The following is a 72,089-nucleotide window of genomic DNA, read 5'->3' on the forward strand; positions in this document are numbered from 1 at the left end:
TCTACAGGCCTCGCATAATTCCTCCTCCTATTGGTCACTAACCGATCTCGCCAAATAATAGCATAATTAGTGAACTCAATCACCACCAAATTCAGTTTCTTCTCCTCAGAGTAATTATGACAATCAAATACCAACTCTATTTTTTTCTCTCACTCTAGATAAACCTCATGTCAGTTCTATTTTTTTCATTTTGATGCTCCCAATATCTCTATCTACACCATCCCGACCCCTTAAGTTCCCCTCAAATCATCTTTCATGCCTAACTTTTCTATGTCTACCCTACCCAACTTCAGATGTTAGGTATTCCTCATCCTCAGCATCTCCTTCATTCTCATACTCATTTTCAACCCTAGGCTCACGTCGCCTCTTATCTCTCCCACCTTGCAAATTTCTAATCGCTGCTTCTTGATGATATATCATATCTCTCACTTCCCCAACACCAAGTTCAACCGCTCAAACTGTTGTTGCATGATCTGCAACGCAAAGAATGGGTTATCTGTCATCCCCATTGGTGATGAGCCACTCCAGTGAGATATTGTAATGTGATGCACAAAAAAATGTTAGTTGTAAAAAAAAACGTCACACACTCCCTTACATGTTTACACTCAAATAATGACATTTCACTCGTGTTTCACTCTTAATTGGCTTTTTCTCGATAATAGTCTCACACTCTCTTACCTTTTATCTCAAGAGTTTTCTCACTTAAGTTCTTTAAGAACTAATTGAACTCAATCAAGACAATGCAACCTTGTTTTATCACAAATAGTAATTAGGTCCAAGAAACAAGAATAAGAGAAACATGGAAGGAATAAAATGACACGAGAATTAAGGAAATTATACGAATGAAACAATATATCAACTATAATGAAGTGATAGGAACCAAGGTGGGCCTACACTTAAAGATCATTTGAAAGTTCCAGATGGGCCAATTACAAGATCAAGGGCTAAGAAGATCAAGGAAGCAATGCAAGATTGGTGCAATCCACTTGGGATGAAGCCAGCAAGAGCCCAACACTCAAGAGGGGTCTGAAAGAAGAACCAGTTTTGATCCACTTGATTCAAGCTGTGGAAGACATGACTTAGAGATACGGCCTATTGTTATTGGATGCTTCCAATTTGGTTAAATGATTTATTTTATTAGTTTAGAATAAGTGGGCTTGAAGATGCTTGGCTCACATGTCTTATTTCTTATGAACTATGTTTTTGGGAAGGCCTTGTATTTTGGCCAATGGCTTATTTGGAAAGTTACTTTTTAGGAACTAGGGTTTCATCAATTTATTGTAGGGGTTACTGTAGCCGCGCGTACTGTAGCCAGTACTGTTCATCAAGGGTAATTTTGGCTAAAAGGAGCTTTATTTTGGCTAGGGTTTTGATTAGGTTTAGATTTAAAAACTCTTTGTAGCCTCATTTGACAAATTAGACAATATTGAATTTTATTTGTGAGTTGAGTTTTCTCCTCTTGTTCTTGATTGAACTCTTCAACTTATCAAAGGTAAATCACAACCTTTGTGGCGTTCCTCCTTCGTAATCTGGGTTCTTGAGACGGGTTCTTCATTAGGTCTAGATTTTTATATAGTCTAGGTTCTTGAAACAAGTTCTCATCGGGTCTAGGTTCTCCATCCGTTGACTTGAATTTTACTTTCTTGGAGAGTTTTCAAATTGATTGTGGGTTCAAGGGATTCCTTTCCCGCGAGTTCATATCATGAAGTATGCAGCCCTTTTGATTATAAGGCTCAATAAAAAAATTTTAAAAAAAAAGGAAAAAAAATCGGATTTCTATCTTCTTCTTTTTTTTTTTTTTACGATTTTTTTCCTTTCTTTTCTTTTCTTTTCACTAATTGATTTGATCACAATCAAAAGAATACGCAATTGACAATAGCCTAACAATAACTCAAAACCCTAGAATAAGTGATATACGACAACCTCTCTATTTTTTCTTGACAACCGTAATCAAAGAACAAGGTAACACTAATCAAAGAATTAGGAAACCCTAGAAAACAATAAGAAATTTGGCAGCCCTAGGATGAAGGAAATTTCTGCACTTTTTTTTTTTATAAGTGATACAAGAATTAAAAGATAGAATCAAACATGATTAGAAATTGAGCTCTGAATACCAATGATATGAACCCGTGGGAATGAAATCCCTTGAACCCATAATCAATTTGGAAACTCACTCAAGAAAGCCAAAAATCAAGTTAATGGATGGAGAATTTAGACCCGTTGAGAACTCGTTTTGAGAACCTAAATTATATTAAAATCTAGACCCATTGAGGAACCTGTCTCAAGAACCTAGATTAAAAGGAGGAACGCCACAAAGATTGTGATTTACCTTTGATAAGTTCAAAAGTTCAATCAAGAACAAGAGGAGTAAAGTCAATTCACAATGAAAAATCAATATTGTCTAAAAGAACTTGTGTTGGACAGCTATAAGGTATTTAAATACCTAAACCTCAATTAACCCTAAGCCAAAACAAGGCTCTTTTTATCCAAAATACCCCTGACCGAATTTTACCCCAAGAGAAACCCCTAGGCACCCCACTTTGCTGAAAATAAAACATTAGTTCCTAAAAAGTAACTTTCTAAATAAGCCCTTGGCCAAAATACAAGGTCTTCCCAAAAACTCTAGTTCATAAGAAATAAGACATATGTGAACTAAGCATGCTCAAGCCCACTTATTCTAAACTAATAAAATAAATCATTTAATAAATTGAAAGCCTTCAATAACAATAAGCTCAAATAATAACTCTACGCCATGTCTTCCATAATTTGTATTAAGTAGATCAAAACTGGTTCTCCTTCTTTCAAACTCATCTTGAGTGTTAGGCTCTTGCTAGTTTCATCCCAAGTAGATTGCACCAATCTTGCATTACTTCCCTTGATCTTCTTGGCTCTTGATCTTGTAATTGGCCCATCTAGAACTTGCAAATGATCTTTAAGACTAGACTCACCTTGATTCTCATCATGACCTCATTTCTATTCCCCCATGCCTCCTAGACTTTCATATTGGCAATATTGTAAATTGAACTACATTGTACTCAATTTTTAAGGTAATCAAAATCATTTTGCAGGAAAAAAAAACTAGCAAAAGGATTACCACGTGGTATACTAATACCTCATGTCATGTCAGTCTTTGATTGGTTTACACATAGCATTATTATGCCACATGACAATCCTTTTATTAGCTTTTTCTAACTGTATATTAATGTAAGTATCTTGATTTTGAGTTTTTTGGTTTCATATGTTAATGTTGAGAAAGTTGAAAACTGTGGCATCGATTTGTAAAAGGAAAATTACATACACCACACTAATATCTCACTATGTAAGATAATTCTTTATTGGATAATTTTTTATAATCCAATGATGATAAATATGTAACATCTTACATAGTGGGATAAAAGTTGAATGAGATTGTGGTGTATAGCATTACTCCACACCCTTTTTAACTAAAGCTTAATACGTACAAAAGATAAAAGATACTTCTAAGGCCCCATTTAGATGTTGAGCTGAATTGAGATTAGTTGAGTTCTTTATTAATAATAGTAAGCTGAGATGGTAAAATAAGGCCCACTTAAGATGAATTTAGATGTTTTTAGATATTAAGATGAGTTTAGATGTATTTATGAAAATTTGAAAAAATGTTATAAATCCCACGTGTAAAGAAGTGTTAAATTAAAAAAAGTTATGAGCTCTACATGTAAAAATGTTTTGAATTGAGATGAGTTTAGTAATTTAAGAGTTGAATGTTTAAATGTTAGATTCAATTTAAAATTAGATTAAACTGAATTGATCTCAATTCAATCCAAGTTCCAAACGGAGCCAAGTCTTAAGAGTGACATAGTGAGCCGAGGGCGAGCCATATAAATCTGAAGTAATGGGTTCAGAACTTTACATTCATACTCGTTGGGGCTACTAGACACAGAATTTTTCCATAAATTATCTGATATGCACTTGTAAAAAATTTCTTATCGAAATCTCATTCAGTCCCAAAATTGGTTAAGACTTTATTCTGGACACCCAGTGACAATTACAAATAAAGGTTTGTTTCCATTCCATACCTATGAATTTCTCCAAAAAAAAAACTATGGCTGGCTTTGTAGTTTCCTATTTTAAACGCAAACCCACATTAATATCAGAATCGACACAAATTTATAATAAGATGGAAGCGAAGCAATTTATACAAGCAAGTCTGTCTAATAGCAGGGAAAAAAACTGAACTGTATACATGCCCACATTGATGGCACCAAAATCTGTATAAGAGAGAGGGGAGAGAGAGATGGAATACTGTAATGCATTGGTAAACAATCTAAATTATTTTGCCTTTTAATTGCTACTGAAGCTGTAAAATGTTGTGTATAGAAGCTGTCCATGATCTGCAGAGAACGAATCATATATAGGTTTGCTTTCTTGGTTGATTGCAGTTGACTTTTAAATGGCTCAACATGAGTCCATCACCAACAAATCATTTTGTTCTTTCAATAGCTGGGGCAGCCATGCCTGAGAATGCTGCTGTGGTAGTCTTGTTGCCTTCTTCTGTTCTTGATGTGAAGGCAAACTCAGAAACCAAGGCAAGGTGATCGCTACCTATATTCTGCACAACAATACATTTTTAATGTCAGACTGGGATAGAAATGTATCTAAGGCCTAGATATTTAATCACAACAATAGATACAATAAAAAACCGATTATAAGCGACATGGAAAACTGTGTTGCAGTATAACAAAATGAGGATTTCTGTGAATAAAATTTTTATAATCCTACCCAAAAAATAAATAATGTGCACTAGAATCCAGTGGTTATAATCCATCGGCTCCATTTGGATGTTGAGAATATCTCAGATCATCTGTGAATAGTAGTGAAATAGTTTATGAATAGTAGTGAACTGTTTGTGAATAGAAGTAAAATAGTCCGAAAAGGTTTGAGAATAGTTGTGTTCCCAAACTTCCCAGCTTTGAAAGACATCGGTGCTATGATACTAAACTTGGGCAAACATAGAGCCCATGTTAATTAAACAAAAGGAACCTGTGGATTAAAGAACTTGTGAATAAACCCAACCAAAGCAGTGATGAAAAAATATTCAGTACGTGCAAAATGATGTCAAAAGTAGAGGATAACTGACTATAAATTTTTCAAAAAGGTTCTTTTCGATCCCAGCTAAACAGGGTGATATTTTTTTTTTTTTTTTGATAAGTAAATAAGTAGCTTCATTGAATAGAATGAAACTAGGCAAAGCCCAAGTACACAGGGTGATATTGTGCAGCATCAACCAACTACAACTTGTTTGCTTACAAAAAAATTGGCATCGACTACAACAGGTTTGAGAAGAACATTGAAACCTGTAACTTCTACCTATAGTTTGGAGGATAGAAATTTGACATAGAAAGGGGGAGAGTTTGTAGAGCCCAAACTGTAGATAAAATAGCCTAAAGTTTGTATGGTCTTTTGCATTGATTTATATAGTGTTTACGGAAATCAAAAGTTGACATTTACAGCTCTGCTTCTAGCTATATAGAAGCTATACAAGGAAAGACAGCTGCTATCTAACGGAGACAATATTTACATATAAAAGTATAATCATGCATCATCTCGTAGAAGTATTTTAGCAATAAATCACAGACTTGTCTCTTCACAAACAAGATGTCCGAAAAGCAACATCCATGCCAAGACTAAAAAGTTATCATTATAAAGGTGTTGGAACTCTCAGCTTTGAGAGCATAGCAAATGTTTCGAATTTTTTTCTTTTTGTCAAAAAATTTTTCAACTTCAATCCAAATTATCTTTAAATCCCAAAAAAACTTGTATTGCTCAAAAAACGTTTTCATCTAAACATTTGCCTAGGTTTCCATGAAAAGAAAACAAACAACTTTCACATTTAAAAAGAAAACACTAACACGAGTTTTATCAAAAAAACTTCTCAAATCCACTTACCCACTCTCACAAACTACAATACAAAACATATCTTAAAACATTTATCCAAAAAAGTTATTTTTCCTAGCCGCTTTCACAAAATGCAATAAAAAACACACCTCTGAATTCTTTTCAAGAATTCTCAAAATTTTCACTATCCAAACATGCACAAACCCTCTTGATTAATTTCCTAACATGACTCAAAGCTAGATATAAAAGAAACCTCCATAATCCCTTCAATGCAAATGTATATCACCGTATTCATTGAAATGCTTTTAAATTTTTATCAAATTGCATCAAATGGCAGAACTCTGAGTGTTCCTACCTTGCACGGGAGACTGCCTGTACTGTGGAGAGAATCAAATGGAATAATATCCAGAACTTTTGTGGGTACAAGGCCATCAGAGTACCTGTATCCATATAAGAAATTTAATATTTACCGTATTATCGGCCACCATTGGAATCATCATCGTAACTTTCAGGAAAAGAAAGTGATTTACCATAAATAGTCAACAGTTCCAAGAAACTTTGAGTGGTACGATGTGGCTAAAGGTTCGCCATTAGATCCCCTCGTTTTTCTAGAACCCTAAAATTATATAGATGAACATACAGGAAAATAGATTTTTTTTTTATAAGTATACAGGAAAATAGATATAAGTAATTTGACGTAGAAGATAGGATATCAAACAACCAAGCAAGGAAGAAGGAGAAGAACAAAATCTTAAATAGAAATGTTGAGTGTCTAATTACCTTCACTGAAGCATAGGAGCTGGAAAGCTTCAAGGGATGCACAAGTACATGGCACCCAGCATCACCAGTAGCAACTTCTACCTCTTCCTCCGTCCAGCAATTTTCAAGTAATCTGAAATTAAGTTTTCAAGCATATGAAGTTTAATGGTCAGCACTAAAAAAATAATATAGATTTGCAATACTCAAAGTAAGAAATAAAAAACAAAGTCAAGATATTCTACTGGACCTAAACCAAAGCATATGCCTCTAGGTGTGATATCAACAACTCTATCCTTTTTCATCCAGCAGAGAGAGAGAGAGAGAATGATACGATTAGATGAAATCAAGTAGATAGCCCAAAATATAATAGAAAAGAAGCTGGTAGACTAGTACTATAGGAATGGATTTTAACTGATAAAATCACAGCACCTGCAGTTTTAAGATATAGTACTAGATTCTGGCATCTAATGGGATTGAGTCCATATAAATAAGATGAAAATCGCACCGACAAAAGCATTCCAATGCTTTGCTGAGTCAGGAATTTGGAGAGAGAGGCCTCTATACATATATGATTGAGAAATAGAATTGTGTTTAATTTTTCAACAGATAAAAAGCCAGAACAATGAAGAAATAATAAAAAAAAAGAACTTTATAACATGGATTACCTGATGCTTTTCATGAGAACTGATCGTAAAGGTATGCAAAACCATCTATATAAGGAACCTGGGCCAGGTCCAAGCACAAGTGTGCTGCTGTGGCCAGAGTTCTTAACCAACACATATATACACATTCTTATTTATTGATCATACAAAAAATAACTTGTGGCAACTACAAAAGAGAAATAGAGTACCCGTTCATTATGATGAATGGACTGCTCACTTCTTTCTTCAACCCCAAAACTTGCGCAGGATGACAACTTCTCTGCCCAGATAAGTCTCTTCTATCATAGAATAAGATATTTAGCTGCAAAATTGAAGCCAGAATAATTTCTTTCAGTACCTTGGCCATGAAAGTTGTATGTTAGTTCATGAATGACCACAGTCAGTATTATGTCTGTAGTGAATGGACTTCATTAATGAGGTTATCAACTTAAAAAGGCGATTCACCTTGGAGGATGAAAGGAACTTGTAAATAGCACTCTGTCAACAAGAAGAGGAAGAATTAAACTTTATCAGTGCAAAAAAGTAAACTCAAGGCAAATATAGTCTAAAATACCACACCTGAGGAGTGCTATTGAAATCGCCAGCAAGGACGAGAGGGGCATCACCCCATTTTGCTGAGAGAATCTGTGCCCTCAACAAGAGAAAGCGTATCTGAAAAGTTAAGTTATTCAATATCAAAGCACATCCACAAATTGATGCCATAGATTGAAAAAATTGTTGAAATTCTTAATTTAAAAAAATGAAATGCAAACCACAGTTTTTTTTTTATATTTTATACACAGAACACTTACATCAAAAGTTATTCAATAAATTAATAATTATCCAAAAATTCATTAAAGGTCCATAGTGAATGAAACAGTGACAACAAGAAGTATTTTTGTACATGGGCTTGTTGAAAGAAAAATTGCATTAAACTGCATCCATCGAAAAGAGAGAGGAGGAGGGCCTGCCGGCTGGGGTTCAGAGTGGAGGGCAAAGATAACCAAAGCACTCGTCACCAAGAATGTTGATAATTACTCTCTTTTATATCATTCTTCTTCTTTTTTTGCACCCCTATGAACAAATTTTAATTTTGCTGGTAATAAAGATTCTGTACTACATGTCACAACTATTTTGACACAGTTATTGCCCAATCAATTGTGCAAAAATGCTATGAGATACATAAGATACTTCACATCTGACAAAGATCATTGCAAGAGGAATATATAAGTTGCGTTATTAAGCCCCAGGATTAGAAATAATATGTTCCAAGCATGAATAATAATATAAGACGTTAAGGTACTCATAAAAAAAAAAATAATATATGACGTCAAGGTAAATTCACTTACTTGACCTAATTTAACATCCCCACGGCTTGGGTTATAAAGGACATGGATGTTACCAACCAGTAGTCTTCTGGATTCATCTTTTCGCATCTTCCTGTATCAGCACGAAGTCAGCCTTCAAAGCAATAAAATATTTATCATAATACCACTAAAAACTCAGCAGATGCATATGAATCGGTACCTCAAAAACAGAAAGCTGAGCAACATTATCACGAAGACCAAACTCCTTGAATTCAATACTCTGTCCCTCTAATAACCGGAACCTAATAGAAATGAGTTAAAATTATTCATATATCTCAACAAACCAGTCTCAGAAACATAATGCAAAATTGAACATAAATTTCTTACTCATCAGCTTTCCAAAACATAGCACAGCCATCAGCAGCATCTCCAGTGCGTCTCTACAAATGCAAACAACTTAGGAATTTTTAAGTTCAATTTGAAGAAAGCTGTAATTTAATACAATTACTTGACACACATACAGCTCCATTTGCACGGGTTGCCAGGTTCCAGAATGCATTTATCAAGTGAAATACCACCATATGATGGCCTATTAATCAGATGAAGCATACCACAAATTGGCTCACGTTCATAGCATTAGCTTCCCACGGATGTCAAATTTTATCAAACATTTCTTAACATTGAAAATTTTTCTATTTTTTTTGTTAGAAAAAAATTTAAAATCATTTGGTTTAAGACGATTTTCACTAAACAGCATATCAAGCATGAATTTTCAAATCATAACTGACTGGAACTGTATGAAGGTCAAGTAAAATTCCATGTGTCTGAAAATACTAACTTCATGGATAAAATTAGCTCAAAGTTGAAAATTACCTTATATGACCCAGCATATCCCGCTTTCACCAATATGTCTGATAGTTCATAATACCTGTCGACTTCCTAACAAGATCGCCAATGCCCAATGTAAGTTCTGCCAGAAACTCATTGAAAGTTTTAAATAATTTTGTTTTTATAATGGCAACAAATCCCAAAGACCGTCCAAACACAACATGTCTTTTACTCAGTTAAATCTATGATCCGTATAATGCGCCCACATCCCACAAATCAAGAACATCATTGTCTTTTCACTCATGGGACGTGGCCTCTGCAAATTATTTGCACCCAAGGTTGGAAACCTTAAACCTGGGGAAGCAAAGCTCCCAGAACCAAGGCCCTTACCGCTTCCTAGGGATTATCTTAAATAAATGAATAGACAACAAATGAACCTTACTTGCAAACAGATTATATCAGGATTCCATCCCATGAGTTCTTTGCAAATGACCTTCTTACGGCGCTCCCAGTTCATGTAAAAAGGAGGAACATTTGAGTATAGATCTCTGTGTTTCGAAGCATTTCTGTCCCCCAATATATTATACGACACAATTGTAAGTCTGTCTGGTACATACAAAACCCACAAACCACAAGAAATTTATGCATTGCTCAATCAATGAGCTAGAGATATACGGCGTAATTCAAACTCTTCAACAAGAGCCAGTATAAGTCATACGAATTACATGCGACAAAACAGTAATGTTCTCTATGGAGAAAAATTTATCAAGAAATTCAAATACTAGTGCGCCATTTGAGTGCTGAGAAAATGCTACTATAAGCTTTGAGAATAAAACGTCCTTTTTCTTCATTTTCTTTTCATCCCGTTTTCTCGGCAACCAAGCGAAAAGTTCATGAAAACCATACGTCATCAACATATATGCAGGCCGCATGAAGAAGAATATTCCAGGGAGACCTTTATTACATATACCTGGAGACGCAAGTGGTTGATCAGCTTCGACCCAGTCACGAACATTATCCACATCCTGATCCAATGGTCTACGACTGATGGGAGTACTGCACCATCGACGGCTGTACGAACGGGAAGACAAGGAAGGTGGCGATAATGGAGAAGAATCTGCGGAACCAGAGGTGCAGCAAGAGATGGTGGGCTTGAAGAATGAGAAGAAAAGAGGGTGGCGCTTCGGCGATGCGGAGCTCAGGACAGTCATGGTCGCCACAGGGGCGCGCGTGCGGAGCCAAGCGGAGACTTCGAAGCCCATTCTCGAGGTGTCTTTTTGGCAGAGTTCAGCGCCACAGTTTGTGGAGCTGAGGATTCTATCCAAACAGAGCACAGCATAGGTTCACCACGCTCCGACCGCTTGGTTTATATCAAGCCAAGTCGAGCAAACCAACGTATACAGTGCAAGTTCTGTCGGAATGTGAAAACTTTAAAAAAATAATTGACATATAAATAATTTTAGAGTATTTATTATTCTTCCAATAAATTTCTTGAACCATAATAAATATTAAATATATGATATAAAGCCTATTTTATGTATTTATTTTTCTTTTAAATAGTACAAGCTCTAAATAGACATGCTCATTTATAAAAAAGTAAGTCACACTAATAAAGAATGAAAGCTGCTAAAAACACAAAATGATTCTACAAAGAGATTTCACACACTAATATGGCACACACCACCTCTCTCTCTCTCTCGGGGTGGCTCTCGACCACCACAGATGGCCAAAGGACAGCAACCGTCGACCACGCAAGCCGCCGACTCAGATCCCGACCACCTAGCAACGGCCATGCAGCGGTCGATCAAGCACACAGTGTGCAAAATGTGCACCAACATGCACGGCGAGCTACCATGAGCTCCATGTCAGCAGTGCTACTTGGACCGACGACGTCTTCTGTCTACTCTGAGGTGGTCCCCGACCACCATAGTTGGCACGGAGAGAGGGGACAGGTAGAGGGCAGGGGTGGCAGGCACAAGGGAGGGGGAGAAAAAAAGGGGGGAAAAAAAAAGGAAGAAGACGTGGCACACTAGCAGTCATTCATCACAAACTTGCTTTTATTTTTTATCTTTTTATTTTTATTTTTCTCTTAACATATGTGTAGTATAAAACTGCTTAGTAGAATATCTCATCATGGAGCATTGGCTAAAGATTATGTATTTTTCTTTAAAAAAGGAAAAAACCTAAATTTTACGGACATGTTAGCTACTTTAATTAACTTAGTACAAATGCACACCATATTGAATTAGTATTTCTTTATTTTACATATCAGTAGTCGTATTTTTAAAATTATTCATATGTTTTGTTTTATGTAACCACCATTTTAATCTAACTATCATTTATATCTAACCCTTTTTTTTTTTTTTATCTAACTTACAAATCACCATTTTCTTAAAATAACCATGAATAATTACATTTCATCTCTCTATTTTCATTTGGACCTCACATGACTAAGCAAACGCAGGACGGTTTTTAGTCAATTTCAGTTAAAATTGAGCTACCTATGTTTTAGGAGTGAAGTTCAATAGAGCTTGTTGCTACAATCCATGAATGATCATTAATCCACATTTCTCTTTAGAGACAAAAACTTCCTTACACTATTGGGGATGGAAGAGGTTGTTATGGGTCTCTTGAGCATATGAGTAGTGGTCAAATTCAACAAAGTATTATTTGCATAAGAAATGTTTTAACCATAAAGAAATTTCACAGAAGTAAACCTATAAATTAACGTGACTTGATGTTGTAAAATTATTTTTTATTATGAAATAAATATAATGCATCATATGAAACTATATCAGTTTATGAATTTATTTTTAAGAAATCTTTTTGTGATTGTAATACTTCTATGTGTGCATATACACAAGGAACACATGAGAATTTAGTAGAAACTACAAAAATAAAAGAAAAACGGTTTTATTCTAAAGAGGTTCATAAGTTTTAAATGTTTTGTAAAAAACTTCCTAAATTTTCATTTTATCAATTTACACATTAAACTCGATCACCATTATTAATAAACTATTTTTTTTTCCACATTTTGTTAAGGGCTCGTTTGTTTTTAAAAATGAGATGAAATTAAAGTTAAAAAATTGAATAAAGTATTGCTAGAATATATTTTTTAATATTATTTTTGTTTTAAGATTTGAAAAAGTTTAATTATTTATTTTATTTTATATTAAAAATTTAAAAAATTATAATAATTAGATAAAATAAAATGAGATGAGATGTAATATTTTCTATAAATAAATGAAGGTTAATTAACAACAAGTCTTTGCATTCCTAAAAAAAGAAAAAGAAAATAACAAGAAGTCTTTACATCATGTCATAACCAATGAGCACATGACACTTGACTAGTCATATGGATAATATATACAAATAAATAGAAGGTTAAAATATAAAATTGTTTATTTTTATTTTAAAAGTATTTTAAATATAAATAAATTATATAAAAATAAATTTATAAATTTATATGATTTGATATAATATTTTAAATTATAAATTTATTTTTATTATAAAATAGATTTAACAGATTTTATAAAATTAAAATTAATAATTTGAAATGATTGTAAATTGATAAATTATAATTATAATTAACAATTAAATAGTATATTTTGAAAGATCTCTAAAATGGGGCCCAAACTGGAATATGTGTGTAGAATGATTCTTTTGAAATGATTACAAAATTTCAAGGGCAGAAATAGAATCAAAACAGATCCACCCCTGATTAGGTGACGTGTCAACAAACTAGCGTCTAAAATTAAAGTGGTGTGCTTTCACGCGCACACACAGTCCGCTCTCTTCCCCCCACCAAAATATTTCCTTAAAATTTTTAATTTTTCAGAATGCTAAAATAGTAGGAGGTAGTGGTGGAAAGGGAGAGAGAGAGAGAGAGAGAGAGCGAGCGGCCATGGAAACTGCTATATGCGGTCGAGTTCCTCTTTCACCTAACCATGTCTTTAACCCTACCAAACTCGGTATCTCTCTCTACCTCTCTTCTTCTTTTTTTTTTTTTTTGGCTTCAGTTTTTATTTGTAAATGAAGAATTATTCGTAATTTCATCGTCGTAGCTCTGTCAAATCCTCCTGCTAAAATTTTCAAGACCGTTTATAATTTGGGTTCATTTCTACGATGTAAAGTTGTATAAAAAGATTTTAAATTTTTTTCCAGTTTTCTTAAAAGAATCGTATCGGATTAATTGCAGGGGACAAGTATTCCAGTTATAAGCAATGCCCGAACCGGACCATTTTGATGACAGTATCGGCCGCTGGTCCTGGGAAAGGTGGCGGGTTATTGGAGAAGCCTACCATTGAGAAGACGACGCCTGGCCGTGAATCCGAGTTCGACTTGAGGTATAGCCCACCCACACACACAGTGACTTGCCATTATTCTCATACCGAGCTTGCCTTGAATAGAGCATCTTTGTCAAGTCCCAAATAATTAATAGTCGGGAACTTTGTTAAATCACAAATTACTCAGAAAGGTTTAACTAGTAGGAAAGCGGGTAGTTTTAATTATCCAATTAATACTCTTTTACACAACTCTATCACACCTGGTGTGAAACGCCGTCTTAATAATTTGGGGCAACAAAATGGAAATTTCGATTGAAACAAGGTAAAGAAGAGTTGCCATTGTAAATACCATTATTCCTAAAAGTGTAAGTTTATAGGAAATGGTGAACGTTTAATTCGTACTTTAAGGGCAAAGCGCCAAGGCCAAAGTGCTTTTACAAAAGCATACTTTAAGCGTGCTGTTTGACGCATTTTTTAGTGAGCTAAAAGCGTTTTGTCTTTTAGAAGAGTGAGCTTAATGTGTTAATAGTGCCCTTTTTGTTTTTTTTTTTTAAAAAAAAAAAAAATTATATTGTAACAGTTTTAACTATTACCGTTTGTCTGTAATATTAATTTAGATGAAGTAGATGAGAACGATGAGCTTATTAAGACAATGATGGCTGCCCTATATTTAATGATGGGTATGATTATGTACTTTAGGATTGCATTGTATTACTTATGAAAACAAATATTGCTTATGTTAGCATAGAAGTCAATATCCATGATTCTTGCACTTTTTTGGTCATTACCTTTTGGATATATCTTGATTACATTCTCTTGATATGGCTATGAATATCTTGGATATTTTCTAAAGTACAAGAGAATTATATCAATTGTTATGTTCAATTTTTATGTAATTGCTTGATCACTTGATTGTCATGTTGCATAATATTCACAAATTGAGTTTATAAGTTAAACATATTACTATCTTGCTTTCTTTATTGTATTTTATGAAAAAAATTGTTATTATACATATAGATATATATATTTTTAAATATGTGCTTTGCTTCAATCAAGGGCTTTGCGCTTAGGCTCTAGGTGGCGTTTGTGCTTAAGTGTGCCTGACTTTCACCAACAGTGATGCCTAATCACGTGCAATCTTTTGGAATCTCTCACTCTTTTCAGCGCTGACATGTAACCAACAGTTCAATAGAAAAGAATAACCATAAAAAACCAAAAGAAATCTGCAAGTTTGAGGTGAGCAATGCGCTTGTTTAAGCCTTCCAAACTCCAACATATATGTCTGTTGGACACTTGTTCTGCAGTTCGGAACAATGCCCCGAACCGTTGATCTATGAATACAACATTTAATTCTCCATCTATACAACTCTTGCAGAGTCTTCGAATGGTTGGATTCCAAGGCAGTTTCAGAATGTGGTTGGAAAGAGTAATGTGTTATTTTGTCTCTAACTTGCATCGTCATTTCCTTGTTATCTGTAAGATCTGAACATTAAGTTCAGTGTATTCTTACAGATGCCTTCGTGTATCAGCACAGGCTATGGTCGGATTTATTGTCTGGATCGTGTAGGGATGAAAATTTGAAGATAGATATGTACTACAAAACATCTTGGATAGGGTTTAAATGACACTCTGCTATTTAGGTTTAAACTATTGGAGGAATCTACGGCGTTTCAGCTTCTGCATTATTATAGATTTGAGAACCAGTGGTTTTGTATTCATTGATTTGTCAGAGTTGAAGAGTGAAGTTCTTTAATCAACCAAGCATATCTATGATCAAGTTAAATACCAAATATGGGCCATCTTACTACCATGCCTCACTGAAAACATTTTGATTTGTAATATTTCGTTGATGTTATTGCCTGGGACTTGAATCGAGCACCTGGGTAATTGCACAATTCCTGGGTATTTGGCAGGCATGGCTGTGTTTTTTCAACTTTTTGCTTTATTTTTTTATTGTTTCACATTTTTTTATTTTTGGACTATTTAAAATTATTTCTCTATTTTTATTTTTAAAAAATGATTTTAGTTTGTACATGAATTGAAGGTTTGAAATTTTTATTAGTTTTTAGCCATGTGTTCACTTGTGGCATGCTACGCTAGACGTTGAATGTTTTAACTGAGATATGATGGAGGGGAAAAAAATCCAAGGAGCGAAATGATAAAACTGAAAACTTGACAAGCGAAAAGATAGTAGTGCAAAATCCAAGAGTGTTTTTTGTACTTGACCCTTCAAAATAAAAGAAAGAAAAAGGGTAAGTGCTTTCTTCTTTTTTGCATCACATTTTGTACCACATTCAAAGTCATCTTTTGTCCTGCTATGTTAATGTAATAATTCTCAAGTCAATCTCTTCGGTACATTCCACAGTTAGACATCTTATATATACATTTGTTAAAAGCTTATTAGTTATTATAATGCATGTACTAGATGAATTGGATATACTCAAACCAATACAAAATCGAGTTAATTTGGTTTTCAAAACTGATGCAAAACCAAACTGAACTAGTTTTTTGGTTTGTCAAATACATTGCTAACGTGTAAATCTTGATTTTAGTTGTCTTGTTGTCTTTCTATTTATGCATCCACGAACTAATTTCATGACTTCTCCACTGTGTTTGCCTATCTTCTTTTAACTGAATGCTATTTTTCTTGTGAGCTCAACTTCTGCCAGTTGCTGTGTGTTCTTCCTTGTATTGCTGTAGGCCAAGAGCATACCATCAATTTAGGTATAGGAATAGAAGGAAGGGAACAATCTTTTTTTATTGGTTCTTTTTTGGTCGGGCCTTCCAGGTTGTTGATTAAAGATATATATCGATAATCCTTTTCTTTAAATCATAAGAGAGGATTCAATTACGTTAATTGCTTTGAATTTCAGAAAATCAAGGAAAATGGCGGCACCTTACCGCGTTTTGCTGCACAATGACAACTACAACAAGCGGGAGTATGTTGTCCAAGTTCTAATGAAGGTCATTCCGGGAATGACCCTTGACAATGCAGTTAACATCATGCAAGAGGCACATCATAATGGCCTGGCGGTGGTAATCATATGCGCACAGGCTGATGCTGAAGAACATTGCATGCAACTGAGAGGTAATGGCCTTTTGAGTTCAATTGAGCCTGCCAGTGGTGGGTGTGAATAGCGGCATATCATCACAAAAATGCATTGCTGAGGCAACGCCTATAATTTGTTTCTAGTGTTAGAATTCTGTTCATATGTACATAAACCCCAAAAGTCCATATTAAGATGAACCTTTATTATCATGTTTGCCGAGTTATAAGACTTATCTACTGCTATACATGAGTGCTGGTTCAAATGGACTTTTATCTTCTGTTTGTGGTTGTCAATTAGGGATTTGGCTCTGGCCCTGGAACTGAACCACTCACCTGTCCCTTGCACTTGTCATGAAACACATGTATCCCATCTAATTGTTGGAACTGGACCTAAGGCAAACCCATCAATTAATCTGTATTGTATTGAAATTTGAATGGTATTGCTTCAGATACTTCAAATTTTGGAGAATATTATATGCTCTTTACTTTGAATGCAAATATCTAACATTTTGGTTTTGGCACTAATTGATGCTATCAAATATCCAACATTTTCCTTATGGCACTGATTCAATGCCTAGAATGGTTCCCTCTTCTCCATCTTCGCTAGCCAATTTTTTAACCGACCATTGTCGTGGTCCTCCGCCTGACCCCAAAGATGCCCTTTCGGCTTTCAGCATCTTCCCCACCTAGTGAGCCACCAGTCCCAGAGTCTTTTGATCTGAAATTCCTGATATGCAAGCCACCAGAAGCTGTGAATTGGCATATCTTTGTTTCATCTCTTTTGTGTCTAGTTCCATGCTTCTACTAGTAAAACATGGGATAGGAAACCACCAAAAACTACCTCATTTCAGTTCTCTACAGTGAAGAGTTACAATGGTCCATTTGGTAGATGGTTAAAAGATTGCCTTGGTTGAGAAAGTATGGGATCTACTTAACATGTTGGCCCCATTTTATTTTTTTGTCGTCTTTAAACTGTAATTGTCGTTTTGGGATGTTTGCAGAGAGGTTATACCCCACAATTTGTATCCCGTTTAATATTTTAATAAAATATAACATACATGAAGACCAAATTCTCAATTTTACTTTTTCTATTTTCTAAATGAAATGATATTAAATTCACCAGGCTGGGTTCCACAAATTAGAGTTGGACTTGTTTCTAGGCTGTACTCTGAGAAGGGTCCAAATCCAACTCCATTCCGCCTTCCTACGATGGGAGCGAAGTTGAAGATCATGAAGGAACAAACAGGAAAAAAATAAGAAATAAAATAATCAAATCCACCACGAAAACAAGGGTTCTATTAATTTAGGAGTGGCAATTTGTGTTTGTGGATTGTGTTCATATCATGTTAAATCATAAGTATTAAATTATATAAATCAACCCAAACAGATCCATTTTTAACTAAACGAAATAGATCCTAAAATCTTAACACGACACAAAAAGTGACACAACACAATCTGCTTAATCTGTTTAATAATTAATTTGAAACTGAGTTGAGAGAGATCAGAGAGTGAGAATAAGAAGGGAATGAGGCCAACAGAAACTTTTGCTTTCTAGTTCTTCGCGAGAGCATAGGCTGATATTTGATAATTTATCCAAAAACAGCAACCTTTTAGAGCTGAAATTTTAACCCAAATAATGTTTAGAATATGAATATAGTTTGTAGATGGTTCAAATTTTATAATTCATCTTAAAATCGTTTTTTAAGCCAGAGTTTACTCCGAGCTCCAACTCTAATTTCTAACATTTTCTAAAGCGAACTACTCCAACTCCAATCAGAAATGAGTCACAGCATAAAGTAGAATTGACTAAGGTAATGAACTATAAAAGAGATTGTTACTTCTTTGTATGAATCAAATGCAACTATAACATTCCTGATTATTTTGCTGTTATTGTAATTGATGTTTATTGGTAATTTAAACAGATTATAACTAATGAATCACGGCGGCGTTTGGCCGACAAGATCTGTATTCTCCAAAAGGAACCCGATTACTACAATAATAACCTTGCGCTCGAAAGATATAAAGCCATGCAAGTTGAGCTATTATAGTTTTCAAGATCAATTCAAATCCAAACCAAATAATTTAGTTTGCAGACACCACCTAATACACAGTGATAGGGATTGGAGGGGAACAAGAGAGACCAAGAGATTTCAAAGCATCTTTGTAGTGTCTGCAACTATTATCCGATATAGCAACTGTGCATTTGAACAATATGCAAAGTTTTTCGTTAAATCGAAATGAATGAATGGGCATATAACAGGCGCAAACAGTAAGCCACAGAAAACGACAATAGAGCAAGACATATTAGACACAGGCTTTGAAGCTTTTACAGGCCCGAAAAAAGTGAAGTGTGATGAATCTAGCAAGGATAAAGGATCAGTAAGTTGATACCTAAGCATAAGATATGAAATATAGCAAATCAATGGCTTGAAAGAGTAAAAGATATACAATATTAAGAATGATGCACTGGAATCATCTACCCAACGATGGAGAGGGAAACAAACCTCTGATACTGCCCATTGTCGAGAAAGATGGCTTCTTAAGGGCATTTTCTTTGAATATAAGATGCCCCATGCTCTTCATACCTGTGGATTGCACACGGAAGAAAAAGAAATGAACTAATCCATAAAATTTAAAATATTTGATTACTGTTCGACACTGATTTTTGCAAGCACGACTACAATTTTTCTTTCCAATAAAAAGGTAAAACAAAACAGAACGGTTAAGATGTTCCTTTAAACTCTCCTACGCTTAAATACTCTGTTCTAAGTATAATCTTGAGGTGAAACTTACTCAGACTTGGAGAACCACATCTGCTGGAATGAACCGAGAGAAGCTAATATACTCCCTCCAATCCAAACACTGCAAGAATACTCATCACCTAAGTTAGACGAAGCACCAGTACATGAATGTTGTACACAAACAAGAGAACAATTGAAGAAAGAAGACAAAGTGTGGATCTTTAAAGTTCCCAATTGTACAATATTTATATATATTGTATTATATTTATTAATCTATAGGTAGAGTATGTCTAGTGTAACTTGGGTATACCGAGTCATCAAGCAATTAAATTACTTGACATGACAGGCTTTTAAACTTATGCGATTGGTCATTTAATGCAGGAATGGATGACACAGCTCAGCAGGACCAAAACTTTTGTTTTGAGAATTATATACGTTAGATGGTCAAAACTTGAAAGGATGACTTCATCTGGGGCTTGACGTAGATGAAAGTAACATTAATTGAATAATTGATAGTGATTAATTGAGGTTGAAAGGTAATAGATTCAACCTTACCACTGTATCTAGCTTGTCCTACTCACAATGTACCTCGTAAAACAAGTTCAAACATTTCTACATGGATTGGAGATCACAAACACAGGGTGAATCACTCAAGAAACACAAATAGTCCTCATGGAATAATCAAAGTTAATAAATTTATCTGACAAAGCATCAGACATGATGAGTAGATATTGTAATATACGATATTGTAAGTCATTTCGGTTCTTGATTACAAAAATCTCACAGTAAGGAGCGTCTATTTTTCACTTCTAACAAGTGTGATTGACCAAGTTCTGGACCATCTTCAGGAATCTTAACTGTCAATAGTGACTGTTCATCAGTTTTGGCCAATTGAGTGGGACATTGGGATGTACTCTAATCCCTCATACGCTACACACTATTCATTTCAATATGATGAAGCTTTTCAATCAATAAAAGCTATGGGGAAATGGTAAACAAACAATTACTTTCTAGGAATTTAAACTGCAAGCAAAGTTACGGTCATTGAATTCAGTATATCTTTCATTCTGCCCATATTATAAGCTACGTTAAGCAGTGATAGATTAGACCCTCTTCCACGTATGCTCACAAAGCTATACCATCTTTTCCTGCTGCAACTTAACCCCATTTTCACCAGCCCACAAGAAAGGGTGTAATGATGTCTTTCTCTTTTCCCCTTTTCATCAAAGGGTTACTTTTTTATATAGGTAAGCAATCATTTTATTAGTGAAGGCAAGGCATACCCAAGTACAAGGGTCATATGCAAGAGAACACCTAGCTAGGAGTATAAACCGTAAATGTCCGTTAAAATCTATTGCATAAACCCAAAGAAAAAAGAAGAAAGGTGTTCCAAAAAGGAGTTTCAAATTTCATTCGTAGTCCTCTGATGATTCTCAAATGGAACAATCTTCGATATTGCTGCAACTTTAATTACCATATAGACCTCACCAAGATGCAAACAGATCCACTACGCTTCTTGGCATGACCCAAGCTTAGTCATTCCAGATAGCTCAAACAATCCAACAGTGAAGTAATAGATCATCTACATTTTTCCCGTTTTTTTGTACATACAACACCAATCCACCACAATGATCTGACATTTACTAAGGTTATCCGTGGTAAGGATTTTCATTAAAGAAGCTGTCTGTATAAAAAAATGCTGCTTTTAAGGGTGCCTTAAGTCTTCCAAATATTTCTAATTTACTTAAAAAAAAAAGTATTCCAAATACTTCTCCAAGGGATTGTTCTCTTATTGGATGAAAACCTAAAAGAATGAGCAGATAGTACTTCCCTTTCTTAGAAGGGCTTCAAAGGGCATTCTCTCCACCGCTGATTCTAGGTCTAGAAGTGTGCAATAGATACATTTTTTAAGTAAACAAATGTACAATGGAATACCAAATTTGTTAATAACATCAGTTTCCCAGACTTGGGCTGCACTGAGAAAGTTCACATTCCATTGCAGGGAACCGCTAAAAAATTTCATAAAGTTAGCTACTGAGACTTTTTACTCCTGTGCAATTCTGTACACTTCTGGAAACACTTCTTTGAGTACTCTATCACCATAATATAGGACATGTCAAAGTTTTATCTTCAATCCATCACCCATCTCAAGACGAATATGTTGAGAGAAGACCCCCATCCACTTTTAATGTTTTTCCACAAACCCGCCCTATGCAGTCCATGTACCTTGTTAGTGCCCCATTCACCTGAGACTCCACCGAACTTGGCATCTACTACATCCTTCCATGACGCACCCCTTTTATTTTTATACCTCCACAACCATTTTCCTAATAGAGCCCTATTGAACAGTGTCATTTTTCTTGATTCTCAAACCACTGCTTGAGATTGAGGAGCTTACTTTAGCCCGATTTACTAGGTGAAATTTGAATTCTGCACCTACTCCACCCCATAAGAAGTCACACTGTAGCTTCTCTATCCAATTCGCCACACTTGTAGGAAGGGAAAACAGGGACAAGAAATATGTACGCAAATTAGAAAGAGTGCTTTGGATCAAGGTGAACCACCCACCTTTTGAAATTACATTTTCGTCCAACTAACCAATCTCACTCCATTTTCTCAATCACCTTTCATCAAAGGGTTACACAAGCCAATGAGTAATATTACAATGATTTTTACTGAGTCTTTGTTTTATTAGTACGTTAATGATGCTTGCCCAGGCATCAATATGGTATGATGATTATAGTCCAAGAATTTTTTTATTGTAATTTTCAAAAAGAAAAGTATAATATATATTTTATTTCCTTTATTCATTAGGCGATGACAACACTTTTGATAGAAAAACCAACATGGGAAATGCTACCTAGACCAAATCTGAATGGGAAAAACCTCTTATCCAACATCATTAATGAAGTAAAACAGGCCCTATGAAATCACTCTTGTGCTCTTGCATGGGCACACAGTGCATATCTATGAATATACACCCAAAACATGGAGAGAGAGAGAAAGTACCATCTTACCTGAATCTCCTTTCTGTTGCATTTCCACTCGCCAATACTTTAACTCTTGCAGCTTGAGGAGACTCCTACACATGCAGGATGCTTTCACAAAAATGCAAAATATCCAAACCTTATGCTATGTTTGGTTCAGGAAATTTTAATAAATCCATCTTTATTCTCCAAAAAGAATTTTCAGCTCTTGAAATTTTTGCCATCTAATCATTTGCCTTGGGTTTTTAGACAAAAAAACACAAACCAAAACAAGTTTGAAAAAATCCCATCCAAAACATATCCCAAATTTTATTTTTTATTCAAACAACTTTTCGGTCTACATCTAAAAATTTTTAATTGAAACAACTTGTCATTTATTGCTACCCACTTTCAAAACACAAATACAAAATACATCTCAAAATTCTTTCAAGAATTTCAAAATTTTCGAAAGTTTTCACTTTCCAAGCATGCCCTAAAATTCTTCATGACTTTCCTCAAGTGTGATTGAGAGTGTGAGAGGAAAACGGGAGGGGATCCACAAAATTAAGACTCCAGGGAAGATTGCAGATGATAAGTTGAACAAAGTACTAAAACCCAAACAATAAGGTCACCGATGTTATTTTAAGTTACTTAGCTGCAGGAACACTAAGATGGTCATTTGATACTTAAAGCCTACTGCAAGATTGAACCAATTTATGAAATTAAAAAACAAAAACCAACCATGGAGGGAGTTCACCAAGAGTACAGGGGGAAGGGGAAATAAGAAAAAAGAAAAGAAGGCTGTAGGTGATGATTCAGGAAAACAATATACTTCTAGCAAGTCTTTCTCAAGTCGTTCCTTCAACTGTTGCACTGATGTTGTGCCACCAGCAAGCTGTAAAAAAGAGAAACAGCCAAATTAATCTGAAATGCTCCAAGTTACTAGAACCAAAGAAAGTTAATTCTATCATTTTGTCTGTGTACGTGTCTGATCAGGCAACTTGCATGAAGAAATCAAAAGAGTCCCATGGCAAATATTTTTTATTGATATAACAATTCAATAATCTTATCAAGTTACCAGGAAGTCTGCATACATGATACGGTGGAAAATTATGGTACTTTTATCAAATTTGCTAACAGAAGCTTGTCATTGCTTCTAGATTCAGTTTTAATTGCAAATGAAGTTTTGGACCCTGATCACGTCAACAGAAAATTCTTTTCTTTTATCAGAAAATAAGAAATTTTATTGATAATAGGCGAAGCCAAGTACACGAGACATATACAAGAGCCACACCTAGGCATGACTGTCTAGAGATACAAGAAAATCAAGTACGTTCATGCCATTAAAGTCTATTACAATCGACCAATGGAATAAAGTGAACAGAAAAAAGGTTTTAAGCTCGTCCATTGTTCGTTCACGATCCTCAAAGCTCCAACCATTCCTCTCCATCCATATGCACCACCATAGGCAGGTCAGTATCATCTTCCACGTAGCTGCAATTTGAGAGTTACCCCGGATGCCTTGCCAACTGGCCAAAAAGTCAACAACCCTTCTTGGCATTACCCAAATGAGCCCCACTCTCGCAAAGATATCGATATCATTCCATAAACTCATGGCTACATCACAACGCAATAATAGGTGATCCAAAGACTCGCCACTTTTCTTACACATGTAACACAAATCCAATACAATAAAGCGTTGTTTCCTTAGATTATCTAAGGTGAGAATCTTCCCTAACAAAGCTGTCCGTACAAAAAAAGAAGCTGTCCTATGTGAAAATTCTTTTTTTTTTATAATTAATAAGAATTTTATTATCACGAATAGGCATAGCCCAAGTACACAATAAGTATACAAAGGAAATACCTACCACACTCTAGAAAACAGGAAAACTAAAACAGAAACAGATTCAATACATTCTCATTATTCCTTACAAAGATCTTAGCCCACAAACTCAAAGTAGAAAAGAAAAAGTTTCAAAGATATTCAAAAGAGCGCTCCTGTCCTACTTGAAAATTCTTACTTTATTTACTTGCAAGAAGTGGCTTTGGGGAGAAATGGTGTGCTTGGATAGCGTATTATCTCTCTATAGTTCACTTTTCTATCTTGGTGAATGGTTCACCGGTGGGTTTCTTCGACTCCTCCCGTGGTTTAAGATAGGGGGAACCGCTCACTGCATTACTTTTTATAATCGTCATGTAACTCTCAGTAAAATGATTTTGGGCCTTGTGGAAGGTGGTTTTCTGAGTTTCTCCATGGTTTCTCGATGGGGAATGGTGATTATGACTCTATTGATACTTCTCATCTTCTTTTTTTGATCGGTACTTCTCATCTACTTTTTGTTAACGATATTCTCATCTTCTGTGGAGCAAATTTCGGGCATATCCAATCATTGAGGGCTCTCCTTTGTTTTGAAGTTGTCTCGGGTTTGAGAATTATCTCTCAAAGTCTAAATTGGTGCCAGTGGGGGTTGTCCCCGATACGGTGAATCTAGCCTCTCTCTTGGGATGCAAGGTAATCTGCATTACCCATGAAGTATCTTGACTTACCACTGGGTGTTTCCTTTAAATCAGAGAGGATTTGGAATGTTGTGGTTGAAAAGGTGGAGTGCAGATTGGCTTCTTGGAAGAAGTTGTACTTGTCTAAAGGTGGTAGGCTCACTTTGATTAAAAGTGATCTTTCTAACCTACCCATCTATTTTCTATCCTTGTTCTCGCTCCCCACAAAGGTTGCCAACCGTATTGAGAAGCTACAACGAGACTTCTTGTAGAGTAGGTCGGGGGAAGAGTTCAAATTTCATTTGGTAAGTTGGTCAATTGTTTGTACACCAATTTCTAGGGGTGCATTGGGGATCCGTAATTTGATGAAGTTCAACCAAGCTCTATTGGGTAAATGGTTGTGGGGGTACCAACACAAAAGGGGGGCCTTTGGAAGTCTGTTATAGATTTGAAGTTTGGGGAGGCTTGGGAAGGATGGGGCTCGAATGGGGTACGCAGTCCATATGGGGCGGGTCTTTGGAAATACATTAGAAAAGGATGAGATCTTTTAAAGACATGCACATTTTGTGGAGGGCGACGATTCTCGTGTTAGATTTTGGTACGACAAATGGTGTGGTGAACAAAGCCTCAAAGACACATTTCCTACCATTTTTGAGCTCACACGAGTGAAGGATGCAACAATCGCTGACCTCTTGGTCTTTTCTAGTGGCTCCCTTCAATGGAATGTAATATTCATTAGGATAGCCCAAGATTGGAAGTTGGAGGCTATCACAAAGTTCTATGCATTACTGTATTCTTTAAGCATGACCGAGGGTACCATAGATAAGATAAACTGGAGCCCCTCCAAGAAAGGGAGACCCTCCAAGAAAGGGAGATTCATAATCAGATCGTTCCACCACATTTTAACAAGCCCGAGAATGACCACCTTCCCATGGCAGACGAAAGCTCCCCTAAAAGCAACTTTTTTTGTTTGGACAGCATTCTTGGACAAGATTCTTACCATAGATAATCTGAGGAAACATTGGGTAATGGTGTTGGACTGGTGTTGCATGTGTCAGAAGAATAGCGAATCAACAAATCATTTGCTTATACATTGCGAGGTGGTCAAGACCATGTGGGATGACTTGCGGGAATTGGATTATCATGGGTCATGCCTCTTAGGCTGGTACATTTCCTAGCAAGTAGAGGTAATCCACAAGTGGCAGAAATATGGAGAATGGCTTGGGGGGCGCTATTGATTTGAATGGGCTAAATGTCCATGTTTCTACTTTCGGTACTTCTCGTGTATACTTCTTGTGTACTTGGGCTTTGCCTCCCTTATGAATAAAACTTCTTGATTGCCTATCAAAAAAACTTAAAATGGGTTACACTCTAAGTTTTCATTACTTAGTAGCACTTTATAATTTTAAGAAAACATTAAAAGACAAGGATATAAGAATATAAGAATTTAACCAGTGGGAAATATATCCTAAATAAAACCTTGAAAAATAACAAGACACATTGACTTTACCAGTATACTACTAAATAGCTCTCTTCGAATGTCGACGTCACACTTATTAATGCTCTCTATGACCTGAATGCATTAAAAAAAATTTAGTAAACCATGAGCAACTAAATAAACTATTAAAGAGTAAAGAAATGCACATTTGTATGAATAAAAGGAGCTTACCATTTGTGGCAAACCTCGAACAGAATGAATAGTCTCAGCATAATTCTCCATGCCAGGAATTGTCTAAGATTTACATCAATAACAAAATTTAATGTGTGAATGCAAACCAAAAGTATTGAAGGGAATATTGAATTACCAAGTAAACTAAATAAGCACATAAGACCATTGAGATCTACATATCAGTTCACTACTTAGCATATGTCTATTAACAATCTCACTAATATTTGAGAATTAGATATTAATTACACATGTAATGTTCAAGAAATGACCAGTGATCTAAGTGGTCATGAAATGAAAGTTAAGAGAGGTTAGCAGGTACAAAAGAATGGTATGGGGAGAGGGTTCATCAACCAAACGTGTTTACTTTGTCAAAAAAATTACAAAAAACCAAGTTCAGATCAACTTCTAAAGAAAAGGAGTTAAAAAATGTCATATCTACAAACCAAGGAAGATTATATGCATACTTGGAATAAATTAAAATGCAGAAGAAACTGTTGTAATAAAGAAAACTTCTCATCAATTAGATGGTGTTTACAAGTGAGCTATAGAGAACTGTCCTCACAGAAATAAAAGCTGGTGACTCCAATACCATTTGTAAGAAATGAAAGCACAGGTAAAGAAAGCATACAACAAGCAAGCCTCACGGGACAAAAGCCAGACTACCTCAAACAGTGTTTAAAATTTCCTGATGTGAATGGCAACATCTCCATTGCTGTAGCCCATAAAGATGAAGTTTACAAAATAACTAACCCCTTTTGCCACCTTTGTTGAACGTTTTCAGGATCACAACAATTAGACCAACCCAGAACTTCGAACTGCATCCACATGCAGACAAAGCCATGTATTTTTCTGACTAGTATTTCACTACATGACTTATCTTTCAGATTCTTATCAATATAAAAGAAACCAAAACAAGTTACAATAAGGAAGCTAACAGAGAATCGTTTGGATTTTTACAGGTAGAAGCCAATTAGCCAATAAACAAGTAAAATGACTATCTCAAACCCATAAAATCATAGCATACAAGACAAGGTTCATTTTTAAAGACAAATATTAAAACTCTAAACTGAAAGGTAAAATAGAATACAATAGAACTAAAAGATACACCGAAATTTCTATTTTATGAGCAAAATATATAAAAACTTGATATTTGTACATTTGCAAGCCACTCACCTGAACCAGTGATGGATTAAATAGAACATCAGGAATCTTGAATCTGTCAGCTCCAATTTCAATTGTCCTGTGTTATAGAACCATGAGATTACAAGATGGAAAACAACGCACCGCGTAATCTGATTGCTGTAACACAAATATACAGGACTTACTGGCCGTCGGGAAGCTCATATGGCGTCATTGGGATGTTTGAATAAGCACTTTCTGTACCAAGGATCCCATATCAGACTGCTTAGTATGGATCAATGCTTTTCAAGCCTCAAAGATAAAGCATTTCAAAAAACAATGGAGATTTGGTCTGATTAGCACTAACAAGATTGTCAACGTTCAATCATTAAAGAACATGGCCAATTGAATATCGTCTATCACTGATGTGAAATACGGCATCCCCCAGAACAAGAGATTTCAGACAACACAAACCCTAGAACAATGAATTTCAGCAACCCTAACAATAGTGAAGAAATCTGCTAGCCACCACTATTTTTTTTTTTTGTAATCAATCCTAGAACAATGAAGCCCTAGAATTAAATATGCAAGAAATAAAAGATAGAATAAGACCTGATTGGAAACCTTGCTCTGAATACCAAATGATATGAACCCGCGGGAAAGGAATCCCTTGAACCCACAATCAATTTGAAAACTCCCCAAGAAAGCCAAATTCAAGTCAGCGGATGGAGAACCTAAACCCGATGAGAACTTGTTTCAAGAACCTAGATTATATAAAAATCTAGACCCGATGAAGAACCCGTCTCAAGAACCCAGATTAAGAAGGAGGAACGCCACAAAGGTTGTGATTCACCTTTGATAAGTTCAAGAGTTCAATCAAGAACAAGAGGAGAAAACTTAACTCATAAATAAAATTCAATATTGTCTAATCTGTCAAATGAGGCTACAAAGAGTTTTTAAACCCAAACCTAATCAAAACCCTAGCCAAAATAAAGCCCCTTTTACCCAAAATTACCCTTGATGAATAGTACCGGCTACAGTACGCTTAAAGATCCTTTGTAAGTTCCAGATGGACCAATTACAAGATTAAGGGCCAAGAAGATCAAGGAAGCAATGCAAGGATTGGTGCAATCCACTTGGGATGAAGCCAGCAAGAGCCCAACACTCAAGATGGGTTTGAAAGACGAAGAACCAGTTTTGATCCACTTGATTCAAGCTGTGGAAGACATGACTTAGAGATACGGCCTATTGTTATTGGAGGCTTCCAATTTGGTTAAATGATTTATTTTATTAGTTTAGAATAAGTGGGCTTGAAGATGCTTGACTCACATGTCTTATTTCTTATGAATTATGATTTTAGGAAGGCCTTGTATTTTGGCCAATGGCTTATTTGGAAAGTTACTTTTTAGGAACTAAGGTTTCATCAATTTATTGTAGGGGTTACTGTAGCCGCGCGTACTGTTCATCAAGGGTAATTTTGGGTAAAAGTGACTTTATTTTGGCTAGGATTTTGATTAGGTTTGGGTTTAAAAACTCTTTGTAACCTCATTTGACAGATTAGACAATATTGAATTTTATTTGTGAGTTGAGTTTTCTCCTCTTGTTCTTGATTGAACTCTTGAACTTATCAAAAGTAAATCACAACCTTTGTGGCGTTCCTCCTTTGTAATCTGGGTTCTTGAGACGGGTTCTTCAACGGGTCTAGATTTTAATATAATCTAGGTTCTTGAAACAAGTTCTCATCGGGTTTAGGTTCTCCATCCGTTGACTTGACTTTGACTTTCTTAGGGAGTTTTCAAATTGATTGTGGATTCAAGGAAATTCATTCCCGCGGGTTCATATCAAGACTACTTAGTAGTATGATCAATGCTTTTCAAGCCTCAAAGATAAAGCATTTCAAAAAACAATGGAGATTTGGTCTGATTAGCACTAACAAGATTGTCAACGTTCAATCATTAAAGAACATGGCCAATTGAATATCGTCTATCACTGATGTGAAATATTGATTAATGGCTTCTTAGGTTACTAAATTTTCCAAGATGATATTTAACTAAGTTGGGAAAGAATTAAGTTATCTCAATAGTTCTTAAATTTGGTTCATGGCCCTCATACCCTAGAATGCAATTGTACCATATAAGTGTGCCACAAAAAGAGCCTTTCAGCCTAGGAACATAAATTCATCTTCTCAAAAGCCCATGATTCAAGGTATCAAATTACATTTTTCTCAAACATATCTGCTAGACATGGCACTTGAATACATTTATTCAAACAATGACCAAACTGTTTGAACTCATGTCAACCACATCGGATCCAGCCTGTATCCATAAATGTTTGAGACCTCTCATCCTCCAATGGTGCACAATTGAGATGCTATCCAATTTAGATAGTGCTTTCCAAGAACACTACCTGTTTAGAATATGATATGTCTGTCACCTAATATTCCAACCCCAAACTCAAGAAAAATATGAGGTACTGGACCTACGACAACCTTTTAAAGCATTGAGAAAAACGTGAAAAATGTAGTTGCAGATTTTTAAGAAATGCTACGAGAAACACAGACCAAGAAAAAATAAATAAATGCTACATGAAACATTAATATGCACTACAAGCAAGAAGATATGTCAACCAATAAGATAAAGCATTCATAGACATGCATAGTTTATAAAAAATAAGAAAAAATAATAGATGGACAACAAAACAGAGTTTAAAAGCAGTTGATCATGTACAAATGGAGGAACACAAACCATCATATGGAGTATCTGGGGCACGGCAAACGCATTCCTTAATATCACTAGCAATTACCCTCTGCAATAAGAAAATAATCCGAAAAACCCAAAAAAAATAAAAGTGATACTCCAAGCAAATAGAATATAAATTATACAACACCTCAATAAAAATCCATGACCAATTACAGAACCTGGGAGTAGAAACTGTAGCTTTCTGTTGTATTTGGAGCATCAAGGTCTACTATCTGTGAGATTCAGGAAAGTTAAAAATGTCCAAAGAATGACATCAATTAATAAAGATAACAGTTGCTCCTGATGAAAACATAGAAAAAGGCACATAACTTAGTCTCAAACAGAGAAGCATATCAATACTTCTGTAATAAAATGACTAGTACGATAAGAACAGTAGTCAAGGCATGGAATGATGCAGCTCTCTCAGATAATTCAGCTCGTCTCAGCAACCACTAACAATTTTGTATTTCAAAGGCCTTTGATTACAACAGCATATCAGATTATTCAAATGAGAACCAGGTAATATTCTTGGGTCAAAGTGAACCACATTTCAGTGCTGATCTCCCCATTTGGACCAAGTAAATATGGTGTTAAAGAAACCATAAATTCGTAGTAATTAAGTCTTACGTTTCTGTCCAAAAAAGGGTCTTACATTGGCCTTCTCTCATAAAGCTTGCAAGCAACCTGACCATGGAGATATTACGATGTTGTGGTTCCATGCATAGCAAGAAATCAAGACACAGGAGATGAGGGAAGACATGAGATTGAATTATGACACTGGTCAACTCCATACCACAAACAAGAGAATTGAATGAATTATGTCGACAAAAGAAACTACTAGTCAAATTATTTAATACCTGAAACTCTCCTGGCCGGATTTCCTTTCTCTTGAAAGAATATCTGGGTTTTATCTGCAAAAGAATAAAATGAAAACATTTGGAGAATAAAAAGAAAGGAAAAGCCAAGCAATTTGAAACAATCAGATCATCTTTCAATATAAAAACTAATTATGGCGACTTACCGTGATACCTTTGCTTCCCAAACTTTTCATTAAGCAATCACTAAGAAATTCTCCCCCAATTGGAGAAGATACAACAGCCTATGGTAGCAAAGACAATAAACAAGGCAAAAGATTCTGTTACAAGCTAAGTAAAGCTTTATTAAAATTTAACATGGTAAGACAGGTTAATATTAATTTCATCAACCAATTTCAAGTTGTCCCTTGTAGGGGGGGGGGAGAGAGAGAGCGGGGGTGCTTATAGACATATGACATGAATGTAATTTTCTAAAAGATAAGCTTATATAATCATGGAGTAACATAATTGTATGGAAATACGGAATATGTATTCAAAAGATGGACGTCAAAACTTATCGACCAACAGGCCATGTTGCTTTATTGAATAAATCAATATAGCTGTACCTTTTTAATAGGTATATAGCTGTCTTTGTAACTGATACAAGATCCACAAATACATATGCATGCGCACACAAAAAAAATTATCAAGTATGAACACAAAATGATACCAATCTTCTTTCATAGGACAACCATAGTGACATATACTCATGACTCATTGAAGAGCACATGTATACATACATGACCTACGCACACATACATATGGACAGCTTACCCTTGCAAATAGATAAGACGATAATTTATTGACAAGTGATTGCAAATATCATGCCCAAATAAAGATATAAAGGAACACAACAAAAGGGAAGGAAAAACTCAATTACAAACTTCGCGCACACTTACCCACATATTGAACTAATGGACAAAAGTTTCATTTACTAAAAATGGACAGATATTAGATCCTCTCAAAACCCAGGACATATATGAAGTTGCAGCCATCCTCTAAGGGTAAGTTTGAATAAAAGACCAAACATGAAAGTCAAAGATATTTCTTAAGTAAAAAACGGTTTCATTCCCAAACATACAATATCTACAAATGTTAAAACTCCTCAAAGATTTTTCACTATCCAAAACTCAAAAAATCATATTAAAAATAAATTTATAAAAATAAATAAATAAAAAAAAATCAGATGCAATGCCACCACCCTGTGGGGGCCTGGGTGGGCCACCCTAGCCACCACCACCGACAACCCAGATCGGGATACCATTGTGGCTAAAATACTCCGGCCAACATGGCAGCCCAATCTGGACTGCCTCGTCGCGGCTAGAGTTTTCTGGCTGCCATGGGCAGTGGTGGCCAGAATGTTCTAGCCACCACGACGGCCCAATCTAGGCCGACTATGGTGGCCAGTCATGAGTTTCATAGCAAGCTTTTTTTTTTTTAAAAAAAAAATTGTTTAAAATTATCTATTATATAATCTCTAAGAACATCTCTTGAAAATTCTCACATTCAAACATAATTTTATAATGGGTCCCACAACTTTTTAAAACTCTATAAAACCATCATTTTAAAAAGTTTTCACATTATTCACGGACACTCTTACACTATTCATGAAACCATCTCACATCCATGCAAGGCCTAAGAGTCTCATGCGCAGAAATTGGATAAAAACTAAGTTTGGTTGGCTGCACAGTTAAACTATGTGTACTCAAAATAAAATTTTGTAAGAAGCCATTCTTGCACTTGACTGAAAATTGAGGAATACCTTCTGAATAACATAACCATCATGCACTGGGGCAACCGTAGTTGATCCTCCACCACTGAATCAGTCAGTAATTAGGAAAGGTACTATAAATTAGTTTTTCTTCAAGCATTGATCAAGAAATGTCAAAAAAAAGGAAAATTCAATTATCAAAATACAAATGAAAAGAAGAATTCATAACAATAGCACATCAAATGACCTCATCAACCTATAAACAAGGCAAGAAGAATGCAGCCAATATGAAAGGAATAAAGCATCAATCAATAAGTCATTTTCTTTTTACTCTGATATTTTAAGAATCTATTTAATCTCTTCACAAATTGTGCTGAAACCTTTTTCCAGAACTTTTAAAATCCAGGGTTCAAACTTTCAATGCCTCAGCAATAACAAGCATATTGCACATGAAAACAAACTACAGAAAAGAATGGATGATCTCCCAATTAATAGGAATCGAAATATGTTGGTAGACATATTAACAATAATATAAATTCCCTTAAAGAGGTATTATATGTAAACCACCTTTAGGAACTTAAAACATCAAGCGCTTATCAAAGAGAAAAAAATAAAATCCAAAACATCACTCGAAAGTGTACTTATGATTATGGTAGGTACAGCAAGCATGTCAATAGATATGTGATCACAGAATATTTTAGCTCTTTAGTTTATGTTACAGCCTAGCCAACTACCCATTATCATCCACCATGGCTTACAGCATGGTGTGAGCGCATTGCTGTCAAATATTCAATACCCCTAACCTTTTAATCTCATATATGTGTTAAAATATCTATCTTTTCATTGGTTTCTTCTTCAGCTTTGTGATATTTTTTAGGTGCCTAACCATGTAACTCAACATAAGAAAGCAAATTCAAACATTTTCCATTCGACCCATAAAACTTAACAAAACAATGAAAAGAAAAAGTAACTTTGGGAATTCGAGAGAAAAGGTCCATGTTCACTTCAGAACCTCACGATAAGCCCCAAGCAACACTCAAATTCAATAGTCTTACTCCATACCAAGAAACATCGCAAAATAATTGCAGAAATGTAATGCAGATATGATATACAAAGTGGCTTCAACTAAAGGGGAAGGACAAAACTCTTGCATGTAGGTAGAAAAGATATGCCATGGAAACCAGTACTGGTACTCAATAACTACATAAGTCCTACCTGTCAACAACTAATGAGGTAGCACGTCCCGATGCGAAAGATGTGAGAACCTGGCATCAACGAGGACTTCAATCAATCACCATACTGACATGTCTCAATAATAGGAGGGAAAGAGCATATAAATATCTATAATTAAAGTGCTACAAGTTGAAGGGAGATCACAAATCCATAAGGGGCATACAGCATTCTTGGCCAAAAACAACGCGGGAACCTTGTACTTTTCAAACATAAGCTCTGTCATCCTGTCAGATACATGACAATCAAGCCCGTTTACTAAACGTAAGGTAATATGCTAAAGAATAATATACAAATACTTAATAAATATTAGTTGTCACTAAAAGAATAAACCTTTATTGATTTGGTTGGATACAATTATACTTATCAAAAAAGGTTGGATACAATTATTCAGCATCAAAAAATATATGAGATTTCAGTAAATAGGTGATGGTTGAAGGAGAAAACGAAGGAATATAGCTTTATGGGGAGAAGCTTTAGTTTCTACGGATTTTGTACAGAAATGGGATTCTGTTCTCGAAAAACACAACTGCAATGCACTTATGTGTAACCTTAAAGTGCTGTAATGATCATATCCACTTTCTATGAGATCAATATCATTTTTCAGGATAAAAAAAGTAGAAACAATACTAATCCCCCATATTAACATCATCACCTCCACAAAACTTATGGTCTTTTTGTTTCAATTTATCTTCAGAAAAAGCTTCCGAAGAGAGATTGTCTAACGCTGCAACTATGACTCTTTTATAGCTCCTTAATCAATTGAAAATAACCCACCTGAGGCATAGAGTGCAAAGGTGAGCTTTTAAAAGGCTTTTTCCAAGCTTATTCACAATGAAGTCAGTACATGGTGACTGCTGTCATTCCAGACAAGTACACATGCACTTTATTCGAAGACTGTACTAGAAAGCTACAACTCGATTTCATGAGTTGACCAGTAGACAGATACATTGACTGTTCTCTCACAATTAACAGCTTCAGAGATTAATTGTAGCTAAGCTACAAACGGGGAAGAACCAAGACAGGTGTCCTGGCCCACAACCAACGAAAAGCAGAAGTTGCTGATAAGTAGCAAGTCCTAAGCTTTTTCTGCTCCCATTAAGTTTCAGGTTTGACGCAAGATAGTTTTTGGGTGAGCTCCCATAGGGGTAGAAAAGAAGGGAGAGAGAGAGAGAGAGAGAGAGAGAGAGAGAGAGGGCTTCAAAGTTGACTGTTCTTAAAGGCATAGTATTATCATTATATTAGAACAGACCCTGTTTTTACAAAAACTAAATCAGTATATTATGTGGATTTTATCTCAAAAAAATCTTTTTTATTTTATCTCAAAACCATATCAATCACCTTTCTCTTTGTTGTTGGGTATTAGAAGATGGTTCTGCAAGTAGCATTGGATGCTCTTTAGGGTCAATCAACAGGCATTCCCTACAAGAAAAAACCAGTTATGACATACAGTAACACAATTTCAAAGAAAGGAAACTCAAAACACCGAAAAATTATATTTTTTTCTTTGGAAATGTTAAATAACTGACACCACTGATGGGTCCTGAACTCATAATCAGACCCCTGCCTAATGCACACAAGGAGGTGAAGTGTCTTTTGGAGCAAGATCACATGTGCTTGAGCTTATAAATGATAAGGAAATAAAAACAACAAAAGCCTTTAAATAGTACAAAATATTCGACAATTTCGAAGCAGTAAAGATGGCATGGTCTCAAATATGATATTCAATGAGATTTTTTTTTTTTTTTTTTTTGGCACCAGGTGTCGAGAAACAACGTCCCAACTAATCTTGGGGGTGCACAGGCCCAGGCAAGGTGGCCCCTAGAGATTGTTTGCACCCTGAACCTTAGACCTGGGGGGAGCATACCCCCAAGCCCAATGCCTTTACCACTTGAGCCAACCCCTAGGGGTTGCATTCAATGAGAAAATACATGGATAAGTTAATACTTGTGAAAACATCTGGAGATTAAACCCAGAAAAAAGATGGTTTTAATATGCTAGCAAAGAAACGTGTGTGTCTGTGAGAGAGAGAGGGAGAGAGAGAGAGAGAGAGAGAGAGTTTTGGGAATTGGAAGAGAGATTACATAAAATATCTTTACCATATCTCCAAACTAGGATATATTATGTGTTCATCATTATTATCTACTGATACAGTATTTGTATGATTCGTAAGTTAAGCCATCTCTATGTCGTGAGCATATCACTTGACACAGAACTATGATCACCAAACGACAAGTAGCTGGCCGTGATCCTCAGTAATTACCTAAAAGCATGATCCCATATGCTGTCAACTATATCCCAGTCAACAACAACTCCATCCTTTATGGGTGACAACACCTAATAGATAGCAGAACAAAGAGTCAAAACCTCAAGAAATGAAACAATTGAGAGATATTCATCAAAATCCCCATACAAAACAGATAACAACTAAAAGACTTACCTCCATACCATCCCGGCGAAAACGTAAGGATTGAGATCCAACATACAATTTGCGTTTTGCCTTGGTTTTGTCAGAATCAACTGTTCTGGCAGTGTTTTTAGAATCCACAGATCCAGAGTTATTTTCAGTTTTTTCAAGGTCATCAACTTCCATTTGATCAATTGCTCCGACAACCTTAACAAGCATAGACATATATCAACATAAAGTTAAACTAATATAGAACATAGAATAAAGAAAAAATAAACTACTATTTAAAAATATTATGAATATATTGTGCAGCTAGCCACAACAGAATAGAATCAGCAGTGAAGTGAGTCATCTGGAAATAGAAGAGGACGTCCAGCTATGGTAGAATTCTCAGCATGCATAGCTGACTTGAATTTGGTAGATTTGCCTCTTGCTGGGGGTCCTGTCACGTGGGCTAACAACCAAAGTTGGTCTAGGCTGGATCGCTTCTTAATTTCGCCAGATTGGGAATGTCATTTCCCAGATGTCTGGTAAAAGCGCATGCCTCGTATTAGCTCAGATCACTGGCCTATTTTGCTTGACTGTGGTGGCCTCCGAGGAGGGCAAAGGTACTTTAAATTTGAAAACATGTGGCTAAAATCTGATGGTTTTGTTGAAAGAGTAAGGCAGTGGTGGTCCTCGTATCAGTTTCAAGGTACCCCTAGCTTCATCTTGGCTGGTAAATTGAGAATGTTGAAAAAAGATTTGAAGTTGTGGAACAAGCAATTTTTTGGTGATGTAGGTGAAAACAAGAAAGGAAAGTTGAGGGAGATACAAGAACTTGAGAGGCTCCAAGAAACTAGATCCCTTACCTCGGATAAAGTAGCTCGGAAGACTTTGTTGGATGCGGAGTTAGAGAGAATTATCTTATCTGAAGAGACTTCTTGGAGACAAAAGTCAAGAGCATTGTGGCTCAGAGAAGGTGACCGCAGCATAAAGTTTTTCCATCGTGTAGCAAATTCCCATAGGAGAAACAACAACATTGAGATGTTGAGAATTGAGGTGTGGAGTGCAGAGAAGACCATGTTATTCGTGACCATGTAGTTGGCTTTTATGAGCAATTACTAACTGAACCCGTCAGTTGGCGGCCGTCTCTTGATGGCTTGGCATTTGATTCCATTGGTCTGAATGATGTGTCTCGATTAGATAGGGCTTTCGAGGAAGAGGAGGTTGTTGAAGTAGTGAGGAAAATGGCTAAGGATAAAGCTCCAGGGCCAGATGGGTTCTCTATGGGTTTCTTTCAAGAATGTTGGGACGTTATTAAGGAAGACATTATGAAGGTGTTTCAAGAACTCTTTGTAGTTGGTAAATTTGAGAAAAGCATAAATACCACATTTCTTGCGTTGATCCCAAAGAAGGTGGGGGCAAGTGAGGTTAAGGATTTTCGCCCCATTAGTCTGGTAAGTGGAGTTTACAAGATCATTTCCAAAGTGTTAGCAAACCGGTTAAGTGAGGTGGTGGGGAAGATTATAACCAAGCCTCAAAAAGCCTGTGTAAAAGGTAGACAAATCTTAGATGCGGCACTTATTGCTAATGAATGCTTAGATAACAAAATAAGGGCAGGCTCAACAGGGATCATTTGCAAGTTAGATATGGAGAAGGCGTACGATCATGTCAACTGGGATTTTCTTCTCTACCTACTTGGGAGATGTGGGTTTGGAGAGAGGTGGAAAACATGGATTCGTTGGTGCATATCAACGGCGAAATTCTCTGTTTTAATAAATGGCAGTCCAGCAGGTTTTTTCCATAGCACGCGAGGTCTGAGACAAGGTGATCTGTTGTCGCCTCTGTTATTTGTTGTTGTGATGGAAGGATTAGGCAGGATGATTTCGGCCTTGACGAATAATGGCTTTTTGGAGGGCTTTTCTGTGGGTACCCCGGATAGAGGGATCATTAACATATCCCACTTATTGTTTGCAGATGATACTCTAGTGTTTTGCGAGCCAGATCAAAGTCAGATACTCTAGTGTTTTGCGAGCCAGATCAAAGTCAGGTGCGTACGTTAAAGGTAGTACTGTTGTGTTTCGAAGCAGTTTCCGGGTTAAAAGTGAATTTCGACAAATCCAAATTGGTGCCAGTTGGTATGGTTCCAAATGTTCGACAACTGGCGAGTACGTTGGGTTGTAAGGTAGCTTCTCTGCCGTTGACGTATTTGGGGCTTCCGTTGGGGGCAAGAGCACGGACACCATCCTTATGGGAGTCAGTGATTGAGAAGATTGAGAAGAGATTAGCAAGTTGGAAGAGAATGTATTTGTCGAAAGGCGGTAGGCTCACACTGATTAAGAGTACACTCTCAAATTTACCAACATATTTCCTTTCACTATTTCCTATACCTGCAAATGTGGCGCACAGAATTGAGACACTCCAACGCAATTTTTTGTGGGGAGGTTTGGGGAATGAGTTCAAATTTCACCTGGTCAAGTGGGAAATAGTATGTCACCCTATATCTCAAGGTGGTCTGGGCATTAGAAATGTGAGGACCTTCAATAGAGCGCTACTCGGTAAATGGCTGTGGAGATATAGTCAAGAACCGGATGCATTGTGGAGAGAGGTGATTAGGTGCAAATATGGTGAGTCATGGGGGGGGTTGGAGCACAAAAGAAGTTAGAGGAACTTATGGAGTGGGCTTGTGGAAACATATTAGAAGAGGGTGGGAGGTTTTTCTTCGACAAACCCGTATTCAGTTGGGTGATGGCTCTAGGATCAAATTTTGGAAAGATATATGGTGTGGTGATAGTGCTTTACAAGATCGTTTTCCTCCTCTATTTCAAATTGCTAGTGTTAAAGAAGCTCTAGTGGCGGAGGTTATGGAGATGTTGGGTGGGCAATTTCAATGGAATATTAGCTTTAGTAGGGCATTACAGGATTGGAAAATGGACAACTTGGCAGATTTTTATAGGCTTCTGTATTCTGTGAAGCCAAGCAATCAACAAGAAGATGGGTTATGGTAGCTACCGGATGGAAAAGGTACATTCTCGGTTCGTTCTTTTTATAAAACTCTCTCCCATGAGCCAAGTACTCAATTTCCGTGGAGAAGGCTTTGGAGGAATAAGGCGCCCCCTAAAGCTCTTTTCTTCGTGTGGACAGCATCGCTGGGTAAAATACTGACGATTGATAATTTGAGGAAGCGGAGGGTTATTTTAGTAGATTGGTGTTGTATGTGCAAGTGTGGGGGAGAGTCGGTAGATCATCTTCTGTTGCATTGTGTGATTGCAAGGGCATTATGGTATGAGGTACTTAGTAGGGTAGACTTGGCGTGGGTCATGCCGAAAAAAGTGGTGGCAATGCTGGCTAGTTGGCCAAACATTGTTGGTATACATCAGATTAAAAGGGTTTGGAAGATGATCCCAATGTATATCATGTGGTGTCTATGGCAAGAAAGAAATGCGCGGACGTTTGAAGACAATGAGAGATCGCTAGAGGAACTGTTAGCACTATTTTATAGCACTCTTTGTACTTGGGCTATTGCAGTTGATTTTAATGGCATGGCCCTACATGATTTTCTTGTCTCTTTGGCGCCCTCTTAATCAGGGTCCACTATTGTAAATACTGGGCTAGGCCTATTCTTTGAGTAATATATCTTTTTATTTATTCAAAAAAAAAAAAGAATCAGCAGTGAAATCATATTAAAGAAAATTCCTGTAAAAATGTCAATAACCGTGACAGTGTAAAGTAACCATGCCATCTAAGACACCAGGCATGCCGACAGGCACAGCAAATAAGCAATAATTTCCATGCATCACAAAAACATATGTCCTGTCCCTACAAATAACAGCAAAACTACACCACCCAAAATCCACTTCATACGTGATATATACATCATTAACCAAGCTAAGAAATTCGGTCACTGTTTCCTTTGTTGTTGATCAATTCAAGGTATAGAACTCAAGAGGCTGAAACCCACCTCAAGCCTCCCTACCATTATTTGTGAGATATATAGTACAAGAATCACTATATTTACACAGCTGTCTAAATGACATCAAAAATGAAAATTTTCCATAATATTTCAACTTTGGGCGCCAATATTATCCTATTCCGTTTGCTTTCAACTAAACCAAACACAGAAAAGTATCCGATACCATGTATATCAGTAAACCACAACTCCTTTTAATAGCTGAACCATTAACAGTTCCCCATTTCAATTTCCTAACCCATATAGGCAAATTCTAAAGAACTCAGCCCAGCCAAATCCAACGATACGTAATTACATGCCATTTCAGAATGTTCTGTGAAAAGAAACAGCAAAATACAGCTCCAGAAGTAGCATGCATACTACAATGCCATCAATTAGAGAGGCACCGAAATTGTGAACGCTGAGAGCCAAGACTAGCTACGCAGAAGAAGGCTCAGAAAGATGCACGTTGCGAATGAGTGACTGAAGTTTGTCACTCAAACTTTGACCGGGAGCCAGAAACACTTACTGAAGGAAACACAGCTTTGGGCGCATCTTCGCCGGCGTAACCGGCTTTGCAGGTGTGCGAACCTAGGTCTATTACAATAGCCGATACCTCATCTGTAGAAATTACAAAATTGAAATTCAAAAAAAAAGGAGAGAAAATTCGGTGGTGGGAAAATTCAAACAAAAACAAAAAATCAAGCACTCACCGCCTCCATACATGGCTGCCGAATTGACAGAGAGTGATATTTCAAGTTTGGTCCGGAGCTGGGTTAGGGTTTTAGAAGACCGTCGAACCGCGGGAGAGATGAAACTCAAAAAGCATTTATGGAGTTATGACCCGTAAAGGTGGATCTACTCCGACTCCGACTCGCTGCGTTCGAGTTTTATCCATCACCCGTTCACCCGTTTAACCTTAAGGTTGTGTTTGGACGTTGAAGTAAGTTGAGTTGAGTTGAGATGATAAAATATTATTAGAATATTATTTTTTAATATTATTATTATTTTGAGATTTGAAAAAGTTAAATTGTTTATTATATTTTGTGTTGGAATTTGAAAAAGTTGTAATGATGAGTTGAGATGAGTTTGGGATCCAAATTCACCCTTTTGTTTGGAAGTTGAGCTCATCTCAACTTATCATTACAATTTTTTTAAATTTTAACATAAAATATAATAAAAATTTTAATTTTTTCAAATCTTAAAATAATAATAATAATAATAATAATAATAATAATAATAATAAATAATATTCTAATAATATTTTATCATCTCAACTCAACTCAACTCAATTCACATCAATATCTAAACCCACCCAAACAGACTCATTTTCTGGATTAGTAATCATCCGTATAAATTTTAAAGAGAACTCTTTAACGATGTGTTTAGCTGATTAATCCAATCTCAATTTATTTCAAATTAATTTTTAATTTTTTTAAAAAAAAATTAAACTCATCTTAATTTATTTCATACATTTCAAATAAAAAATATAAACTTATCTCAACCTCAAAAAGTTAAAAACATTTCAATGACACCTACAAAATATTATTATTCACAATTCAACTCATATCAACATTCAAATATAACTAAATTCTCAACAAAATTTTTATAAAACTAAATTCATAAATTGACGTGGCTTTATATAATATATTAGAATATAAAATTATTTTTATTATAAAGTAAATTTAAAGTTTTATATGAAATCATGTTAATTTATAAATTTATTTTTGCAGGATAACGCTTCTCAATTTTAAATATACAAACTTCTTTTAGGTGATTTGTAAAAAAAATGAATTTTATCAAAAACAATTATAAAAAAAAAAAAAATCACTCTTTTTTGGTAGTGTATATTTTTATAAAAGATTTGCAAGAAGTTTGCCGCGTTACTTTTCTAAATTATTTGTAAATTAAAAATTTTATATGCAGTCATTTTTGTATATTTCTTACACATTTTATTAGTGTGAGTATTACTTTTTTTAATATAAAATAATTATTTTGTTCAATCACATCAATAGAGTGCGTAAAAAATATATAAAAATGATTGTATATAATATAAGTCATTGCAAATTTAGAGATGAATTTCACCGGCTTACAAAGTACTGTTTTAAATTTTAATATTTGTAAAACTCATAACAAGTTATAAAGAATTAATGATTAAGAACCTCTCTACAATAACCTTAGTTTTTTTCTATAATATTATCTCTATATTTATAATGAAAATAATTTTAATATTTAAAAGATTAAAGATAATTAATAATTATGCTATTAATATTAAATATCTTACTTGAATTCTTATACAAAACGACAATAGAATAAAATTTAGATTTTTTTTTTCCAAAATTTTTGCATAAATGCTTATAAAAATATTATTTATGAGCAACAAATAAATAGATTAGACGGATTATCTTTGTAAGGACTTTTACTCTCCCCTACCTTAGTTGGTCTAAAAAAAGTAATTAAGTGGATAAGAAACGAATGTCTAATCTAGAACAAATAGACTATTCGGCCCGAGCCACGAGCAGACCCCTGGACACAACCTTCATGAGGAAGCATACTGCAGGTTGTCCTGGAGGTCCCTCGAATAGCATCCAGTCATTGAGTACCTATCCACGTAAATGGGCAGAAAGTAAGGGATACTCTAAATCCTCTGACAAGAAGACATTGACGGATCACTAAGAACACCAGCAGGGTAAAGCAAATTGATGAACCACGCCACATTAATGACACCGTCACAGAGGCACGTCGCATTAAATGACTATGATAAAAGGAACAGTAAAAGGACGTAGACTCCATGTGGGCAAACATGATATGTCCCCCAGACTCTCAGTATAAATAGCAAATTCCAAGTACAAGAAAATATTTCTAATCTCTAGACTCTTTCATTATTTACAAGATTCCAAAATACGATACTAACTTTGGTATTAGAGACTCACCTCAAGGCCACCCTCTCGCAGTTGCCTTATTATCTATTTTCACAGGTCCAGTTCTAAATACTTGAGTTGCTGAAACCTGATCTAAAGGCATACAAAACACGACGTTAATAATCTTATTGATTAATAAATCTGTATCTCAAAATTCAAGATCAATAGTGGCTTTTAAACAAATCTCACAATTCTTAAAATTAGAAAATTCTCATTTTAATTACAAGCATTAATGCTCCAAAATATATTGAGCCGCCCTACATCTCAAACTAGGCAATAAAGCAATAATGATATATACAAATTTAAAATGTAGAAATCTTGCACATATTTTTTATTAAAAAAAAAAGTGTATTTCTGTAACGCTCTAATAGAAGACTGAAACTATATGACCTATATTTTAAAAGGACTAATCAATACAATTGGAATCTCATTGAAATCTTATAAAGAGCACAGATTTCTCATTCCCAAGTAATGTGAGATCACATACACCACCTACCATTATCTTTATCATATGAGATATCACAATTTCACCATAAAAAATGTGAAAAAATTATTTTTAATAGGATTTACTTTTTTATAAAAGACTTATACAAAATTAATACATATGAGACTTATCTCTAATATTGCTCAAACAATAAATTAGCTCGTATTCTTGCAGTAAGATGGAGCTGCAAATAGGGGTGTTAATATGTGATACGACCCGTTAATTCAACATGAACACGACACGATAAAAACGGGTTAAGGTTTAGCCTTAATAGGTTTGGGTCAAAACAGGTTGACCCATTAAGAAAGTTAAAGTTACAATTATACCCTTATACTTAAAAATAAAATTATTAGAATTTTAATTTCTATATTTTTATTGTTTGGATTGTAATTTTAGACTTGTAGTTAGTTTTATATTTTTTTTATAGATATTGTAATTTTAACATTTATATAAAATTATGTTAAACTTAACTAGGTCAAACGGGTTAATTTCGAGTCTGTTTAACCAATTTATATAAATGGATCAAAACGAGTTGACACAACACGACTCGTTATGTTAACGAATCGTGTTAGAATTTGAAATTTTGACACGATATGCTTAACGAGTCGGGTTAGGGTTGATCTATATAATATAATATACATGTCTTGACACGAAACGAACACAATCCGTTAACACGATTTGACACCCTAGCCGCAAATGTTAAAAAGTCTTTAATTATGCACAAAATGGACCACTAGCTCTCTTTATGCGAAGAAATAAACATAGAGCAATAAGTATTATAAACGAAAATCGGCAGCATTTGCAACTTCGTTAATATCGTATATTTATTCATAACTTTATGGATTGGTAGGCCAATGTATATAATAGTCTGTACGACACAACACTCTAATGTATGCATGCATGACTCCAATTCTCTCACAAAACTTATTGATCACATTATTTATGAGCAGAGCAGCGTTTATGTATGGTTTAGATAGTGAATTGAGATTTGATGATTTAAGATAAAAATTAAAAGTTGAATAAAATATTATTAAAATATTATTATTATTTTAAAATTTGAAAAAATTGAATTGTTTATTATATAATTTTGTGTAAAAATTTAAAAAAATTATAATGATAAAATAAGATTAGATGAAAATACATATGATGACATGAAAGCGTTAATCTCATTGCGTTGTATCAATGGCCATGATGTGCCAAACATAGTGGCATAGGTGTCGCAATAAAACTTTTATTTTTTATATTTGATATTTACTACAACTAAAGAAGAAAAAAATTCTCCATTTTCCTATTGAATTCTTGGATTTAGAGTGAGAAATAAATTGACACGTACAGGTCATGTAAAGTATATATATTTTTTATAGCATTTAATGCTAATAAACGTGTAATAATCAACTTATGTATTTATATCTCTCACATTCTAGGTTCTAGAGTTTATAAAAACCCTAAAAAAGATTCATATAAGAAAAACGATTTGACAAGTTCAGAGCATATAATCCCCATGGAGGCCATTTGAAGAAGGAAAAAAAAAAAAGTTGGCCCACTTAAAAAAATAAAATATCTAATCAGTTGTTTTTTTTTTTTTATAAAAAGTAATAATAAAATATTAAATAATAATAAATAATGGATCACTCCATTATCCAAACATAGCCTTAATTTTTTTATCTACTGGTTAAGGAAATGATTATGCGTAAAGTTGTATATTTTTTTAAATGTTTAAATATGTTTAAAATATATTTGAAAAAAAAATGCAATTGCACTAGTGATAATTTTGAGGGAAAAAAAATTATGAGACTGAGTAGTAGCATCCTTAAGTATATATAATCCGTCGGTGACTAAGTTTGAAATTTCCATTTGTGGGGTTAGGAGGTTAGGGTATGTTTTTTTCCCAAGAAAATGCTAGATTGTCTCTTCAAATGTACTACTCAAAGTTATCGGTAGTATATTTGTGTGTTCTTTTTAATACCATTAGTGCTTAGTGTTTTTGTGTATTTTTTTAATTTTCAAAAAAATACAAATGTACTAATTATGATAACTTTGAATGGTACATTTTGGATGACAGAGTAGCAACGCCCTTTCTTTGTAACTACTAACCAAGATACAAATAATAATATATCAATATTCAATAAAACCAATATGGTCCTTTCTAATTATCAGAATATATATATATATATATATATAAACCCAATCCTTGGCTTTTTTTACTCCCAAATATGCACAATCTTTTCATTTTTGTGTAAGGCTTTTCTTGCTCCCACATATGCACAATCTTTTCATTTTTTGTATAGAACTTTAGAAGCTCAGCTTCTCTCCTCTTATGTTTATAATTTTGTTCACAATTTATTGATTACTTCTACTCATCACCCTTTATGCAATTGCTACCACCTTCCCTCGCCGCCATCATGTGCCGCCGTATACGTCATCACAGGTAGTCTTTCTCACCCAAATACTCATTTTTCTCGTATATTTATCTCTCTCACTCATGAATATTTTTACTATTTCTAGGCTTCTAGCACAAATTTGATGGATTAATTAATGTTTAATATGGGTTTGATTATTATAGGTTTCTATTGTTAGCTAGTTTCATTGTGGTGATATTAATTAGTCAAAATGTAACCAACAACCATATATATGACCATCAACCAAAAAAAAGTAGTTTCATTTTGATAGATTAGTGATGTTTTTGAAATATTAATAGCTTGGATAGATCATAAAAGTAGAAAAGGAAACCTAACAAGCAACTCCATTCAGCAAATAATTAATTAAAAGCTAGCAATATAATGTTCAAAATTAAAAAAAAAAAAAAATTAATTACTATATATATATACACACTTTAAAGAATTAAAAGAGAAAATAAAACAAATTACACTACTCTTTATGGCATTGGAAGTTTTGGGACCATCATGCTCGCTCATGATGCATGAATTATTAATAATTTGTACCAATATAAGATAAAGTTTCATCCTCCCGGCCTTATCGTCTCATTTAATACAATCCTTATGAACCCACCTTCCTGTCTATGATATAAATGTGAGATCTGAAAATAGTAGACAAGACTAGTGCTGTGCGCGCGTGACAGTATAATATATATAATATGTCTCAAATTAATAAAAAATTCTATAAACTATATCATCATCTCACTATACATGATGTGACACATTTATCATCATTGAATGATCATTTATTAGATAATTTTTTTTATCATTTAATAATAATAAATATGACACGTCTTACATAATGAATGAAAGTAAGATTGTGGTGTGGTGTATAGTATTACTCCAAATTAATAAAGTCGAGTGTTATCTTATCTTATCCTATAAAAAAAAATAATGTTTTGGATTTCCATCGTCTGTTCAGCACATTTTAGCAGTAAGAATATATAAAAAGCATTTTGGTCATCTTCGGATGGAAAAATATTAGAAGAAAACATGCAAGTATTTTCTCCACAATTGACAATATGGCATGATTTGATTAGTAAAATAAAATTAAAATTGTGAATATTGAAAATCAAATCTTGCAACATAAGAGCACTAGCTTGCCAAATACCCGTGAACTTTTAAAATTTGAAAAAATATAAATAAAATGATCTGTAATCTGTATTGAAGTAGTCAAATAATGAAAACTTTAAATTTGAACTATAGTATTTTTAAGTTCATCTTCATATTTAGAGATGATCTGTTCATCTTTAAAAATAATATTTTATTCTAAAAATAAATGATTTATACAAGTTCCAAATATACAAGTCCTATACAAATCTTTATAAAAAAATACACACTTTAAAAAAGTGTAAAAAAAAACTATTCTTAATTAGTGTGACCTATTTTTTTATAAAAGACTTGTATAAAATTTATCTATTTGAAACTTGCATCTAACGTTACTCTTTTACTTCATATTTTTGTTTTTTGTTTTTTTTTTTTTTAACTTCACATTTCTGGTTGTTTTGTGTTTTACTTCACATTTCTGTCCAATAATCTACACCTCATTCTAGGTGCCCACGTGAATTCAAGGCTGCAAATGATTTTGGCTTTTGGCCACAGGTTGCAAATAGGTTGAGTAAAAAATTAGTTAGAAAATAATAATTTAAAATTAAATGATTCATTAATATATAATTAATGTAGTTGTAAAATATAAAAAAATAAAAATATTATTATTTACTAATTCAATGTGAAGTTATTATAGTTTGAATGGTTTTGACTTTATGTAAAACATGTATTTTAGCTTTTTGAAAATGATTTGATAAAATTAATGTCAATACTCTAACTAATGTGGATGATGTATTCTCCACATCCACAGTCATATTAAAATCTAGAAAGTAGAAAGTGCCAGTTCTAAACAAGATTATACAAAAATAAGTTTATAAATTAACATAACTTGATGTAAAATATTAAATCTATTTATAATAAAAAAAAATTTACAATTTCAAATCTCATATCAAATTACGTAAATTTATAAATTAAATTTTTGAAAAATTCTGCATAGAACACCGATATAATAAAAAGAATATTACTTTTCATCTAAAATGCCATCGTTCTTAGTCATGTGATATCTTATATTTTAACTGATTTTTTTTTATATATTAATCACTTAAATAACATTCACTTTAGACTTTGTTTAGTTTGTAAATTTATCTCAATTTATTATTATAATTTTTGTAAATTTTAATATAAAATATAATAAATAATTTAACTAAAAAAAATCTTAAAATAATATTTTAATAATATTTTATTATCTAAACTCAACTCAAATCAATTTAATTCAATTCAACGTTCAAATTTAACTAAATATTAATTTTCTTTTGGTCAAATGTTTAATTTGAATTCCAATAAAATATGTAAAAAACCTCATAAAAACATTTTTAAAAAAGAAACTCAACTGACTGGAAATCAGGCCTTCCATGCACGTACGTCCAGTACTCCGTGCCAATCCCGCTAGGACATTATCAGCAGCGTTCACTTAGTATTGTCACCTTTTCACTTGAGGGTTGGCATGCAAACCCTTTTCTCCCCAACTTACTTTAATGCTGTCTTCCATTATCTGCCATTGTCTTTATCTACCTCCTAACAGCAATGCTGACGTGATACAGAGACCTCTCCATTTCTTTCTGAATCTATATATAATATCATATAAAAAAACCCAAATCCAGTCACTGATCTTCTCCCTGAGCTGTCTGCTCTGCGACAAATCAGATATGGCTTCTAATAGCAAGCTTTTCTTCTTCAGCTTCTTCTTCGCCATTTTCGTCGCCCTAGCTGTTTCTTTACTTCCCTTGGCTCTCTCCCGTGGCCTAACTGAGGAAGCTACACACGCATTCCTCGACGTGTCGGCCTCGCTCGAACAAGCCCAAGCAGTCCTCAGCTTCGACCCTGAAACGGTTCAACCCTTTGGCCAACATGATGACGAGATGCAGCAACAAACCCTCGCTAACTCCTCGTCTTTCTCGGTTCAGCTTCACCCACGAGACTTTCTCCTCAAGACCTCATATAAAGACTACAAAAGCCTCGTTTTATCTCGACTCGAGCGCGACTCGGCCCGAGTCAAATCGCTCACTACCAAGCTCCAGGTGTCCCTCGACGGCGTGAGTGAGTCGGATCTTGAACCCATGAAGACGGAGCTTCGCCCTGAGGACCTGTCCACTCCGATCGTGTCCGGGACGAGCCAGGGTAGCGGCGAGTACTTCTCGCGCGTAGGTGTGGGAAGCCCGCCCAAGCTCTTCTACATGGTCCTCGACACCGGTAGCGACATCAATTGGCTCCAATGCCAGCCCTGTTCGGACTGCTACCAGCAATCCGACCCGGTATTCAATCCGGGCTCATCTTCCTCCTACAAGACCCTCTCCTGCACCTCCCAGCAATGCGGGTCCCTCGAGAACCCAGGGTGTAGCACTGGTAAGTGTCAATATCAGGTTTCCTACGGCGACGGATCGTACACGGTCGGTGACTTCGTAACGGAGACGGTGTCGTTCGGAAACACAGGGGCGGTAAACGGCATCGCTCTGGGTTGCGGCCACGAAAACGAGGGTTTGTTCGTTGGGGCGGCCGGATTACTGGGGCTGGGTGCGGGCAAACTTTCGCTTCTCTCTCAGATCAAAGCGTCTTCGTTCTCTTACTGCCTTGTGGACCGTCACTCGGGCAGGTCCTCGACGCTCGAGTTCAACTCAGCTCCACCCTCCGACTCGGTCACGACCCCTCTACTCCGAAACGAGAAAGTTGGTACGTTCTACTACATCGGACTCACCGGACTAAGCGTCGGAGGCCAGCCCGTCTCGATCCCGTCCTCCGCGTTCCAATTGGACGCATCAGGAAACGGCGGGATCATCATCGACTCCGGGACCGCCATAACTCGTCTTCAGACGGAGGCCTACAACTCGCTCCGCGACGCGTTCGTGAAGCTGACTCGGCACTTACCGTCCACAAGCGGCGTGTCTCTGTTCGACACCTGTTACGATCTTTCTTCCATGACATCCGTGAGAGTACCAACTGTGGCATTCCGGCTGTCGGACGGAAAGTCGCTGCAGCTACCGGCGAAGAATTATCTGATCCCGGTCGACTCGTCCGGAACCTTCTGTTTCGCCTTCGCTGCTACGGGGTCGTCTTTGTCAATCATCGGGAATGTGCAGCAGCAGGGGACACGGGTCAGTTTCGATTTGGCAAAATCGCGGGTCGGGTTCTCACCCAATAAATGTTAGTAGGTATTGTTTTTTTTTAAAAACCCAGTAATTTACCTTTTTATCCCTAGAAAATGAGATGTTGAACTGGTATTTATTAGACTGTAATATATGTACCAAAAAGGCTGGGTAGTGGCTGAAAGTGGGTCCATCTAAATAAATTACAAAGTAATTATGCTGACTCAGCTGGCGTGGCTCATAATTATTCATAAATTTACTTTTATTACATTTTTTAGACTTTCAGATCAGTGGCACTTATTGAAGAAATTTAGGCACGGTTTAGACACTAAGATATGATTTTAAATAAAAATTAAAAGTTAAAAATTAAAAATTAAAAATTAATTAAAATATTATTAAAATATTATTTTTTAATATTATTATTGTTTTAAAATTTAAAAAAATTGAATTGTTTATTATATTTTGTATAAAAATTTAAAAAAATAATAATGATGAGATAAGACGATATGAAATTGTTTTTGTATCTAAACGTGATCTTAGGCTGTGTTTATATGTTGAACTAAGTTAAGTTGAGATGATAAAATATTATTTTTTAATATTATTATTATTTTAAAATTTTAAAAAATTAAATTTTTTATTATATTTTGTATTGAAATTTAAAAAAATTATAATGATGAGTTGAGATGGAAAATAAAGTCAAGAAATTAAATTTTATTTTTTAATTATTTGGATTGAATTTTTATTCACAATTATGATGTAAACTTTTAGAATATTACACTGTACTCGAAGTCAAAGCTGGTCTTCTTATATTTAATTTTGTATAAAAAATAAGGTTATTTTTTTTTATATTTAATTTTGTATATTTAAACGTGTAATGAGATTATTATTTTGGTTTTAACTTGGTTAGGGAAATCTAGTAGTAAAAATGTTATTTTTCATTTAAAATTTTTATCATTTTAGTCATTCTGATTGATCTGTTATTTGAGTGGTCAATATAAAAGTAATTAAATTATGACAAGCACCAATATTATGTACCTTTTGTTAATATATTATTATCCTTAAAGTATTACCTATCAAATAGTAGAAGAATATTGGTGAATATAAAAAATAAATAACTATTTTAAGACTGTTAGGATTAATATTTATGGAAAAATTCTAGTAAAGTATTTCAAATTTACTGTTTATGTATTTTAATTATATATATATTTTATTTAATAGTTAAGATAGTGATTATTAATGAAATTATATATATATTTTTTATTTTTTTAATAATTAAGAATATTAAAAAACTATTTAAAAAAATAAAACAAAAAAATTAAAACGTACGAAATACTAACGGCCCGCTAGCACTATCCATATTTATGACTGGACAGACAGACATACGTTGCAAATGGCCTGCATGTGTGAGACGTGGCTTTGAGGGATGTCGTTTTGTGCATTATTCGTGATCGGAAGCGTTTGTTTCTTCTTTTCGCTTTTGATATCTAGAATATTTACTCTTGAATAAAAGATAATGAGTGAAAACTTCAATTCATTCATTTAAGTGTAATTTTGTAAATATTTTTCTAACATTTTTTGAATTTTTTTATAATTTCATTTCTAAATATTATTTAAATATAAAAAATCTTTTTTATTTCAAAATTTTAAATTTTTATTTAATCATTACCTACATAAAAATTAATATAATCTTTACAAACTCCAAAACAAAAAAAAAAAATTTAAAAATTATATTGAAACAACTTTTCAACTTTATCTATCCATTTTTACAAACTTCAATACAATATTTATTTTAAACAAAATTTTCTCTCATATTTTTCAAAACTTCGTTTGGATTGAAAAATACTTTTTAATCAATCTCATCTCATCATTACAATTTTTTCAAATTCTCATATAAAATATAATAGATAATTCAACTTTTTCAAATCTCAAAACAATAATAATATTAAAAAGTAATATTATAATAATATTTTATTTAACTTATCTAAAATCATCTCATCTCACTATCCAAACGATACTATCTCAAACAAATTCATAAGATTCTCAAATATTTCCAAACATTTTTTGCCAAAGTCTTGCTTTTTTAACTAAAAAACAATTATTCTACTTGTTCTAAACAATACCAAGATAAAATAATTATAACAATATTTTATATTTAAAACTAATTTTCTTTGTCCTATCTTTGTGACCTTTCTCCGATGTTAGTTTTTGAAACAGTAGTACTAGCAAGTATATATGTGAAAAGAAAAACCAGAGACAGAACATCGATCATGGTACTTAGATGAAGGCACATAGAATGTGGAATAATAGTTGTTTTGAAATGCTTAAAAAAAATAGTAAAATACCATTTTCCTGCCAAAACTTGAACCCTCTCAACATGAACAAGTCCTTAACCATGCATATGGTACATGTGCTTCTCCACAAACCCTACATTGTATGTTGGCCGGTAGTACTGAATAATAGATTCCCTTTGTTTCTTTAGCCAAATAAACAAATATTATCCTCAAATTAGAAGGTAACGGGGGGAGCCAATCAAGAAGTACTTGACAGGGCATATTTGAGATTGTGGTAAAAAATAGAGCTTATAATTTTAAGAGTTATAACTTATAACTTAAGTAATAAGTTTTACTATTAAAAAATTATTTATTGTTTGATAACTATATGTTTAAAGTACTTTCAAACATTTTATATTTGTTAAGAAATAAATTAAAAAAAATGTTTTCTAAAGTAGAAATGACGATTATTTGATTTTAAAAAAAATTATGACCATATCTTTGAAAGTTTTGAAAATTATAATTATCTTAAATTTGTATGAGTATTTTCGACCATTGATTTTTTTTTTTATTCGAATTACGTTCCATATTATCCGAAAAAATACGTTTCAGGAAAAACATCAAAATGTTGTTTTTACTCAAATGTACTTTTTAATTTATTTGAAATTAAAAAATACTTTTACATGTAACACTCAAACAACTTAACTTTTCTATTAAAGAGCTTTTAAGACTGTTTAAACACTTTTTAAGACTCCTAACATAACCCTAAACAAACCCAATTTTTCTTTCAAAAAATATTTTCATACATTGTAAGAAGCACTAACCTAAGAGCACTCTCATTAGATTAGCTAAAAGCTAAATCCAATGAGTATTTAGTTATTAATGAGTAAAATATGCTCACATTGAATTAGTCAAATTGGAATTTGACTACAATGACTTTCAAAATTTTTTCCAAATTTGAAAGTTATACATACATCAAATACATATTTTATTAATTATTTATCTATCTCTTTCTTTCTATCACATATTTTATCACAATTAATATATTAATTTGACTTAGTGATATATTAATTTAATAAAAATATGATTATTAATTAACATATAATAAGTAGAATAGTAAAATATGATAAAATTAAATAAATTAATAATTAAAAAAATTAAATATTTTTGAAATTATTAGTTATTCATTATCATATAAAGAATAAATGTATAATCTAATATAGAGATTTGATGTGAATAATCAAAACCAAATTCATCTTATATTATTTTATTATTATATAATAAAAAAATAGTTATTCCAATGTGAAGATTTATGTGAATGAAATAGTCAAAAGTCAAATTTCTTTTACATTCATCAAAACTGTCATTTAATTTTGACTAATCCAATAAAAGTGTTCAATGGATCTATTTTTTGAAAACCGTTGTCGAAAAAATATATATATTTTTTGCAATAATATATTTTCTTTTATCTTATAAAACCAATTCTTTTGAGTATCACGATGATGATAGATGAGGACTTCTTAAAATTATTGTATATTTGAATTTGGGACCTCGAATGAGAAAGACAGATACCACATAAAGTAAGCTATAGATCAATATTTATGGGGGGCTGCTAGAGCCACCGTGGATTCTAGAATCCTCACCGACAAGACAAAAGTTTCTCATTTCCACGTATATTTTTTTTAAATTCCTTAAACATGTAAAAATAAATAAAAATAACAAATTCATTAAAAAATAATTCTTTAATCATTAAATAAAAAATAAAAAAAAAACAATCTGTGAAGATTGTCGGGAGCCACTCTCGGTGAGAACGGCATTTTCCATATTTATATTGAGAATCTAATGTTGTTCAAGAGAATCAGATAGACCCCATTTGAATTTAGAAAATGTTTGATTTTATCATTATAATTTTTTTAAATTTTCACACAAAATATAATAAACAATTTAACTTTTTCAAATCTTAAAATAATAATAATATTAAAAATAATATTCTAACAATATTTTTTTTAACTTTCAAGTTTTATCTAAAATCATCTCATCTCAGAATCCAAACCAGCTATATTATAAGATCCATACTTCATGTGTCTTTCTATCACTACTCTAGATCTTACACTCCGAATAGAAGCTTCAAGGAATGTGAAATCTTGGAATTCTCTCTCTTCCCGCTACTTAATTGTTTGGTTATAGCTTTCATTACATGAATGGTAGTCAATAGTTTTTTTTTTTATATTGGAACTAGCTCTAAGAGAATAAATATTAATGTGACCATGGACTTCATTTAGAGGCAATTATAAATACATTTTGATTAAAGTCTTGAGGGCATCAAATGGAAGATAGAAAGATATATAAAGTGGATCATACAACATTTATTTCTCGGGAGATGTTTTTTTCAACATGTTCTTTGTATGTCATGGCAAGTTCGGGCGTACATACATATATTAGATATATCTCATCTAACATATAACTGGGTCCATTCTAATAGGAATTGAATCAAAGTCAAAACCTGCAACCAAAACTTTCATATTCTATGTTTAATATAGATGTTGTGATCAACAAGATCATGATTAGGATGTGCTTAGAGGTCCTTATCTAAAGAGGAATCAAACTATTTCACATTGTCTTCTCAGTTAGCATTTTAGGATGACTTTTTCTTAAAGTTAAGTGGGGGGTTGAAACAGAGAAAGAGAGAGCATATATATAGGATAATAAGGTGGGTTTGGATAGACAGTACAGATAATATGAGAAGATATGAGATATCTTGTTGAAAATTGAATAAAATATTGTTAGAATATAATTTTTTAGTATTAATTTTATTTTAGAATTTGAAAAAGTTGAATTTTTTTATTATATTTTTATATAAAAATTTGAAAAAATTATGATGATGAAATGAGAAGAGGTGAGATATTTTGTGTATCCAAACCCAATAAGAACAGTCTTTGCATTTTAACAATTTCCCCTTTTTCTTTTGTAGTTCATGACAAAATAGTTGGTGCTGAAATGTGAGGTTTGTGTTTCAATTTCAGTGGGACCAGTCAAATGGTGGAAAAAGCCAAACCCAACCCATCAGCATTGTGTCCTTAGACAACAATTATACAAAGTGAATTGAACATGAATGTCCTTTAGCAAACAATTAGTACCAAGTTGTATGGACTTTTGCTGTCTCCGTGAATGTCTTTTTGACCATTTCCAAATGTGAAATACTCAGTTTGAGTGCTTACTATCTTCATTTAGAAGAAATTACACATTGACTTGAAGAATAACAAAAAAAAAACATAGATTTACAATCTTCTGCTGGAAACTCACTTCTTTAATTAGTTGGGACATGAGAGTTAGGCCTATACACAACATATCTTTTGCATAAATTACTACTAGCCAACAAAAAAACTGCAACTTGCAAAAATCAAAGAAGGGGGCATTCCGAGAATCGAACTCGGGACCTCTCGCACCCAAAGCGAGAATCATACCACTAGACCAAATGCCCTCTCTATGTTTGTAAGATTCATTGAATTTCATAGTTCAACAAAGAACCTCCTTGGCAATTCTCATAAGAAAGCCAGAGAATTTCTTGACACATATTCCTTGGGAAGGCTGGTTGCAGCTTCATTGACAGTAAAAACAAGTTTCTTACTGGATACAACTTTGGACTTACTGTTCTCATTGACTCGTTGTAAGGTGGAAAAGTTATTTTTTCTCATCATGTTCTCTTGCATTTCTTTGGATATCTGCGTTACATTAATTCTGATTAACTCTGCCATGCACATATATCATCAATCAGAAAATTACTGTCTCCTCTTACTGGGAAACAGACAAATCATCAATGCAAACACCATTAATGTAACAATTTATAAGCAAAATTTACTCAACAACACTCAATTACAGTCTCCTCCAGAATTCCATTCTAAGTTGTTTCTTTGTGCTGGGAAAGATCTCCATTAACTATTTCGAAAACTTGCATATTCGACAGTACTCTCAAAACTCTGCACCGGTAGGAAGATGTTGGGCTACAGATACTTTTAGGTTGGGCAAAAAGATTTCCTTGCCTGTGGCTTCTCATCGTTTAGGTCTCTCGATTCTAGTTTCTAGTAAATAGAGTGCTGTTATGGTCACGCTCAAGTAATAAGACTACCTCCGGTTGCTTATTCTTACCTTTTAGGCCTTTAGGGAACCCTTTTGTTTACACCAAAGGAACAAAGAAAAAAAAAGAAAAGGAGAAAGCACACAGTGAATCATAAGGAATCATTGGCGACAAGGCATGAATTGAAGACCATTCAACGCTACACAACAAGTACGTGTTTATCTTTCAAGTCCTTTGTAAACAGTACGTATAGTAGGTGTACGTAAATTAATAATCCTTATCGTAATTGGTATTAGGGGTCATGTAATTGATCCGGGGGTTATGGATCGAGAATTTCGGTCCACACTTTTCCAGACCGAGACCGGACAAATTATTCCTATCGGACTGGACCGTTAGCTATTTGTCCAATCAATCCATTTAGTTTGAGCAACTATAAAATGGGCAAACATACAAAAAAACACAAAATCACTTCTAATGCATATATATTTTGACTATTTTTGGCATATCAATACAAAAAAGTCAATAATATTTACACTTTTGAATATCAATTATTTATCTTTATTTGCACATTTTGAAAAATAGACTAAAAAAGTTGAAAAATTATCAAAATTATCCGTATCTATTCTTAGAATTAGCAATCATGAAAATAAGGTTAAAAACAAACAATAGAGAAAATGATATAAAAAAATACAATATCATCCAAACTCCAAATACATATGATCAATAGTGATAGGTTAGATAAAAATTATATAATTAACTTATATAACTACTATATAAAATGATAAATATATATAAATATTTTAAGAACCTATATAGATACTTCAGTCGGTTCGATTCGGTCCGATCCAAAAAAACTACACTCTGGACCGGAATGAGAACCAAAATTCTAAGGTTTATATTAGGGCTGAAAACTAATGGGTTTGGCATGGTTTTGGTGCCAAACCAATGCCGCATTGATGTCTGCCATGAAAGCTCAGAATCGACCGAAATTGGCCAATTGGGGGAGAGGAAATTGATATTATTGATCTCGATGCGGTGCGGCTAGATTCTTTAGTTTGCTGTCGGCATCTCTGTGACGGAGGAGGGATGCCGCATCGTCGACCATGAGAGAGTAGAAGAAAGTTGCAGATGAGAAAACGGTGTATTGAGGAAGAAGATGACACGAAGAAGAAGAAGAAGAAGAAGAAGAAGAAGAAGAAGGGGGGGGTTTAAGGGGTTATTAATCCATTTTGAAACGGCGCCGTTCCATATGTTTTTTTAACTTCCAAGGGCAAAACGATGTTTTCACCTATTCAAGTGAAACAACACCATTTTATATACATATATTTAAAAAATATTGTTGAACCCAAGGTTTCAAGTTTTATATAATTATATATCTACATATAGATTTATATGATAACAAATGAATTCAAGCATAAAAGAATTTCAAGCTTAAGTTGTCTTCACAATGAAGCCAATCAAATCAATGAACAATGAGCAAGAAAGGGAACAAGCTCACAAATAAAAGTTCTTAGAGTAATTATGTACATCTCTTGATAAAATTCAAAATTGAATTAAGGCTCAAAATTAATCTTTTCTCATAAAGCATCAAATTGCATTTTCCACATGAGCATGACATATTTGAAAATTAAGAGTTTTTTGAATTTTTGAAAGATGATTTATTGTCATCTTTCACATATGCATGATATGATTAAAAATTAGAATTTTTGAAAATTTGAAAGATAATTGATTGTAATCTTTCACATGTCCATGTTTTGTTTGAAATTTTTTAAAAGTGATTGATACTCTTTTTGACATATGCAAAAGAGAGATGATTTTGTTTGAAAAATTTGGAAAGTAAATAATGCTCATTTTGTTATATGCAAAAACTTAAACATTAGATTTGAAAATTTTTAAAAGTAATTGAAACTCTTTTTGACATATGCAAAAGGTAGATGATTTTGTTTGAAGAATTTGAAAAGTAAATCATACTCATTTGTCATATGCGAAAAGTAAAAGATTAGGTCTGAAAAACTTGAAAACTGATTGATGCTCTTTGACATATGCAAAAGGAAGATGATTTTGTTTGAAAAATTTGAAAAGTAAATCATGCTCATTTTGTCATATGTGAAAAGTAAAAGATTACATTTGAAAAATTTGAAAAGTGAATGATGTTGTCTTTGAAAATTGCAAAAAGAAAAAACTTTTATTTGAAAATTTTGAAAAGTGAGTGGTACTCTTTTTTGACATGTGAATCTTTTTAAATTTGAAAATGAAGTCTTATATGCTTATAAATAGCTCAATTGAGATTTTCAAATTTACAACACACACAACAACAAGACAATTGCAAGTTTACGACATTCATTCAAAGTTTTCAATCTTTCTTCTCTAAGCATTGAGCCTTAACCATTGTTCATTTTAAGAGATATATAGTTTGCGTTGTATTGTTATTATTCCACTTATTGAAGAGTGTTTTCTGATAACTTAGCCATTATTAACTCTTGTATCAGTAAAATGGTGTGTATAACTCCTGCGTGTGTATAATGTGTTCTACACAAGGAATAGTTGAATCACCATGTGTAAAGTGATTGTAAGTGTAGAAGATGTTTTACAAGGATTATTTGTAGCGGAACTGCTCAAAAGTGTAATAGATTTCTATCTCAACTTGAAGGAGGTTGAATAGTGAATTTTGGAATCCTCAAGGGGTAGCTTGAGACGATGACGTAGGTAGTGGGGCTGAACCTCGTTAAATTACTGAATTTGCTTCTTTTTACCCTTATCTTTATATTTACTGCTGCTTCGTATTTTGTTCATATTTTATATTGTGTATTTGGTTTATAATTGTAGATTTTTAAATATAACCCAATTCACCCTCTCTTGTATTAGTCATCTGGGCAACAATTGGTATCAGAGTAAGGACTCTTTTATAAGTTTAACTATATTTTGAGTTAAGATTTTATGACTAACATTGTAGTTACCTTTGGTGAAGGTCAATCCAGTAGTCGGCCTCCACTATTTTGTGGAGACAATTACACATTATAGAAAGCTAGAATGAAAAATTTTCCTTTAGGCTCATGGTCAAGAAATTTGGAATATGTTGTAAATGGACCTTATATTCCAACAAAAACTGTTGATGGAGTAAAGGTAAAAAAAGAATAAGAAAAGTTTGATCGTGAAGATGAGAGAATTCTAATATTGAATTCAACGACTATAAATCTCCTATATAATACTCTCAATGGGAATGCGTTTAACAGAATAATGATTTGCAAGATGACAAAAGAAATTTGGGATAACTTGGAAGTAACTTATGAAGGAACTTCGCAAGTCAAGGAATCAAAAATTTATATTCTTACTCATGAATATGAAATGTTTAAAATGAATGATAATGAATATATTTCTACCATGTACACTTGTTTTACTAACATTATAAACAGTTTGACAACTCTCGGCAAGGTTTATTTCAGTTTGGAGATAGTAAGAAAAATTCTCAACTCTCTGTCAAAACGTTGGGAATCAAAAGTGATGGTGATTCTTGAAACTAGAGACCTCAAGAAACTCGAAATAAATGAACTCATCGGGCCACTTACCACCCATGAGTACACATTGAAAAGAGGAGAAGAAGAAGGAAACCCAAATAAGAGCTTGACAGGTAAAGCTGTTCCTCATGAAAACGAAAGTGATGAAGATGATGAAAGTGGTGAAAAAGATGAAGAAGTTACGATGATAACAAGGAGAATTAAAAGATTCTTAAAGAGAAATAAAACTCTATCAAGGAAATCCTTCAAAAAATTTTCCAAGAAAGATATAGATAAAAATGACTATTTTACTAATTACAAATGCAATAAGCTAGGACATATCAAGACGGATTGTCCTCTGCTAAAGAAATATCGAAACAAGGGCAAGAAAGCAATGAAAGCTATATGGGATGATGATTCAAGTAGCTCAGACATCGAAGCAAGCAATGGAGAATATGCAAATACTTGTCTTATGGCTAAAGACGACCTTGATGTAATAAATCTTGACAATATTGAAAAATTTTCATATGAAGAACTTGAGAAATTGGATATCAAATATACTACTTTGAAAAAGAAAAATTCTTCTTTGACAAACAAAATTGATGTTTTAAGAAAAGAAAACATCATTTTAAAAGATGAAAATTATGAGTTGAAGAATAAAGTGACTGATTTAGAAAAGATTGTTGAAAACCTTACAAACGGAAAAAGAAATTTTGAAAAATTTCTTGGTAGTCAAAGATGTGTTTTTGACAAGGCAGGCTTGTGATACATGCCAAAACAAAAATACAAACCTTATAAAAACTTCTTTGATAATCATTCTAAATTAAAGTCCAATATTCAAAATATTTTTTATAAAAATAAATTTTCAAAAGAAAGATATTATTACAATCACTCAAGTTCTTCGTATATATCACATGCTATCTGCAATTTTTGTAATAGAAATGATCATAATGATCATGTTTGTCATATTAGAAGAAAACATACAATGACTATTAGGGTCATATGGGAACCTAAAAATCTTGTTTATTCTAATACTGATAAATGAAGGACCCAAAGAACTTGGGTTCCATGAAAAATCATTTTAATTTTTTTTGTAGGTATGCATGAAGTCCTCCATAAGTAAATGTAAATGGTTTTATAAATGAGGAGGTATATGTTGAGCAACCGTTTTGAAAATCATATCTTCCAAATCATGTTTCCAATATCACAAAAACATTATATGGAGTCAAACAAGCTCCTAGAGCTTGCCGCCTTGGTATGAGAGACTCAATGGTTTATTGACTGAAAAAGGTTTTCTAAGAGGAAAAACTAACACAACCTTTTTCATTAAACACAAAAATGATAATATTATTTTGATTTAGATTTATATGGATGATATAATATTTGGTACTACTAATGAAAATATGTGCCAAGTTTTTGCTAGGAGTATACAAGAAGAATTTGAAATGAGCATGATGGGAGAACTTAACTTTTTTCTCAGATTGCAGATCAAGCAAGCAAAAAGTGGAATATTCATTAATCAATCAAAATATATCAAAGAATTACTCAAAAAGATTGGGATGGAAGGTACGAAGGAAATTGAAACACCAACGAGCCCATCCACCAAACTTGACAATGATGAAACTGATGAGCAAGTTGACTCAAAGGTATATCGAGATATGATTAGTAATCTATTATATTTGACATCGAGTAGACTGGATATTATGTTCAGTGTATGCTTATGTGCACGTTTTCAATCATCTCCCAAAGAATCTCATTTGGCAGCAGTTAAACACATTCTTAGATATCTTGTTGGTACAATTGATCTAGGGTTATGGTATCTTAAGCACATTTCTTTCAATCTAATCAGCTACTCAGATGCAGATTATGCTGGTTGCAAAATTGATCGAAAAAGCACTAGTGGAATATGTCATTTCTTAGGTCATGCATTTGTTTAATGGTTTAGTAAAAAACAAAACTCGGTTGCATTATCTACTACTAAGGCAGAATATGTTGCTGCGGGTAGTTGTCGTGCTCAAGTTTTTTTACATGAAGCAACAACCCGAGGATTTTAAGCTCAGGTACAATCACATTCCAATAAAATGTGATAATACAAGTGCTATAAATCTTTCAAAGAACCCAATAAAACATTCTAGAACTAAGCATATTGAGATTATATATCATTTTCTCCGAGATCATGTGCATAAGGGCGATATTGTACTTGAATTCACAAACACACACGATCAGTTGGCAGACATCTTCACAAAACCTCTGCCGGAAGATAGACTATGCATGATTAGAAGAGAAATATGAATGATGCATGCTATGAATATCTGTTAAATATTTTTATTTTATTATCTCAAATGACTTACAAAAACTTGAAACTTTTAGCCTCATTTTTCAAGCGCTCTTGCTCTTCATATATCAACGTACTATCCTTATCTAAAGGATTAGACAGTCAAAATGAAGAATCAAGCAAGGACTTTAAATACTTATTTTTTTACTTTAAGTCTCATATTATTTTGTTAGACTCGTGAACAAGTCATTTAAGTACATAAATATTCTCGTTAAGCTTTACAAGTTCACGAGTTCTAGACTGCAACTATTGGGAAAATGTGACAATGGACGATGAGTATCGAGTACCAAGACTCCCAAGTTTATAAATGGCATCATCATCTGACTTGTTAGTCAGATTACTCTCATGCTGCATCATGGCACCTATGGCAGATGTAGAAATAACTGGTGGCTGAGATGTAGAATACCTCATATAGTGATCAAGGGGATTGTTGGAAGAAGATTGTTGAGCCAACGCAAAAATAAAAAGGAAAAAGTTTAGAGAGTGAGACAGATGGATTACATATGCGAATTAGATGAAACTCAAGACTAATTTTATAAAGATAGAAATGAGAACAAGACAAGCTATCATTTTTTCAAATCTTACTTAGTAAAAAATTACAAGATATGCTGAATGCATATTGTCAAAAGTTATTTAGTTAAGCAAGGGAGATTAACTGCAGACTGTCCCTATTTTTCTCGTAAATGCTGAACCTCTGTTGTTATCTGCTGATGTTGCTTTGTATTTGAACTCTCTCTCATTCCAGCTCCTCTATTCATGGTTACGGGTCATGAGCATACCAGTTCGTAAATTTCTTTAACTCCTTGTTTTCTTGCTTTAACCTTTTACTCATTCTATCTTTATTAGCAAGCTTTTGACGTAACTCAGATACTTGACTGTTAAGCTGATCAACCTCACTCACCTTCGCTAATAACCTCTAAGACATGGTCGTAACAGAGGTAGCATATTGAGCACTGAGCATTCTTGATCCTGCAACAATCTTAGAATTAGTTCTACCAGAAAAATGCATCTTTGCTCCTATCATGGTGTTGATAGCCTCAGGAGAGAAAATTGGTGGTTGAGGCGTAAATGGTTCCTGATTCAAATCTGGAACATTAATGGAAGAAAGTTGCTAGGCCATACTAGCGTTCTGGATAAACATAAACTAGGTCAAGGAGCAATGTGAGAATCTTTTTTTTGTGAGTATCTGATGGGTGAGAATGGTCATTTTAAAAAGAAACCCAGAGCTTTCAATTCTTTGCAAAATCTCTTTTGTCAACAACATCAGGCGAATTTAAATCTCTTTTTGCACTAAGTTGATAAAGCTAGGTCTCAAGGCTTTACATCACTTGTCGGGACCCAGGCGGCTCCAATTATTTAGCTCTCCACAGTTTATACAGAACACAGTTTTTAGCAGTCCAATGGTTACTACAGTTCCTTTTTAATGACGCCAAAAGAGGGAGAAGTTTTAGAGCAAGAATATCATGTTCTTGCCATGCTTTATTTTAAATTAACATCCCTTGAATTATTAAGCTTGTTATATTTGTTTGAAATTATGTTTATCTATTGTTTGAAAGACTAACGCACATTCTAAAGAGGAGCTTAAGTATTACTACAGGTTTCAGAATTCTACTAAGTATTTTTCATCATAAAAAATGGGGAGATTGTTGGACCTAAGGTTTCAAGCTTCATATAATTATCTATTTACATATGGATTTTGATGATAACAAATGAATTCAAGCATAAAGGAATCTCAAACTCAAGTTGTCTACGCAATGAAACCAAACATATCAATGAACCAAGCATGAGCAAGAAATGGAATAAGCTCACAAATAAAGCTCTTAATAATTTTGTACATCTCTTGATAAACTTACGAAATTGGATTAAAGTTTAAAATTAATCTTTTCTTATAAAGCATCAAATTGTATTTTCCACATGTGTATGACATATTTGAAAATTAAAATTTTGAAATTTGAAATTTTGAAAGATTATTGATTGTTATCTTTCACATGTGCATGGCATGATTAAAAGTTTGAATTTTTAAAAATTTGAAAGATGATTGATTGAAATCTTCCACATGTGCATGCTTTTTTTGAAACTTTTTAAAAGTGATCGATGCACTTTTGAACATATGCAAAAGGTAGATGGTTTTGTTTGAAAACTTTGAAAAGTAAATAATACTCCTTTTGTCATATGCAAAAAGTAAAAGATTAGGTTTGAAAATTTTCAAAAGTGATTGATGATATTTTTGACATATGCAAAAGGTAGATCATTTTGTTTAAAAAATTTGAAAAGTAAATCATGCTCATTTTGTCATATGCAAAAAGTAAAAGATTAAGTTTGAAAAATTTGAAAAGTGATTGATGCTCTTTGACATATGCAAAAGGAAGATAATTTTATTTGAAAAATTTGAAAAATGAATGATGTTTTCTTTGACAATTGGAAAAATGAGAAACTTTTATTTGAATTTTTTGAAAAATGAGTGGTGCTCCTTTTTGACATGTGAATCTTTATAAATTTGTAAATGAAATCTCATATGCCTATAAATAGCTCAATTGAGACCTTCAAATTTACAACACATACAACAACAAGAGCATACCTACTTCAATTGCAACTTTTACGACATTCATTCAAAAGTTTCAATCTCTCTTATCTAAGCATTGATCCTTAACCCTTGTTTATTTTGAGAGAGATATAGTTTGCGCTATATTCTTCTTATTCTACTAATTGAGGAGTATTTTCTGATAACCTACCCATTATCAGCTCTTGTATCAGTAAAATGGTATGTATAACCCTTGTGAGTGTAAAAGGTTTTCTCCACGTGGAATTGTTGAATCTCCACGTGTAAGGTGATTGTAAGTGTAGAAGGTGTTCTACACGGATTCTTTGTAGCGGTACTACTCAAAGATGTAATAGGTTTCTATCTCCACTTGAATGAGGTTGAATAGTGAATTTGGGAATCCTCAAAGGGTAGCTTGAGGCGAGGACGTAGGCAGTGGGGCTGAACTTCGTTAAAACACTGACTTTGCTTTCTCTTATCCATATTATTTATATTTACTGTTGTTTCATATTTTGTTCATAGTTTATATTATGTATTTGGTTTATAATTGTGGATTTTTAAACACAACCCAATTAACCCCCTCTTGTGTTAGTCATATGGGCAACAAATATATATATATATACTGTCACCCGCCAACTAGTTCCTTGCTCCAGTGGCCGGTCTGCTCGGTTCCCGGCCGGTTTACACGATTCCTGTACACTCCTAGTCTATATGAACCATTCGGTTCGATTGGGGTTTCAGGTCCGGACCGAATAATTTACACCCCTAATTAGTATAGTTCCTAGTGGCCATGCATCATATATAACCCATTATTTATTGTAGAAGAATATACCTTTAGTGAATGAAAGCGAGTCGAATTTGAGCGAGTAATGATTAGTAAAGATCGACTTGTTTGTTTAATTCTTATTTGAATACGAGGTGAGCTCGAGCTTTTTATCGCGTTTTATTTTATGTTCACAAGCAACTCATTTAATATTCAAGCTTGTTCATGAGCTGTTTCATTTAAATAATATAAATTATTTATATTTTACTTTATAACTTTAGCTACAAATTTTGACTTTTTGTTAATACCTTTATAAAATTTATATGTACATATATCAATGATTAGACTTATAAGGAGCCAAGTATCATGTTAAATACTATGAACAAGATTTTCTCTAATCTATTTAAATATTTTCATTATAAATACATAAATAATATTATGAAAAATAATAAATCCAAAACTACTAAGTTTATACGAGCTTAGTGTTGCAAACGAACCGAGTCGAGTCGAGTCGAATTCGAACAAGAGTACTCGAGCTCGATTAACATGTTTTCTCGTTCGAACTCGGCTCGAACTCGAATAAAAATCGAATATCCTTGTTCGAACTCGGTTCGTTAACCATTAATGTTGTTCAAATTCGACTCGAGCTCGACTAAAAATAAACAAACGACTTGAGCTCAAACTCGATTTTTTATTTTGAAAATTTTGAATCTTATCTTTTGATTAATAATTTTTATTTAAATTTTACAAAAAAAAAAAGAAAACTCAAACCATTTAACTATTCAACCAAATAATTTTGATTCAAATTCTTATGGTATAATTTTTTTTATAAAAATAACCTATAGTTATAAATTAAAAGAATAATACACAAGATAAATGTAATAAACTAAACTCTTTAGTACATATAGATAATATAATAAATCAATAGTTGTAGTTGTATGATATATTATTGTACAAATTATTATATAAATTAAAAGAATAATACACAAGACAAACATAATAAACTAAACTATTTAGTATGTATAGATAATATAATAAATCAATAGTTGTAGTTGTACGATATATTATTATACAAATTATCCTATACACATTTTGGAAACATAACATATATATATTAAATAAGGTAAACTATATATAAATTAATAATATATAATTAAGTATGTAAAATATAACTAACATGTAATAAATATAACACATACATATATAAAACATATTATGAGCTTCAAAATGAGCTTAAACTAGTCAAGTCGAGCTTATACGAGTTTCGTTCATAAGTCTAAATTGAGTAGAGTAGAGTTTATACAAGTTTTACTCATTTAATATTCGAACATATATTAATGTTTACAAACATCTTATTTATTAAATGAACCGAGTTCAAATCGAGTATACACAAGCCGATTAATAATCAATCATGATTTTGTATTTACGAACAATTCATTCAATAAAAAAATAAAGCTAAATTTGAGCGGCATAGCGAATAGTATTATTTATTTACAACCCCAATCTTAAATATTGATATGCAAATACCATTGCAAGTGTGACGTGACTTTTCGCATGACGAGAGTGCTTTTTCTCCCTTGAGCAAATTATACACGGTTGACATTGATTAAAAATATTGTGTAAAAGACTAAATAAAAAAAAAACAATAGATCTTGAAATTAGGGGTGGCCACCTGGGTTCCGGTCCGGGTGCTTAGGTGGATCTGGGCCCTGAATCGGATTTCAAATCTTTGCCGAGTTCCAGCCTAGGTGACCCGGGCTAGTAACTAGGTGAAATCGGGTTCTTAAAACCAGAAAATCCTGGTAACGGGATGTATCCGGATTTATTTTCTTTTATAAAAAATTATATTTTATTAAAGTTTTTTCAAGAAAAAATGATGTTGGAAAATAAATTTTTTAATATAAAACCCCGTATTTCATTAAAGTTTTTTAATAGAAGCTGTCATGTTGAAAAACATAATACTAATGCATTAAACATTGTCCATAATAATAAAATATATAAAAATAAAAAACTAAATTTTATGTAAAAAATAACTAAGCCCTCGTTTGGATGGTGAGATGAGAAATTTGTGAATAGATTTCTTCTATTCATGAGCAACTATAATGACCAGAGATCTCTTGTGATTGTAAGTTGACATTGAAGACATACTTTTTATATAATTGATATGGTCGATAGAATTTTCTTACAAACTAAATTTTACTATAGCAATAGTGTGGATATTGATCTTCTGTACTTATAAATATAATTTTTCCAACAACCAAGAAAAAAAAACATTTATATATATATATATATATACACATTACACAATTATTTAAAAGAACTAAATACTTGGTAATCACCTGGTTAAATTACTTCTACATACTATTAATTATTCAAATACATACTATTACACTCTCATCCACTCTCTTACATCTTGGTAATTATATTTGACCAAAACAAAACTTAATTTGGACTTAACCTTAGCCGAAACCCTAAACAAAACCCCAAACTGAGCCCACTTGGTTAAGCCCATCTTTGGCCCACCGAAACCACCACCTAGCCCAAGCTTCTTCCTCCATCCAAGGCCACCCTATAGTTAACATGCCATCTCATGGCTAGCCTCAAATAATGGCTTGATGGCAATAAAAAAGGCTACACAAAGCAGCCCATTTTCTGCCACCATTTCAGGTTCCACCCTCCTATCACTTGGTCATTCCACCACCCACCATGTCAGCCTTCCCTTATACCCCACACCGTTCACCATTTCAACACAAAATTAGCCACATTTCACTTGTTTTCTAGAGAGAGAGAGAGAGTTGAGAGGCAGTTTATAGGCAACATTTTATTTGCTTCATTCCAGCTCTTTGTGAGTATTTTCTATGGATTAATCTTCTTGCATCTTGTTCTATAGTGAGTATAGTTTATTTGAGTGTGCGCTGTGAAAGTTTCATGATGTTTTGATTGATGAAAATTGAGTTTGGAGCAAGGTTTTGAATTTTGTTCCGTACCGGCCGGTACGGCTGAAATTTTGCGTACCGACCGTCCGGCCAGTACAGGAACTATATACATTTCATACCGGTCAAAATATCGGCCGGTACCGGACGTACCGGCCTAAATTTCGGCCTGTACCGGCCTTAATTTCGGCCAGTACCGACCGATATTTCGACCAGTATTTTTTTTTTTTCATTTTTTCAAACTATAAGTTTATTTTTTAACTCTCAATTCAGACTAGACTATTTATAATTTATATATATATATATGTATTTATATATAATTTATTTATATATAGACTATTATTTTGAAATATAATTTTGAAATATAATTTATTTTTATATCGACCATTCCGAAATGTTATCCCGAAACGGTACCGGTACCGAAATATTTCGTTCCAGTGCCTTGACCGGTACAGTGTCCGGTACGGTATTCAAAACATTGGTTTGGAGACGCAAAGGTTCTGTTTTGATCATTTTTTGTGTTCATTGATGAAGCTTGGAAGTTTGGTGTTATTTTGATGAAAGAATATGTGGATCTCGACTTGATGAAGTGCTTACTTTATTTATATACATATTAGGATGTGGATCAAAGTATGTTATTATTTTTATAAAAGAGTTTTGCACGATTTCACAGTGATAGAAACCATATAGCTCAAAACAATTTCTATTATGGCTTAAGTTGTGATTTTGGTTCTAGAAACTTGATCCTAGAGCTTTGGTTTTCATATATGAAGTTTTTAAGGTTTTGATCTATGTGTTAAGAGTTTATTTTTGAAGATTTATGGTTTAGATCTTTGATGAAATGTTGTTATACATGCAAGAGTTTGTTTAAAACTCAATCTAGAGGCTCTCAGGTATGATATATGCTTTTGATGAAATTTTGCCAAGTTATGCTAGATTTAATGCATATATCAACTTAGAATGTGAATGTGACATATATGGTTGAATTTATTGAATGAGAATCAAGGATCTAGTGATGTTGTTCCAAGTTCAAAGCATGCTATACTCGATTTCATGGTTGTTGTGCAAACTGATTGTGTTAAGTGGTGATTTATGATTTTTGGTTGTTTAATCAATCATGCTAGCGCTTATATTTGAATAATGAACATGTTAGGAGAGTTACTAATAGAATTTTAGAGTCATTGGAGTTGAATTGAAAGTATTAGACCAAGAACAATAAGGTTTGGTTCTATTTGATGTGTACATGGTGTTTTGGCATTCAACTTGATGTAGCGAGCTTGAGCTTTCTTGAAAATATGTTAATTGGTGTCTTAGCATGATTTTATAACTAAGGATTTGATTTTTGAGAGTTGAGAAATGCGGTTTAAGCATGTTAGTATGTCAGAAGGTCTAGTAGCAACAAAATGTGTTTTTTGGCTTAATACATGAATCAAATTAAGCATGTTTGGCATAGTTATGTTTTGCTTTAAATTTTTCTAAACTGATATTGGGATTTATGATGAAATTTACTTGAAAAATATAAATTTTGGTAAGATTTGGATTTTGTATGCAAAATCCTTGTTTTAGGGGCAAATTTATAATTTCCCACATGTAAAAGGGTGACTTTGCAAATTTAGCCCTAAGTTAGCAAGTTTTACGTTTATAAGAAATTAGTGAGATATTCTAATCTTAGAAAATATCTTATTTCAGTTCACGCACTTTTACGCTTGCTTTTACGTTATGCTATATCTAGTGGAACTCATTTGTCCAAGTTGGAGTGTTTAAACTAATTTAGAATCCCCTGTTAACAAAATACAGTCAATAGGTTTCGAATGGAACCTATGTAACTGGGTCCCAGAGTGAACTCAGGCACCCAACTTCGGTGGTGCCAACTACACGTTTAACAATTTTTATCAGTTCAGTTATCATGATGTGCTCATAAATGATGCAGATGCCTGTAATGTGATGCGGTACCGACAGGAGCACATGGCCATTGGAGAGTCATGGAGCATTTGCCAAAGTTTTGAATACCATTTCGATGACTAGTCGAGGTACTGGAACAAAATATCTCGATATCGGTACCGTTTCAAGATAGTCTATATATGGATAAATTAATTATATATATAAAACTATATTCCAAAATAATAACAATATAAGTCATAAACTCAATAATACTTCCCAATATAAGTCTTAACAACACATACTTGTAAACTCAATAATACTTCTCAATGAGCTGGAATGATGCACCTGAATTTCATTTGTTGTAAATTAATCCCATATGGCATTTTAATTTTCAATCTACTTGACTGCAGACATGAACATCATAACATGAATTGATTGAATATGCTGCATGAAGTTGAACCTTAGACATGAAAACCAGATGACCAGAATACACATCAGAATATAAGTTTATAATTGGATCAGTTTGAAACACTGCATATATATTTTTTGATAGGTTATTTACAATAAAAATAAACATCATCACCTAGTTTCAAGATAACTAAGAACGTGGGGTCTGGGGCCTGGGCGTCTTCCTGTGACGGATGAGCAACATCGACACGAGCTGAAGGATGCGACGACGACAACGTAGAGAGTTTTCCTCGATTTGGGTCTAGGTGGCGCTAGGGAGAAACAGACGGAGAAGAAGGGGAAAGAAGTCGGGTGGGGTGGGTGATTGCCGATTGGGTCTGGCTGTGTGGGATCTGGGCGCCAGCGACAATAGGGAGAGGATCAGAATTCAGAGGATTGAAGGAGAATTCTTGGGTTTGACTGCCAACCACAAAAAATCAAGGGAAAAAGAAAACCCTTGATTTTGAGTTGATTTTTTATAAAGAAGCCCTTGCCTTTTCACTTTAATTACAAAATTGTACATCCCTTGATTTTGAATACCAGACCGAAATCTACACACCGACCAAAATGCCAAAAATTGGCTAGTATTGAACGAAACATTCCGAAATGGCTTGTATTTGATCCGGTAGGAAACACAACCATCTCCCGTGCTGGTTATTGTTCCAGCATGGTAAAATTCGACCATTCCGACTAGTACGACACGATTTGTAAAACTTTGG

At 33.8% G+C, this 72,089-nt stretch overlaps 4 protein-coding genes and 1 non-coding gene across 9 annotated transcripts; 2 read left to right on the forward strand and 3 right to left on the reverse strand.

The window, feature by feature from the left end:
* Positions 1–4,123: 4,123 nt before the first annotated feature.
* Positions 4,124–10,784, reverse strand: LOC108994592 (carbon catabolite repressor protein 4 homolog 3). The gene is made up of 13 exons (XM_018969864.2): positions 10,380–10,784; positions 9,852–10,015; positions 9,455–9,520; positions 8,969–9,021; positions 8,802–8,883; positions 8,624–8,710; positions 7,854–7,946; positions 7,740–7,772; positions 7,484–7,596; positions 6,655–6,766; positions 6,405–6,490; positions 6,230–6,314; positions 4,124–4,588 (listed from the first exon to the last, which is right to left on the reverse strand). Exons 1-13 carry the CDS (start codon positions 10,669–10,671, stop codon positions 4,460–4,462), a joined length of 1,395 nt encoding a protein of 464 aa, XP_018825409.2. The 5' UTR covers positions 10,672–10,784; the 3' UTR covers positions 4,124–4,459.
* A 2,442-nt stretch (positions 10,785–13,226) lies between these two features.
* Positions 13,227–17,179, forward strand: LOC108994584 (ATP-dependent Clp protease adapter protein CLPS1, chloroplastic-like). The gene is made up of 3 exons (XM_018969852.2): positions 13,227–13,380; positions 13,608–13,755; positions 16,569–17,179. The coding sequence occupies exons 1-3, from the start codon at positions 13,314–13,316 to the stop codon at positions 16,831–16,833; spliced, it is 480 nt and encodes a 159-aa protein (XP_018825397.1). The 5' UTR covers positions 13,227–13,313; the 3' UTR covers positions 16,834–17,179.
* Positions 17,180–17,881: 702 nt separating this feature from the next.
* On the reverse strand, positions 17,882–41,494 carry LOC108994583 (actin-related protein 4-like). 5 transcript variants are annotated; one of them, XM_018969846.2, is made up of 21 exons: positions 41,320–41,491; positions 41,136–41,227; positions 36,709–36,882; positions 36,532–36,605; positions 35,610–35,690; positions 34,435–34,495; positions 34,254–34,303; positions 33,090–33,144; positions 31,495–31,572; positions 31,331–31,384; positions 30,653–30,706; positions 30,480–30,540; positions 27,942–27,993; positions 27,790–27,856; positions 26,617–26,679; positions 26,458–26,520; positions 23,284–23,346; positions 22,503–22,567; positions 19,538–19,606; positions 19,249–19,329; positions 17,882–17,948 (listed from the first exon to the last, which is right to left on the reverse strand). In XM_018969846.2, exons 1-20 carry the CDS (start codon positions 41,330–41,332, stop codon positions 19,284–19,286), a joined length of 1,335 nt encoding a protein of 444 aa, XP_018825391.2. In that variant the 5' UTR covers positions 41,333–41,491; the 3' UTR covers positions 17,882–17,948; positions 19,249–19,283. The 5 variants fall into 5 exon arrangements, with proteins under 5 accessions (XP_018825391.2, XP_018825392.2, XP_018825390.2 ...); XM_018969847.2 differs by lacking the exon at positions 17,882–17,948 and adding an exon at positions 18,736–18,939; XM_018969845.2 differs by lacking the exon at positions 17,882–17,948 and adding an exon at positions 18,736–19,103.
* A 7,489-nt stretch (positions 41,495–48,983) lies between these two features.
* On the forward strand, positions 48,984–50,860 carry LOC108994589 (protein ASPARTIC PROTEASE IN GUARD CELL 1-like). Its single transcript, XM_018969859.2, has one exon. The coding sequence runs from the start codon at positions 49,029–49,031 to the stop codon at positions 50,694–50,696; it is 1,668 nt and encodes a 555-aa protein (XP_018825404.2). The 5' UTR covers positions 48,984–49,028; the 3' UTR covers positions 50,697–50,860.
* A 5,452-nt stretch (positions 50,861–56,312) lies between these two features.
* TRNAP-UGG lies at positions 56,313–56,384 on the reverse strand. Its single transcript has one exon. It is a non-coding gene; the product is annotated as a tRNA-Pro (tRNA).
* Between the last annotated feature and the right edge of the window lie 15,705 nt (positions 56,385–72,089).

This window comes from Juglans regia, chromosome 15 (genome assembly GCF_001411555.2).
Source record: "Juglans regia cultivar Chandler chromosome 15, Walnut 2.0, whole genome shotgun sequence".
Lineage (NCBI taxonomy): Eukaryota > Viridiplantae > Streptophyta > Magnoliopsida > Fagales > Juglandaceae > Juglans > Juglans regia.

Bases quoted from the DNA above. Each gene is read 5' to 3' on its own strand.
- LOC108994584 (XM_018969852.2), top strand. From the start codon at position 13,314: ATGGAAACTGCTATATGCGGTCGAGTTCCTCTTTCACCTAACCATGTC. The intron at 13,381-13,607 runs GTATCTCTCTCT...GATTAATTGCAG, and splicing joins CTTTAACCCTACCAAACTCG to GGGACAAGTATTCCAGTTAT. The intron at 13,756-16,568 runs GTATAGCCCACC...TTTGAATTTCAG, and splicing joins GAATCCGAGTTCGACTTGAG to AAAATCAAGGAAAATGGCGG.
- LOC108994592 (XM_018969864.2), bottom strand. From the start codon at position 10,671: ATGGGCTTCGAAGTCTCCGCTTGGCTCCGCACGCGCGCCCCTGTGGCG. The intron at 8,884-8,968 runs GTAAGAAATTTA...CATTTCTATTAG, and splicing joins ATGTTTTGGAAAGCTGATGA to GTTCCGGTTATTAGAGGGAC. The intron at 7,947-8,623 runs GTAAGTGAATTT...TTAACTTTTCAG, and splicing joins GGGATGTTAAATTAGGTCAA to ATACGCTTTCTCTTGTTGAG.
- LOC108994589 (XM_018969859.2), top strand. From the start codon at position 49,029: ATGCTGTCTTCCATTATCTGCCATTGTCTTTATCTACCTCCTAACAGC.
- LOC108994583 (XM_018969846.2), bottom strand. The intron at 31,573-33,089 runs GTATTCCTCAAT...TTGCTACCATAG, and splicing joins ATGGTTATGTTATTCAGAAG to GCTGTTGTATCTTCTCCAAT. The intron at 22,568-23,283 runs GTATATTGTTTT...CTGCATGTGTAG, and splicing joins TTGAGAAAGACTTGCTAGAA to GAGTCTCCTCAAGCTGCAAG.